Genomic DNA, 70,925 nt, shown 5'->3' with positions numbered 1-70,925 from the left:
CTCACCTCACCCCATTTCCCCACCACCCCTGACCTCACACCCTGGACATCTGACCCAAGTCAGCTGGTACCAGTGCCTCCCAGATTCCAACAACACGCTCTGATTCTGGTTGCCTCCCAGCTACAACGCACCCTCGGTGTGTGTGACCTTGAGCCTGGGCCTGGCCTCCTGATGGTTCCCTCCTCTGGAAAGTGGGAGACCTCCACCGAGCTCACAGGTTCTCCTGAGAACTCAGTGTCATTCCTGTCATCAATGTTCTCACCCTCAGCCCTCGAGGTGGCACAGGCCAGGGAGCTCTGCACAGTCCTTTTTTGCTCTGAACTTGTGACCACCCTGTGAGGCCTGCAGCAGGGGATGGTCACCCCTCCGTGTCAATCATGAGGAGACTGACTGGCAGGGAGTGCACTAGGGCCGCAGTGGGAAGTCAGAACGCACATCCCTCTGTCTCTGTTCCAGCCAGTGGGACCCAAGGCCAAACAGCCCTTATTCCCCTGGAATGTGGGAATCTCATTTGCTCTTCAGTTTCTATTGAGAAAGAAATGTATGGGAAATAATTGTTCAAACTCCCCAAGTATTTATCCTAAGGCCTGAGCCTCAGAAGTACCCTTCTATAGGCTGCAGAAGCAGCAACAGCGGGGTGGGGAAGGGCACTCTCCTTGTAAAGGACTAAAAATGGTACTTTTACTCTAAAGCCTTTGGAGGCCCAGCAGTTGCTGCAGTCCTGGGAACAAACCCCCGGGGTCTGCTATCTCCCCACACACACACCACCTTTTCTCCAGCCTCCTGAGAGCTGTCACAGTTGTGTTATCTCTTATACTTCTTCAGAATGTGAGTATATTTTCCACTGGAGAAATGAGCCTATATCTAAAAGGAAGGGGGAAAAAAGGTTTTCCCTCCATCTGCCTACAAAGCAAAGGTTCTCTGGATTTATAAAAATACTGGCAAGAAAAGTCAGGAGAAACAGAATTTAATTATAGGAATGAATGAACTGAAAATAATTACAGTTTTTGTAATTATTATTCTCATGGGAGTGTGTTTGTTTGCATAAATTCAGTAAGATTCTGATTTCTTCATAACAGGACATAAGTCAGTTTCTAATTGCGGTTTTATTACCCAAAACTTTACTGGAATGTCATGTCTGAGAGAGACATGCCAGACTCTGGATGTCACCAGAAACCTCTAAAGCAGTGGTTCTCAGCCTTCCTAATGCCGCTACCCTTTAATACAGTTCCTCAGGTTGTGGTGACCCCCAATTTCATTGTTACAAATTGAACATAACTAAAGCATAGTGATTAATTACAAAAACAATATGTAATTATATATGTGTTTTCCGATGGTCTTAGGCGACCCCTGTGAAAGGGTCGTTCGACCCCCAAAGGGGTCACGACCCACAAGTTGAGAACCACTTCATTCTTCAAAGAATGAAGATTGACTTTGAAGCTGATAAGCCCCTTGGATAAATAGCCTGGTACCTTGCTTGGTCACGTGGTTCATGGTCATCTTTCCAGGTAAGGAACAAAGGTTACTTTCCTGAGAGATGGCATGAAAGGAACCTCAAGATACCTGTGGGGACCTCAAAAACTTGAGGAATATACCCAAACCTATAGGTATTGTAGGCAAAGCCTCATGGCAACTGTGTGGCTTGGCTTCTTTGCCCTGGGTATAAACTTTCTCATGAGATTCCAGCAAAGCATTTTTTTTTTTTAAAAAAATAACCTATGTGATCAACTGTTATTCTTGTTGTCCTTATGCAAACAATCGGGCCAAATTATAGCTAGACTTAATACAGTAAATAAATTGGTCTTAATTTGGCTCTTTAATAAAAATGAGAGTGATTTTAAAAAGAAAAATTGTGTTTCAACAGGAAATTATTAGAACGAATATGTTTTTTCTTCCACAGGCCATTTGTCATCATTCTTGCTGTTCTAACTTTTGCCCAATAATGCAACATTTTATAATACTATTTGTCTCCACCAGGTTGCAAGCCCTACTTGCACCTAGGGAATACCATCTTAGGCACCATTGCCACCTCCTTCTGTGCCCAGGCCTCATTGTCCCTCTGACAGAGAGCAAGGATCTCTTGGGTCTGAGAGAAACCTTCGACCCTACTCAGCAGGAAGTAGTTTCAGAATAAATCCGACATCCCCTTTCCCTGAAAGAATTCAGAGCTAAGATCCTTGAGGGGGGATGTGGTAGGCAGTTAGACAGACATAAGCAGAGCAAGAAGGATGGGCCAACTGGAGGAGAAATCGATGGAACCCTGTGACATACTTCTGACCACTCTCACTGCTCTGAAGCTGGCAATGGAGGAACCTATGGAGAACTGAACTTTAATTCTATTTGGGAAGAATGTGTAGTTTTGGTGTAATAGAAGGCATAGAGTATAGAGATGCATTTTCAAGGCAAGAGAAAGTGGGTTCTAAAGCTGGTTGCTTCTGAAAGTTGTAAGATTTGTAAAGAAAGGTTTGTGAACGTTGAAGAGAAATATTAAAAGGAAATTATAGGTATACTCAATAATTAATCAGATAAATGAATCTAAAGTAAACTCATACAGAACTTGTTTGGTTCTTTTCCAGTCATCAGACTTAAAAGGGGTACGCACCATGTAGCAGGGGTGAAATTACTGGCACTATAGCAATATAATGAATTTAAAAATAAAATTTAGTATAGTATAAGGTTAATAGATATCAAGCAATTTACCTATTCAGAGGGGAAAAAACTGACGGAGGGGGGTGGGGGGGTGGGGACCTATAATCTGATAGATTGAGCACTGGAATTAATCTGAAAAGTAATCATTATTTTAAATCTTAGAACACATGTACTTATGTGAATAGCGAGTTAAGTTTCTCATATATGAATAAGGGGTTAAGTTTTTATTTAAGTTTCCTTTTCAAGGCCTGTGCAAAGTGATTGAGGAGGCGACTCAACTGTGAATCCAGCAAGCAGAGCCCATAAGCAGGGTCAGACCGACCCCCCAGGACTCAGGGCATTATCTCAGCAACATCATCTCATCACCTGATATCTAAAGGACAATAGTTGACATTAACAGATCCCCAGGGCTGCCTCACCCTAGCCCAGGGATGGGCAAACTTTTTGACTCGAGGGTCACAATGGGTTCTTAAACTGGACTGGAGGGCCGGAACAAAAGCATGGATGGAATGTTTGTGTGAACTAATATAAATTCAAAGTAAACATCATTACATAAAAGGGTACAGTCTTTTTTTTTTAGTTTTATTCATTTCAAACGGGCTGGATCCGGCCTGCGGGCCGTAGTTTGCCCACGGCTGCCCTAGCCCCCTTTTCTGTATACTCCTGTCCCTTGTGCCTTGCTGGGGAGACAGGATTTGATGCTTGTAAGTGCCCTGTCTTCTTGGTTGGCTAGCCCATAGAGACGAGTAATATGGTTGAACCCTTCCTTCATTATTGGACACAGCAACAGGCAGCCTGAGCCCAACTGGGGATTTCCTGATAACATAACCACATTGCCACACCAGCCAGGGAGAAATATTTTTCATATGAGAAGTAGAACATATTATCAAACAGAAATATAACATGCTTTTAAATTGTGGAGTGTATATTTACATATGTTTAGAATATCTGAAAAGATATATAAAAGTATGTATAATTATTTTCAATTTAGTATGTAGGTGATTTTCACTTATTTTAAACCTTTCTCTTTCCTACCTATAATCACGAATTATTTTTATAATGATAAAACCTATTTTTATTTGGAAAAACGAAAATACAGACACTGCCTGAGTTGGGGTGAGGGGTAGGGCAGGGGCCTGGCTCTGGGTTTGCACAAATGGGCATCCTTCTTCCCTCTAATTCCATCCAGGCATTACCTGTGCTCAGAGATGGGCATCAACGGCCTTTCTTCCAGGATATTATCCATGATGCCATCCCCTACCGGCAGTCACCAACTGGCATGCTCTCCCACTTCTGTTATCAAGCTCTCCCAATAAATGGAAGATACAGGGGATGGAGTGTGGTGGCCAGGGCTGTTCTGGTTGTCACGCCCCTCCCCCAAGTCCATCAGAAAGAGACCCCTGGCCTGGACTAGCCCCCTATGCCCACCCTTCCCATGTTGCACTACCACCAGGTCCAGAAGAGGGCAGAAAACAGGGAAAGACAGGACTTGGATCTAGGCCAGGCTCTGGGCTGCAGAGGAAGGGGACAGATCACTTTGATGGGCATGTTGCACCAAGTCCCAGGGGCGGCTATGACAAGAACTGAGGGTTCCATACGGGGGCTCTGTGTCCCCAAAGGTCAATCTTGGTCACCCCAGGTCAGCCCTAAGTCACACACCTCCAGATAATCCTCCATCCTAGAGTTCAACATCTACAGGTCAGTCAGAAATTTGCCAAGGAAGGGAACACACTGGACAAACAAGGTGAGGGCAGGATGAGCCCCTGCCCTCAGGCAACCCACAGCCCTCCCTAGAAAACCTCCCACCCTCAGCCTCCTGGCCACCCCATGGGGAGCAGCCCAGAACCCTCAGGCAGTCCCCTCAATTGTGCCTTCCCTGACTCTCCAAGACTCCTCATAATCACCCCCCAGGACTCCTTTGGGCAGATCACAGGATCAGTGGTCCCAGGCCAGCCCCAACCCCTTATGCATCCTGCACCCACCTCTTCCAAGCTCTCCCCTTGTTCACTTCTAAGGGAGGGTTTCAGGTTCTGGGGAAACAGGAGGCGGGGATGGAGGAGGAAGGCCTCTCTCTCTTGACTTGGAGGCCTCCAGCTGGGAGGACAGAGCTCCCTCTCCTCTGACCCTGGAGTGCCCCTCCCAGGCAGGCTCCCTCACCTTCTTCTGCAGCCTCTTTTTGGATACTTGGATGTTCAGTATCAGAGTTCAAATCTGAGGACTGTACACCCTTGAGTGGAGGACAGGGTCATTGAGGTCATGCTCACCTCTCCCCATTGCCCCCACCACACCTGACCCCATACCCTGGACATCTGACCCAAGTCAGCTGGTACCAGTCCCACCCCAACTCCAACATGCTCTGATTCTGGATGGCTCCCAGCTACAGCGCTTACTGTGTGTGAGCTTGGGCCTGGGCCTGGTCTCCCTGACCCATTCTCACCTTGAAAAGTGGGAGACCTCCGCCGAGCTCACAGGTTCTCCTGAGGACTCAGTGTCATTCCTGTCATCATTGTTCTCACCCTCAGCCCTCCAGGGGGGACAGGGCAGGGAGCTCTGCACAGTCCTTTCCTGCCCTGAACTCGTGACCACCCTGTGAGGCCTGCAGCAGGGGATGGTCTCCCCCCATGTCACTGCCCAGGAGATGGAGGACAACAGAGGGTCAGTTATGTTCTTAGACTGTCCCAGCCCTGCTCGCTGTGGTCACCATAGACCCCTAGGTCCCTCTCTCATCTGTGATGTTTTCAGCATCTGCATCTGCATCATTTCCCTCTATCTTAGTCATAATTCTTAGTTCAGTACCACGTAATGACCTTCCAACACTACAGATTCTAAGCTCTCAGACCTCTTGTCCTCCATGCAGTGCGGGAGCAGCATGATGGAAATATAAGAGCCAAGCAGGGTGCCGGGGGCTCGGGTGGTGCTTATAGGAGAGCCAACTCAAATGCCCTAACTCTCAAGGGAAGCACAAGCAATTGTAGTTTCCTGGGCAACACAGATGATGCCTGGGAGAGACCCATTCAGTGTGTGGGACCACGAACTGGGCAGACAGGTGGATGGCTCCGTTGCAGGTCAGGCGGCCCATTTAGAATTTGGAATTAAACTCAGTGTGCACTGCCCTTGTATAACTCAGGGCCGGGTAAACAGGAATACCTGCTGCCTACAGTTTGTTACAGGAGGAGGACACACTGGAGCCACAGCAGTGAAGTAAGAATAGGCCCCACAATGAAAGGTTAATTCACGGTAAGGGGTCCAGAGAGGCCAGGGGCTGCGTGCTTTGTCCTCCCTTCTGTGAGGAATGAGGCTGGATACACTTTCTCCCTCAGATCAGGAGCCACCAAGAGCACTATGGAACCACAGCCCAAACTAGGGGCTCAGCTGGGATGTTTACATTTTGCTGGTCATCTCTGCATATTCCCAAAGCAGCCTCAACTATCACCTCAATCCCACAAACCTTCACATCATCCTACACAACATCGCCTCCTCACTATTTCTCTCTTTCTCCGCTTTACCTTTTGTTCAGAGCACCCAGCACATCCTGACTTCACGGTATGCATGTGCTGGCTGGTTTGACTCTTTCATGCAAACATGCCATCATGACCAGCTCTTTGGGCTGAGCGCTGCACTTCTAGTGCCTGGCCTATAGGAGGCGCTCAATACATACCTGATAAAGGAACCAGGGGATGAATTCCTCTTAACCCAATCTACAAATCTGATGAGATCCCAATCAAAATTCCAAGGGAATTTGATCATATAATTCAAAATGCACACATACTAAAATTTAAAATGTGTATTTTTGAAACAAATTTTATTTGCAGGAATTGATTCAAAATAAATGTTCAGAGGTATCTAGACAGCAATGATCATCAAAGAATTATTTATAAAGTAGAAAACAAAATCATTTTAAGTCCATTAACTACAGCCAAATTACACAATTTATGACGAAGCAGGAGAAAAGATACTAGAAGATATTATTTTTCAGAAATAACTAATATTATTAAAACTTACAAAACATAAACATAACAAAAATTACTTATAACTATGGTTAAGATTATATTTAAATGTATTATGAGGATATCTGAAAGGATAAATATAAATATTTGTATAGTTATTTCTTAATCTAAAAAATAGAGATTATGTTGAGAATAATTTCCACATCTGCAGTCAATCATTCATTGACTTGATTTTATGAGTTTTCCCCTGGCCACCTAGGACTGTGGCTCCAGCTGGCAGGACCGGATGTAACTGCAGGACAGAGTGGCACCTGTGAGCTCCCAACCTCAGGTGTCCCTCCCAGTGTCAGGAGCCCCAGGAATTGCTACACAGCAAGGTCTGGGGGGGGGGGGCGTGTCAAGGAGCCATGGACACAAGTTCTCTGGACCGACCAGCAGAAAGAGTCCAGCTCTGCCCTTGCCCAACTCCTGCCCAACCTCACCTCTCATTCTTGCTGAGCTGCTTCAGGGCCCAGAACCAGGCCTGGAATTGCTCCTCAGCCTCTATTTTGTATTTCTGAGCAGCCTCATGCAGAACCACTATCTCCTCCAGTACTTTATTCACCTGAGGCCACAGGGAAGGAGAGGATGCAGACAAGGCCCAAATGGGGGTGGGGAGTGGAGCAAGGGCTCCGTCCTGGGTCTTTGCACACAGGGGCACCCTCCTTCCCCCTAACCCCACCCAGGCCCTTCCTGTGCTCAGAGATGGGCATCAACAGCCCTTCTTTCAGGAGGTTTTCCTTGATTCCATGCCCCTACCCCCAACCACCAACTGGAGCGTTCTCCCACTTCTGTTATCAAACTCTCTTGATAAATGGAAGATGCAGGGGATGGAGCCCAGGAGTGTGCTGGCCAGGGCGTCTATGATTCTCACTCCCCTCCCCTGCCCCACAGGCTGTGCCACAGCGTTTAACCTTATCCTTTCTTCTAAGTTGATCTGATTCCCCTGGAAGGCAGACAACCAAAGTCCATCAGATAGAGCCCCCTGGCTAGGACTGGCCCCCTATGCCCACCCTTCTCATGGTGCACAACCACCAGGTCCCAGGTGGGATGGGAAACAGGGAAAGGCAGGACTGGGATCAAGGCCAGGCTCTGGACTCCAGGGGAGGGGGGACACGGATGACTATGATGGGCCTGTCGCTCCAGCTCCAAGGGGAGGCTGTGCTGAGAACTCAGAGCTCAGTATGGGGGCTCTATGTCCCCAAGGTCAATCCTGGTCACCCCAGTCAGGCCCCAGGTCACCCACCTCCAGATCATCCTCTATCCTGGTGTCCATCACCTTCAGATCTTTAAGGTATTCTCCCAGGAAGGGAACACACTGGGCAAACAGGGTGAGGGTGGGATGAGCCCCTGCTCTCAGGTGCCCCACACGCCCTCTCCTGAAAGCCTCCCACCCTCAGCCACCTGGCCACCCAGGGTTCCCATGTGGAGCGGCCCAGGTCCCTTAGGGCCCCCACTCAATTGTCCCTTCCCTCACTCTCCAGGAACTCCTCTTGATCAGCTCCCGGGACCTCCTTTGGGCAAATCACTGGGTCAGCGGTCGTGGGCCAGACCCACCCCATGTCCAGCCTGCAGGCACCTCCCCCAGGCCTTCCTCTTGGTCATTTCTCAGGGAGGCTTCAGGGTCTGTGGGCACAGGAGGTGGGGCTGGAGGAGGAAGGCCTCCCTCTCTTGACTTGGAGGCCTCCAGCTGGGAGGACAGAGCCCCCTTTACTGACCCTGGAGCACCCCTCAGACAGGCTCACTCACCTTCCAGTGCAGCCTCTTGGATCCTCGACGGTAGAGCATCAGAGTGGCAAACCTGGAGGCTGGGTGGAGGACAGGGTGGAGGACAGGGTCATTGAGGTCATGCTCACCTCACCCCATTTCCCCACCACCCCTGACCTCACACCCTGGACATCTGACCCAAATCAGCTGGTACCAGTACCACCCAGACTCCAACACGCTCTGATTCTGGTTGCCTCCCAACTACAATGCACCCTCGGTGTGTGTGACCTTGAGCCTGGGCCTGGCCTCCTGATGGTTCCCTCCTCTGGAAAGTGGGAGACCTCCACCGAGCTCACAGGTTCTCCTGAGAACTCAGTGTCATTCCTGTCATCAATGTTCTCACCCTCAGCCCTCGAGGTGGCACAGGGCAGGGAGCTCTGCACTGTCCTGTCCTGTCCTGAACTCCTGTCCACCCTGGAAAGCTGGCAACATGGGATGGACACCATGTTGCCTCCATGTCAATCACGAGGAGACTGACTGGCAGCGAGTGCTCTAGGGGCGCAGTGGGAAGTCTCAGAGAGCACACCCCTCTGCCTCTGGTCCAGCCAGTGGGACCTGAGGCCAAGCAGCCCTTTTGCTCCCCTGGCCTGGGGCAATCCCCATCCCTGGGACAGGCAGGAGGCACTCCCCTTGCAGGTGTGGAGAAGACACAAGTGGCAGCAGAGCCCTGGCATCCTGAGGACAGGCTGGGCTGGTTGAGGGAAGAAACCCGCCCCCCCCCCCACCCTCCCATTCACCCTACAGCCTGAAAAAAAGCGAAGTGCAATAGGGAGGGGCCAGCATGGAAGCCAGAGACCAGCTCAAAGTGCCAGCTCTGCACCCCGTCCTGGAACAGCCCGGCCACCACGCTGTGTGCCATGACCGGGGCCTCCTGCTCTTGAAACTGCCCCCCACCCCCACCTGCCCGTGGACCAAACAGATCCCTCTTCCTGGTAATTGGGACCGAGAGGGTGAACATTTTCAGAGAATCTTTAAGTGACAAACTACCACAGCCCCATACTGTGCAGTCCCCCCTTCCCTCACGCCTTCCCCTCTGCAGACCTCCAGGCTCCCTCTACCTTGATGAACTGTTCCCTGCTCAGTGAGTTGTCCTTCCTGCAGAGTTTTTTCATTGTCAGTGCCCGGTTCCTGAGTGGAGGTAAAAAGGAAAGACATGTTTAGGAAAGATGGGGGAGACGGGTTAAGGGCAAATTCCTTTTGACAATGTCATGTTTCAAACTGCCCTGGTGAGGGCGTCACTGGGTTCCTCTGAGCAGGAAGGTCTCCCTGGGACTGGGGCAGGGCTCTCATGCTGGTCACGTGGGCCCCTTCCCATTTCTATGGAGCAGCTCTGTTTTGACAAGTTGGGTTTCAACTGGGCATAGGATTCTGGTGCTGGAAACACTTGAAAATTTCCCATTTGGCTCAATGCCGTCTCTGACATTGAAGGAAACTGACTCCTGAAGCAGAGCTAGTGGCCTGAGGTCCCAGGGAGCCTTAGAGACCCCGCCCACCAGCCCAGTCCCTGGCCCCAGGGTTGGCTGCCTCCCAGGAGGTGAGGGGACATTGGGAGACATATGGGTGACACCTGCCCACGACTCCTCCAATGGGAGAGGCCTACGCACCTGGAAACTTTCCCCCACGTATTCCTCAGACTATGGAAAGACACGCTCTGCAGAGCGGCCAGGATGGCGTGCAGGGAGGAGAAGTTCCTTAGGCTTCTTCCCCCCATGGGGAAGGGGAGACATGGGCTGTGAGGTGGGAGCTGCACTTGTAGCTTCAGTCCCCCTTGAATGACACCCATTTATGCTGGGACAGATGCTCAGGGTGGGTATGTTTAGCACCCAAAGACCAACTCTCAGAGCGAGGAGGATCCCAGTTCAACCCAAGGAAGGGGCCAGGTAGGAAGTGGGCCTCCCAACACCAAGACCTGGGAGTCAGAGTCCATGTACCCATGACAGGGAGGACCTAGAGGCTGTGCTAGGGCTCCAAGCTCAGGCCTCAGTCCTGAGAGCTGACCAAGCAGCAGAGGCATTTTTCAAGGCTCCGCATAGGGACGCTGCTGGGCCTCCCCTCACAGACCTTGGCCATCTTCATCCAGTGCGCCACCACGTTGGCCCTGTCCCGGGCCATCATGCTTGGGTCCCCAAGGCAGGTGGTGATCACACAGGTGGCCACACGATTGAACTGTCTGACATTGGCACTGGCAGTGGAGGCCACGTGCTCCTTGCCAGGCTTGGCCCTCTGGGACCAGACGGAGCCCAGGCACTGGTGAGGCAGCACCTCCTTGAATAGCTCCTGGGGAGAAAGGGGAGTGTCACCCAGCCCTGCCACACGCCAGCTCAGGCTCCCCAGTCTCCTGAAGGGGTCACTGGTCAAGACTGAAGCTCAGGAAGCTGAGGATGTGCCTGAGCCTTGGAGTCCATGGGATTCACTCTCTGTCCACCGAGAGCACCCAGCACTGGATGACCCAGGGCCCAAGACTGGTGGGGAAGGGACAGGAGCATCTGCCTCCAGCCCATCCTCATTAATTCCAAGCTCCAGGAAGTGGCTCAAGTCTGCTCACACCCAAGGGGCATCTTCCAGCATCTGACAGCCCTCTGGTCTGAATCCCCATTCAGTGCACATTCCCCTGTGGTAGCTACCACCACAGCTGTTTGTCTCCCTTATGGTTAAACACACATCAGGGGCCTAATAAGTGCTGAGGCCACTGAGCCTCATGGGCACATGGATGGACAACCCATGGACCTGGCTGCCCGTAGTGAGCGCCCCTCCCCACAAACCAAGCCAGACCCCATCCAGGATTCTGTCTCGTCTCCCTTATTCAATCTGCACAGCCACTCTGTGCAGCAGGGCCTGGGGTGCCCACCTCCACTGTCCACAGGTGGACAGCAAAGGCTGGGGGTTGAGAACGTTGCCCAGGACCCATGGGTGGTAAAGTGGTGGAGCTGAGATTTGCATGAAGATCACAGGAGTTGGGATCAGGGAAAGGCAGGTCGGGGCGGCCAAGGGCAGAGGGAAGGCCTCTCCCACCCACCCTGAGAGCCCCAGACCCACCGCATCCCTTGCTGTCAGTTGCTCGGCCACCAGCCTTGGAGGGAAGGTCAGGATGTTAACCTTCTCCTCCCTTATAAGGTGCTTAGGCGTCCCAGCCCTGGAGTTGTCAGTTGTTGGGGGTGGAGCTGGCTCTGCTGTTGGGATTCGGATCAGAGCTGGTGGTCCAGATGGCTCCAGCACCCCCACAGCTGGACCAGGCTCTAGCCCAGGAGCAGGCCCTTCCTCCGGCTCTAGAGTGTGCTTGAGCTCTGGAGGTGGTTCTGGAGCAGGTTAAAGAAACAGGTTCTCACACATGCCTCACTTTCCCGTGCATTTCCACAGACAGGAAAGATACAGCTGTCTTGAAGGGAATTCTGGCCCCTGAAACACCCCTGCCCCACTCCCCCAATCATCTTCCCCGACTGCAGTCCCCTCACCTTCCCCCTGTGCCTCAGTGGGCTCTAGATGTGCCAGCTCCACCCAAAGACTTCTCACAAGGCCCACCGGGTGTGGGGCATGGTGGCTGTGCAGCACCAAGGCCTGCTTCAGGCTGAACCAGGGGGAAAGGAGGGACTGGCCCAAATATTGTACTCGGGTCGGCCAGGTTCCCATCACAGAAGCGGTGGCCCCGGGGAGAGGCAGGTGGGCAGCAGAGTCAGAGTCCTGGTCTTTCCCTCCACTCTGCCCTCCCATGGCACCTTGTTTGGAACTGAGCATCTGTGCAGGCCCCTCCCCTTCCAGGGCACAGCGCCAAGCCAACCCTGTGGGGCTGTCCTGGTGGTACAGGTGTGGGATCCAGCAGGTTCAACACGGAGTCTGTGTGAGACTCTTCTTCCCACTGGCAGCTCTCCTGAAGGTCCAGTGCACTGCCCACCCCCACCCTCCAGGCCCTGGGCATCTGGGCTGAGGACTGAGACAGACTTGTGAGCAGCCTGCTCATCACAGTCCTGTTCTGAGCCTGGCCACGGTGGTCAGGGGAGATGGATATGGAGAGGGGCAGGCAGAGCAGGGTGGGTCTGTGGGGGGTGGGAGGGGACTGTGAGGGACAACTCAGCCCAGCCTCCCCTCTGGGTCTCCAAGGCCAGGGACCCCACCCACTGTCCTCTTTGACTCATGCCTCCTTGCAGGGGAGCCACCAGAGCTCAGGCCTCCCTTGGGAATCAGAAGATGTGTAAGATCAGGGTTCTGCCAGGCCCTGCCCAACCTAAGCCCCCACTCTGCTAACACAGGAAACCCTCCTTCTGCACCACAGACCACTCACTTTGCTAATTGCTCCTGCAGTGTGTCTCCCCGGTCATTATGAGGAGGTGTCCCTCCAGCAAACACCTTGATGGCATCAGCTCTGATGGACGGTAGACAGGACCTGCGAATGATGGACAGTGTGACTGTCTGACTCACTGACTAGAACTGAGGCCAGAGATTGTGTCTGCTTCATTCCTTGAGTCAGGCTAAGTGTCTCTAAAAGTGCCTGCCTGTAGTAGGAGCTGAATGCACGTTGTCAAGTGCATCTGAGTGGGCCTGGGGCCCTGCTCTCCCCTGCCATCCCCCATGTGGCTCCACCAAGGACCAGGACACGGTCAGCGAGGTGACATCTCACCCTGCTTGACAGGTTGTTTCCCATGGGCTTTTCCACACTCAGATGCCACAGGCTGCTGATGGGAGAGTCAGGGGACTTTCCATGGGACAGAGAGACATAATTGGCACGAACAACCACAGCTGGCCCGGCAGCCCTTTCTGCAGAGCCGGCGGCAGGTAGGCCCTGCCATGGCTGGTCCCCACAGCAGTGCCTACCAGAGCCCCATGAGGTGGATCATGTACCACCCACTTACAGAGGAGCATTCTGAGGCTCAGCCCGATGTGATGACATTGTGAAGACCCACAGCTAGCAGTGGGCAGAGGCCCCACTGTACTGAAGAGGGGACCGTGCTCACCTAGTTAACAGCTCGTCCAGGAACCACTGGGCTCTGGAGAAGGTCGGGTGGGTGGGCATCAGGGTGCAGATGTGGGAGATGTTTCCAGCTGGGAAAGCTGGTACCAGGGACACCGCCACCTTCTCCAAGGTGCCTTTCTGGAAGGCTCGCGTCCTGCGGGCCTCACACAGTGTCAGAGTGAACTCCGCTGCACACTGAGGGGGCAAGGAGGGACATCCTGTCAGCGGCATCACCGTGAATCCCAGGAGGATGGAGGTCTGGAGCTCACACAGGAGTCCCAGCCCCTCAGGGTCGTGCGCAAGAGGAGGGACAGGAGGGCCCAGGCTGAATGAGGTTCTAGGTTTTCAAAGTCCCACTTAAGTTCGGTGGATGGGGGATGTTCATACAATTGTGACCTTCTGGGCATGTTTCTTGTTCGCTTGTGTGTTTTGGCTGAGGAACAACAAACCTCCTGTATTAACAGTTCATATGATGAGCATTGACCCCGTGAGGCCTCAGGAAACATCCCCATTACAGAGATGAGAGCACAGAGGCTTACGGAAGTCACATGTCTGCTCAAGGGCATGCAGGTCAGAACTGGGAACTGTCCTGCATGACATTCCCTCTCAGGTACCAGAGACTGATCTGCTCCCGACATGAATGGAAAGGGGCTGGGAACCTTGCCCATCCCTGTGTGGGGACAGTGCACACGGTAGACATGGCCTATGAAAACCACTGACTTCAAAAAAGACCCTTTTGTTTCATCCTTTTATATTAAAGGGCATTTTAAGACCCTCATTTTGAGGATCCCAGATTCTGCAAAGGGGCAAATGCCTGCAGACTCCAGACTGGAGAAATGTCATCATCAGCATGAATCTGAACAGAGGACTCGAGAGGGAGCAAATCCATGTGGTGGGTATAAAGTGACAGGTGACTCAGTGTCCCTGTGAGGCAATTGCCAGTGAAGGAACACTGTGATTGCCTTGGACAGCCTGACATCAGACAGGTGAAAATTTCAATGAGTGAGATTTCCTGGGCCAGGCTGAGAGCAAGGCAGCAGCCATCATCAGAAACTGCTGTTGGCAACGTCCCTGCCACCGCCCTTTGGGTTTGGAATCTGCCTGCAGCCGTTCAAATTTTACATGTGCACGTCCTTCCACCAACAGCGGGCGCCCATCTCCAGAGGGAATTCTGGCCCCTGAAACACCCCTGCCCCACTCTCCCAATCATCTTCCCCGACTGCAGTCCACTCACCTTCCCACTGTGCCTCAGTGGGCTCTAGATGCGTCAGCTCCACCCACCTTCCCACTGACAGATCATGCTCACCTCAGAGGGGGTGGTACATGTTGTGATCTGAATGTGTCCCCCCAATTCCATGACTTTGGGACCCCTAGAACTTCACTATGTGTCTGCATTTGAGTTTTAGTCTTCAAGCAAGTCATTCAGGTGACGTGAACCCAGTGGTGTGGGTCTTCATCGAATCTGACCAGTGTCCTGAGAAGAGGAGGGGAGGACACGTGGCAGTGCAGAGGGGAGTCCATGTGACACACAGAGAGAAGACAGCCATCTCCAAGCTGAGGAGCGACCCCCTCAGGCGATACCAGCCCCGCTGACAGCACCATCTCGCACTTCTAGCCTCCGGAATTGTGAGAAAATGAATGTCTGCTGTTACCACCACCCAGTGTGGTCCTGTGTTATGGCAGCCCAAGCAAGCAACCTAACGCAGTCCATTCCGACACACATCAGTGTTCCGGGCAGCACTGCTGACATGGCAGCTGAACTGCATTAGGCCCATGTCCATCAGCACTGAAAGGCCGCATCGCTGGGCGAAGGACCCCCGCTATTGGGCCAGGTCTGCAAGGACAGTGGAGCTGAGTGCTCCAGAGGATCCTGGCAAGGGTAGTTTAAACAACACAGACAGATAGGCAAACATGCTTCTGGTCTACTGTGAGGTGAAACAATATTATTTCACTCTGATATTTTTAAAAATACGTGAGGATTGTCTTTCTACTCTCTCATGTAACTGGAGGGTGGAGGGGAGGCCCGGATTCCTCTGCCATGGGGGTGAGGGACACTCTAGGGCAGTGATGGCGAACCTATGACACGCGTGTCAGAGGTGACACGCAAACTCATTTTTTTGGTTGATTTTTCTTTGTTAAGTGGCATTTAAATATATAAAATAAATATCAAAAATATAAGTCTTTGTTTTACTATGGTTGCAAATATCAAAACATTTCTATATGTGACACGGCACCAGAGTTAAGTTAGGGTTTTTCAAAATGCTGACACGCCGAGCTCAAAAGGTTCACCATCACTGCTCTAGGGAGAGCCGTCGGAGGGCCTCGGGGGGGTCCCCAGAATTGAGTCTGGGTTCTGGGCACTGCCAGGTCATCAGTTATTGTGGGTATAGAGACCCTCAAGGCCAGTTCTCACCTGAGTCCGGCCCTGATGCACCTTTCCCGGGTTGAGGTAGGTCGAGTCGTTGAACCCATTGACCAGCCCTTCAGTGATGTGCCGGTTGGAGCTCTACAAAGACAGAGCCCGGTACCGGGCCAGGAGGCTTCAGGAACCTTCCACCCCAATCTGCGGCTCTACCCCATGGCAACCCTGGCAAACTGAGACAGTCTGTTAGGACACAGTGAGGATGTTGCGGCAGCCCTGCTGAACTAGCAGCAGAGGTGCAGCATGTCACGGTCAACAGCCCTCAGGAAGACTGCATCCTTTATGGGATGGTATGGAGGTGAGTAGCCACAGCTCCTGGCCCACGGGCCTACGGTGGTTTGCCCTGCTCTGCGAGATGACAAATTGCAGAGAAAAGTATCCAGTACTTCGCCTCCTCCCATCTTTTTGACAAACCACACAGTCAAGTGTGATGATGAGTGAGGCTTAGAGGAGGTCTTTGAGGACAGTGGAGCTGGCTGCTCGACAGGTTACTTGGGGCAGGGAGTTACAATAATAAAATAGCCAAATCCAAATGTGCTCCTGGCCTACTGTGAGTTAAACATATTTTTTCCTTTAAAACTCCCACAAATATGTGAGGAGTGTCTTTCTATTCTCTCGTGCTGTTGGTGGGAGGAGTGGAGAACCAGATTGCTTTGTCATGGGACTGTGGACACGCTAGTGCAGCGGTTCTCAACCTGTGGGTCGCGACCCCTTTGGCAGTCAAACGATCCTTTCACAGGGGTCGCCTAAGACCATCCTGCATATCAGATATTTACATGACGATTCACAACAGTAGCAACATGACAGTTATGAAGTAGCAACGAAAATAATTTTATGGTTGGGTCACAACATGAGGAACTGTATTTAAAGGGCCAGAAGTTTGAGAACCACTGTGCTAGTGGGAAAGCCCTGTTAGGGCCCTGGGGGAGTTTGCAGATTGAAGTCTGGATTCTCGGCCCTCCCTGGTCATCTTGGGGTCCTGGGTGTGGAGACCACCCTGGGCCAGCTCTCACCTCAGACAGACGCTGGACAGTGTCATCGGCCCGGTTCACCAGCACCCTGACCTGGTAGGAATACTGGAAGGTATAACTACTATCACACACCCACACCCACTGGCTCAATACTTCACATGATGTTAAATTAATCCCAAATTCTGGTGTTCCCTTTAAAAAATCACTGCTCAATCAGGCTGGTTGCTTAGTGGTTAGAGCATCAGTCTGCAGACCAAGGTGTCATGGGTGTGATTCCTGTTCAAGAGCACTACTTCGGTTGCTGGTTCCCCAGCCTGGGTAAGGGTGCATTTGGGAGGCAACCATCTGATATGTCTCTCTCAGGTTTTTTTTTTTTTAAAAAATATATTTTATTGATCCTTTACAGAGAGGAAGAGAGAGAGATAGAGAGCCAGAAACATCGATGAGAGAGAAACATCGATCAGCTGCCTCCAGCACATCTCCGACTGGGGATGTGCCTGCAACCCAGGTACATGCCCTTGACCAGAATCGAACCTGGGACACCTCAGTCCGCAGGCCGACGCTCTATCCACTGAGCCAAACCGGTTTTGGCTCTCTCAGGTTTTTATATCTCTCCACCACCCTCAGCCCCCCCACTCCACAACCCATTCTATATCCCATCCACTCTCTCTAGAAATCAATGAAAAAAATATCCTCGGGTCAGGATTTTAAAAAATCATTACTCTGCCAGGCCCCCTAATTAGAACCCCCCTTCCCAAGGCTGAGTGCCCTGGACTCCAGGACAGGAACCGCTGGGTGAGATTGGACATGGCCTGAAGAGGCCCTTCAGAGCCTGAGGGCTGGCTCTGTTGCCACTGTTTAGTTTCAGAATGTATATAATTGACACCCGATTTGAGTTTGTTTTTCTTTGACTGAGTTGTGTGCTGTTTTTTGTCTTTGTTTTTTGGGTCACAAATCACTAGCCATTAGTAAGCTTTTCTAATATTGCTCAGTAATGCACCATACTTTTTCCCTTTTTCACATTTCACTCTCTTCAACCATTTTTACCACCCTCTGTCCCTGGCAACCACTAATCAGTTCTCTGAATCTATGAGGTTGTTTTATTTTTATTCCACATACTAGAGGCCCTTTGCATGAAGAGACTCGTGCAATAGGCCTTCCTTCCCCTGGCTGCCAGCACCATTTTCCTCCGGCACCCGGGACCCAGGCCTTCGCTCCGGCTGCAGCGGAGAAGCCAAGCCTCTTCAGTCTTCAGTCGTCCTCCGTCTTCAGTCGTCTTCAGTCTTTGCTGAGGCCAGAACCTTCAGTCTTCCCTCCACACCTGCATATGCAAATTAACCACCATCTTTGTTGGGTTAATTTGCATACTCATCCTGATTGGCTGGTGGTCGTAGCGGAGTGACACCAATCTGCATGTTTCTCTTTTATTAGTGTAGACTAGAGGCTTGATGCCTGAAATTCATGCATGGGTTGGGTCCCTAGGCTTGGCCAGTGATCAGGGCCAATCTGTGGGGCGATCAGCAGGGCAATGGGGGGCCCCCACTGTCACCCACCTTGGCCAGCCTGGCACCGCCTGCTCACCAGCCCTTCCCCCTGCTGCCACTGCTGCCTCCAGCAGGGGACAGGTGGGGTGATGGGAGGTGGCACCGATCCATTCACCGGCCAGTCCCGCCCCCTACTGCTGCCGCTGCTGGTAGCCTCCCTCTGTGGGGCGACTGGCGGGTGATGGGGGGGTGAGGGGGCAGGGCCCCACTGGCACCTGCCTTGGCAGCCTGGGGCTTGCGGGCTGGGGGCAGCTCCTGAATTAAGCATCTACCCCCTGGTGGTCAGTGTGTGTCATAGCGACCCATTGTTCCACTGGTCATTCCGCCATTGGATCAATTTGCTTATTAGGCATTTATTATATAGGACTAGAGGCCCGGTGCACAAAAATTTGTGCACTCGGGGGGAAAGGGGGGTCCCTCAGCCTGGCCTGTGCCCTCTCGCAGTCTGGGACCCCTCGGGAGATAACGCCCTGCTGGCTTAGGCCTGCTCCCGGGTGGCAGAGGGCAGGCCCAATCCCTAGGTGCAGCCCCTGGTCAGGCTCAGAGCAGGGCCGATTGGGGTGTTGGGGCGCTGCCCCCTGTCATGCACAGAGCAGGGCGGATCGGGAGGTTGCGATGCCACCCTCAGTCACATTCAGGGTAGGGCCGATTGGGGGGTTGGGGCACTGCCCCCTGTTACACTCAAGGCAGGGTCGATGGGGAGGTTGCGGCACCACCCCCTGTCACGCACAGAGCAGGGCCAATCAGGGGGTTGGGGCACTGCCCCCTGTCACTCACAGAGCAGGGCCCATCAGGGGGGTTGGGACTCTGTACCCTGTCACGCACAGAGCCGCAGGGCGATCAGAGGTTGGGGAGCTCCCCCGTATCAGGCACAGAGCAGGGCTGATCAGGAGGTTGGGGCACCTTCCCCTGTCACAAACAGAGCAGGGGGGATAGGCAGGTTGTGGCCCTGCCCCCTGTCACACACAGAGCTGCAGGGCGATCAGGGGGTTTCGGCACTGCCCCCTGTCACGCTGATCCCGGTGCTGGGAGGCATATTACCCTTTTACTATATAGGATAGAGGCCTGGTGCATGGGTGGGGCTGGCTGGTTTGCCCTGAAGGGTGTCCTGGATCAGGGTGGGGGTCCCCACTGGGGTGCCTGGCCAGTCTGGGTGAGGGGATGATGGCTGTTTGCAGCTGATCACACACCATTCAGGGTGGGGGTCCCCACTGGGGTGCTTGGCCAGCCTGGGTGAGGGGATGATGGCTGTTCGCAGCTGGTCACACACCCTTCAGGGTGGGGGTCCCCACTGGGGTGCCTGGCCAGTCTGGGTGAGGGGCTGAGGGCTGTTTTCAGGCTGGCGGGTGACAGAAGCTCCCAACTGCTCCTTTTTTTCTTTTTTCTTTTTTTTTAAATTCTGGGCCAGTTTTAGCTCTGAGGCTCCAGCTCTTAGGCCTCCGCTGCTGAAAGTTGGTATCTGGTTTGTTTCGGTTCGAAACAATGTATAACTCCAGCTCTGACTTCAGCTCTGAGATCCCAGCTCGCTGAAAGCTGGTTTCTGGGGTTTTCTTAGCTTCTATATTTGTTAAAATGTTTCAAACTTCAGGCTCAGAGGCCTGCAAGGCAGGCGGGGAACGTTGGTTTCCTCTGTCACTGAAGCAAGCAAGCCTCATGTTAGTTTCAAGCTGCCTGGCTGCCGGCCGCCATCTTGGCTGACAGTTAATTTGCATATCGCCCTGATTAGCTAATGGGAAGGGTAGCGGTCGTAAGCCAATGACCATGTTTCTCTTTTATTAGATAGGATTAGCGAGATCATATCGCATTTGTCTCTCTCTGTCCAACTTAGTTCACTTATCATCGTGTCCTCGAAGACCATCTATGTTGTTGCAAATGTCAAGATTTCATTTTTTATGACTGAATAATACTCTCCTGTGTATATGCACCACTCTTCTCTATTCAATTGTCTATCAATGGACACTTAGGTTGTTTACATATCTGTGCTATTGTAAATAATGTTGCAATAAACATAAGGATATATATCTTTTTGAATTAGAGTTTTTGATTTCTTCAAATACCCAGAAGTGAAATTGCTGGCTCATATGCCAGTTCTATTTTTAAGTTGTTTAAGAACTTCCATACTGTTTTCCATGGCGGCTGCACCAATTTACAATCCTACCAACAGTGCCCAAGGGTTTCCTTTCCTCCACGTTCTCACCAACACGTGTTACCTCTTGTCTTTCTGATAACAGCCGTTCTAACAGTAGGGTGATATTTTTGTGGTTCTGATTTGCATGTCCCCAATGATTTCTGAAGTTGAGCATTTCCTACACTTTAATTTTAAATGCTACTGAATAAGCAGCACTATTTAGAAAACTAAAACCACTGCTACTCCACCCTGGCCTGCGTGGCTAAATGGTTAGAGGGTTGGCCATGCATCAAAGGGTCGTGGGTTTGCTTCCCAGTCAAGGGCACGTACCTGGGTTGCAGGTTTGATCCCACATGGGGAAAGCAACCAATCAATGTGTCTCTCTCACATCTATGTTTCCTCTCTCTTTCTCTCTTTCTCTCTTTCTCTCTCTCTTTCTGTAAAGACTGAGAATAAACATAAAACCCATCACAATGAATCATCATAAATGTCTCAGTCCTGTGCCAGAGCCCTGCAGAGGCCGATAATGAAGACAGAAGGGCTGGGAGGGCCCTGTTTACAGGGGGGTTGGTAAGGCCTCTGTGGAGAGACGCTTGTTCTCACAGAAGGTGAGGAGGAGCCGGGTGGAGTGCTCCTGAGCCTCTCTATGTCTTCCTCCAGGCTTCCCCAGGCAGTGTCTGGGAGAGAACTCAACCACATAGGACTTGGGTGAAGGGGTTTCACTAGAATTTTTAAACTGATTTCTGTGGGCAATCTCTTTGCTCCTTTCCCCTTCACAAAGCCCAGTGAGTGGGACAGAAGTTCTTGTGGGTAAAGAAACAAAGGTTTAGAGGATAAGAGCTTTGAGAAAGCCTGGATGTAGCAGGGCAGGGACTGGGCTAGATCTCCCAGGAGCAGCCCCAAACCTCAGAACTGCCCATATCTCCCCCACCTGTTTCCCAGGTAACCTGGAGAGGCAGGGAGAGCCGCCATCAAATCAGTTGATGGCAGGCAGGGCTCCCAGCATCTCCCTGCACACCCTGTCCAACTGACCTCCCAGGTCGTGGCTTGGGGACACCCCTCCCTGTACTTCTGGCCTTGGGCCCTGGACTCGATGTTGCATTTTGTTTTGTAATCTGCAGAGAGGGTGGGGACTCTGCTGTGCTGGTTGGGTCGCTGTGGCCCCACACTAGGCCACTGCTGTCTGATGGAAATGAGTCAACGGGAGTGGGAGGCCTTGCAATGGGAAGGAATGGGAAGCCACAGGAGGGTTCTAAACAAGGGACAACTCAGTCACATTGATCTTCACGTCTCATTCTGGCTATTATGTGGGAAGCAGCCGTTATTCCTGTGTGTTCATTTGCCGTGAGGAGGGACCCGTTCACACCAAGGCCCTGGCTCAGCTTGTCCAGCTGCCAGCGTGCTCCCTATTCACAGGCTTAGAAAGAGTCAACCTGTTCAGAACCAACTCTGGCTGCTAACTCACTACCTCTGCTCCTAGGATTATCTGGAAATTATTTGAAAAAATATGATTGAAAAACCTCATTATTGTTAATATAAAAAATAGTTGTGTTCTATTCAGCACTTTTAAAAAGTAGATCAGAATAATTTTCTAGATATCTGGTCAAGATGGCAGCATAGGTAAACATAGTACTTGCCTCCTTCCACAACCGCATCAAAATTACAACTAAACTACAGAACAACCATCGTTCAAAGCCACCTGAACCCGAACTTTATGGAAGTCCTACAACTAAGGGATTAAAGCAGCCACACTGAGACTGGTAGGGTGGGCAGGACAGGCTGGTCCCACAGCCACATGTGGTGGATAAAAATCAGGAGGGATATCTCGGCTGTAGAGCGCCCCCTTGAGGAGCGAGGGAGCCCAAGCCCCACATCAGCCCCCTGGCTCAGGGTTTCAGTGCCAGGAAGAAAAGTCCCCACAACTTCTGCCTATAAAAACCAGTGGAGATAGAAGCTGAGTGAGACAGGGGCTGCTGGAGTCCCAGGCAGTTCCTTTTAAAGAGCCTGCACATGGACTTACTCAGACTCACCTACTCTAAGCTCCAGTCCTGGGATAGCAGGTTAAAAAGAATCCAGGGACACAAAGGGTAGAAACGAAATTGTCTGGTTTGGGGGTGAGAGGTGGAGGGACAGTTTTTTTCCAAGACAGAAGTGCTGATAGAGACCATTGTTCCTTTTCTGAGCTGGCAGGCGGTGCCATATCTGAGACTCCATCAACCTGGCTCACTCTGGTTGCCCCACTCTGGTGATTGTGAGGCCCCACCCCACCCAACTTGCAGGCCCACCTAAGCTACTTCAGGTTGCTTTTCCATATGAATGGCCTGTCTTGGCTCGTGCTTCAGGGTTTCCTAAAATTTCTCAAACAAGCAGCAGCTGGCCTTGGTGTGCCCTGCACCTCTCACTGAGTGGACCCAGACCTGGCACTAGCAGCAGTCAGCCTTGATTCACAGCTTGGCTTTGCTGGGTGCTTTCAAGCCCAGCACAAGTAGCAGCCATCTCTAGATCATTTTGTAGCTCATGCTGGGTGGCTCCAGAATGAACACAGGTGATGGCTGACTTGGTCTGTACCTCCTGGGAGGCCCCAGATCTAGCACACACCATGGACAGCTTCAGACCACATCAAATGAAGCACCACCAGCCAATCACCTCCACAAGTGACACACTCAAGGGGCGGACTCAGTGGGCATCAGGGCCCAGCTGAGGCTGGTCCTGCTCTGTGGGGTGAGCCCTGCACAGCTGATCCTCCATGGCAGCCAGTGGTTGCAGCCAGTCCCTCCCATTGACCTGCGAACAGCAATCAAGGCACAGCTACAACAGGAGGGTGTACAGAGCGTACAAGGAACAGCATACCTCGAGTGCCCAGCTTTGGTGATCTGGGAGGCTGTGGCACTGGACCCTACAGAACACCTACCTCATTAGGCCATTCTACCAAGCCTGGGAGATGTAGAGCTTTGCCTAATATGTAGAAACAAACACAGGGAAGCTGTCAAAATGAGGAGAAAAAGAAACATGTCCCAAATGAAAGAACAGAAAACTCCAGAAAAAAAAAAAAAACTAAACAAAATGAAGACAAGCAATCTACTGGAGGCAGAGTTCAAAACAGTGGTTATAAGGATGTTCAATGAACTTAGAACATCAATAGTGAGTTGAAGTTCACACACACAGTCCACCCTGCCTATCTCATTCTCTCTCCTGCCTCATAAGCATTCCACTGGGCCCCACCTTCTCTAAGCCTCACTCATCATCACACCATAAGGGACACACTCAAGAGGCAGGCTCAGTGAGCACCAAAGCCCCACTAAAGCAAGTCCTGCCCCATGAGGGTGTCTCCAGCACAGCAGTTCTTCTTATAGACACAGTGGGTCCTCACAGTCAGCCAAAAATGTGAAGACAAAGAAACATGTCACAAATGAAAGAAATGGAGGAAAGCAAACTAATGGAGGACATAGAGTTCAGAACCACAGTTATAAGATTACTCAAGAATCTTCTACGAACCTCTGAAGAACTTAGTGAGACCTTCAAGGATCTTAATGGGAATGCCAAAAAAAAAAAATGGAAAAGGACCAGTCAGAAATTAAACATACACTGACTGAAATAAAGAATAATATAGAGATACAACAGCAGATGAGAGGATCCCAAGAATCAAGTCAAAGATTTGAAATATGAAGAAGCAAAAAACACTCATCTGGAAAAGCAAAATGAAAAAAGAATCAAAAAATATGAAGATAGTGTAAGGAGCCTCTGGGACAACTTCAAACGTACCAACATCCAAATTATGGGGGTGCCAGAAGAAGAGAGAGAGAAAGATACTGAAAGCCTATTAGAAGAAATAATGACAGGCAACTTCCCCTACCTGGTGAAAGAGACAAGTCCAGGAAGTGGAGAGAACCCCAAACAAGAGGAATCCAAAGAGGACCACACCAAGACACATCATAATTAAAATGCCAAGGTCTAAAGACAGAGAATCTTAAAAGCAGCAAGAGAAAAACAGTTAGTTACCTACAAGGGAGTACCCATACGACTGTCAGCCGATTTCTCAACAGAAACCATGCAGGCCAGAAGGGAGTGGCAAGAAATATTCAAAGTGATGAATAGCAAGAACCTACAACCAAGATTACTCTACCCAGCAAAGCTATCATGTAGAATTGAAGGCCAGATAAAGAGCTTCACGGACAAGAAAAAGCTGAAGGAGTTCATTACCACCAAACCAGGATTATATGAAATGCTGAAGGATATTCTTTAAGAAGAGGAAGAAGAAGAAAAAGGTAAAGATAAAATCTATGAACAATAAAGTGACAACAAATAAATACCTATCAACAAGTAAACCTAAAAATTAAGTCAGAATAAACTGGTGAATATAATAGAAGCAGGGGCATAGAAAGGGAGTGAACTGACAATTCTTGGGGGGAAGAGGGTGTGGGGGTGCAGGAAGAGATTAGACAAAAATCTTACACCTATGGATGAGGACAGTGGGGGGGAGGGGGTAAGGGCATGGGGTGGGGTGGGAACCAGGTGGAGGGGAGCTATGAGGGAAAAAAAGAGGAACATCTGTAATAATCTGAACAATAAAGATTTATTAATTTAAAAAAAAGGAGACAAAGATTCTAATTTCTATTTTTAATCCCTTTGGACAGCGCTCTTACTTCTGCCTTATTCTCTCTGTGAGCATCCCACTCTTTTTTAAAAAATATTTTTTAATTGATTTCAGAGAGGGAAGGAGAGGGAGAGATAGAAACATCAATGATGAGAGAGAATCATTGATCAGCTGCCTCCTGCACAACCCCCACTGGGGATTGAGCCTCAGCCCTGGCATGTGCCCTTGACCGGAATTGAACCCAGGGACCCTTTAGTCCACAGGCCGATCTTTCCACTGAGCCAAACAGGCTAGGGCGAGAACCCGACTCTTTAAGCTTTTTACAAGGTAAACCCCAATACTATCAGACATCACCCAGGTAAATTCAAGAAAAGAAGCAAAAGTTAGAACAAGAAAAATTGGAGACATTTTTCATTTTTTCCTGCTGGGTGGATTTTAACAGACCTTTCATGATTATCTGACTAAAGCTGACTGTCAGCTACAAACATGTTTTATTACAGCTTTTATAAAATTTTAAAAAATAAAAACACTCTGTTTTTTAGTATCTTACACCAAAACTATTTTTTCCCATACTTTTCCCATATTTTCACCACTTTCACTGTCTCCAAGACTATTTACGGTCAGCCCTCACTAGCAGAAACATGTAACAGATTGGCGGATTATGAAAAATGGGTCTGGCAGAAATGCCGAGGAATTTGAGGATTTAGGGGGTGGAGGACAGGCTTGTTTTCGTTCTTTGATGTTTGTTTCAAATTGCTGTGTTGTCCCAAAATATAAAGTGCTCCTATGTAATTTAATGTACAAAAGGAGGCACTACTTAAGAATTTTTCGTTTGACCAACTGAGTTTATTACACACAAAAAACTCAAAACTAAAGGCTTTAAGTAAATTGCCTAACTATAACTTGGTATTCTTAAAACATAACTTTAATAGGCAAAAACTACTCAGGCATATGCATGGTCAAAAAACTGCACGCTGGATAGAAATAGCTTAGCCAAGGAAAAATGCCTGGATGTGTTTATTTAGCACGCCCCCCCACCCCCCCAACACACACACACACACACACACACACACACACACCGCTGTTCTTTGTCCTTTTGGTAGGCCTGATAAAGTTTCTCCCTGCTTCCAGGAGAAGTGGATCAGCAACCAGACTTCTCACCTGCTTACCCCTCACCGTGAACCAGCTGTGGGTGCAAAACTGGCCCAGCAGACTGGCCTGTGCTCCTCTGTCTACACTGGAATACCTGTAGGCACACTTGGCAGAACTGGGATGAACATACACACCATCCAAATCCTGGAGATCCTGTCCCATCATAACAGCTAGTGTCTTTGCCCCTAGAGTGGGGGTGGGGCTGTGCCCCTCAGGTAGAGGGTCCTCAAATAGAAGAGGCTGTTGATGCTGGGGGCAGACTGTCAATACAGAGATCAAGAATGCAGACACCCCCCCCCCCCATTCCTGTCCCTTTGGGATCAGCTCCACATGAAGGAATGTGCGGGCCTGGGCAGCATGGTGACAGTGCCCTGGATCTGTCTGCGGCCACGCCACTCCAGAAGCACAAACCCAAAAGCTCCCTGCAGAGCCTCTCTACAGTGAAAGGGAGTCCTGGCTGTGTGTAAAGGTGTCACATGGCAGAGGTGTCTTCAATGACCTCACAAAATACTACCTTGCTTTGCTACAGACACCTAGCTGGCTTACAACGCCAGCGCATATTACACTATTTCTGCCAAAATGGACATATATATTTTCCAACTGATGGAAAGATGGAGACCTAGGCAAAGATGTGAGAATAAATCAGGTTCTAAGGATTCCTGAGACAAACGCTCAGTAGAGTGTGGGTACCAGCGACTGAATTCCTGATCAAAGCGTCCTCTTTTCCGCCCTCTTGTGGTGCACAGAGAACATGCAGCCTCATGTGGGGACTAAAGGCTGAATTTCTCATCAAAGCTGCCTCTCTGCGCCCTCTTGTGGTGCATGCAGGACATGCAGCCCCATGTGAGGACTAAAGGCTGAATTCCTGAAGGGAGCTGTCTCTTCTACACCTTCCTGTGGTGAACAAAGGATATACAGCCCCATGTGGGGACCTGAGGCGAATACCTGATAGGAGCTGGCTCTTCTATGCCCTCTTGTGGTGCACATAGGTCATGCAGCCTCGCAGAGGGACCAGAGGTTGAAATCCTGATGGGAGCTGTCTCTTCTGTGCCCTCTTGTGGTGCATAGAGAACATGCAGCTCTGCAAGGTGACCTAAAGCTGAATGCTTGATGGGAGCTGCCTCTTCTGTGCCCTCTTGAGGAGAACAAAGCAAAAACAGGCCCATGTGGGGACCAAAGGCTGAAGGCCTGATGGGAGTTGTCTGTCTGTGCCCTGTTGTGTTGAACCAAGGACAAGCAGCCAGCCCATGTGGTCACCTAAGGCTGAAGGCCTAATGAGAGCGGTCCCTTCTGTGCCCCCTTGTGGTGCACGGAGAGCATGCAGTTCCACAGAGTGACCAAAGGCTGAATTCGCGATGGGAGCTGTCTCTTCTGCACACGCTATGGCGCCTGAAGAACACGCAGCACAGCCCAGCTGTGTGTCTATCCATCAGCTGCTTCTTCACTTCGTTGCCCTTTTGGCATCATTAGTAACTTTAACCCGAGAGCATTTGCTGGACGTGCTGTTCAGACAGAATCCAAGCCAGACTGGGAGCTTTGTTATAATGACTTTATTAACTTCCCCTGGGATTTGGACCTGGCATTACATTACCGCATCTACAGAAGCTGTTGAGCATAGCACACATAAACTAATTACTAAAATTCTGCAGCACATTAAAATTTATATATTTTGCCCATCTGACAAAAAGATAGCTATAATTTTTATTAATTCGCCCCTAATGGCTATTGTTGTTTTGGCTGTTGTCATTTTTTTTTTTTTATTTGACAACTGCAGGCAAAGAGGTCAATGCCCCTGGCTAAATAGTCAGGTTTTGTGTGTTGTGAATAGTCCTGTGGCACAGGTGTTGAAAATCACTGGTCTAGAAGGCAATCTTCCATTCCCAAGCGCACGCACATCATTTCTCTTTTCACAAAGAGGATCTTGGGGGGATGCTCTAACCTGGTGATGAGAATGAGACTGGGGGACAGGACACCCTGACAGAGTGGAGATGGGAAGGTGAGAAAACAATTCTGAAGAATGAAAATGTAGATGTTGCCACCAACCTAACCATCCAATATTTTGTGTTTTAATTTGATTGCAGCGTGTGGAGGAATGTGGCTGTAGGTGGCTGAGGCGCTGAAAGGTAATGGTTCTTAGGGAGGTCCTCTGGCCATCCTGGGATGGTCTTTGCTGAGAGGAAGCGGGCGGCCAGCGTTATTCTGGTCGGAGGAGTTACTGGGCTGCTGGGCCTGGGGGAGAGGGGCCTTAGTAGTTGGTTACCAACACATTTGAGCATGCGCACTTCTCACAGGTGTTCCTCAGAAGCTTGGAATGAGATTGGAATCATTTCCGAGATGCCTGAGGCCAAGTGAGGGTTCCATCGGGCACAATGTGAATATCATAGCACGGGTCTCTAGTGAACAGGACCAATATGAGGAGCCCATGTGGCTGACTGGCTCTTCTAAGTGTCCCCAAGTGAGGGGCTAACCTCGCCGTGACCTGCAGCGGACATGTCCTACTGTCCACCGCTGCCAGCAACGCTCCTGGGGGGCGAAGTGACCACTGATCTGCTACTCAGAACGCCACCCCACCAGGGGTGGGGCGGCATTTAGAATCAATGCAAGGCTGTGGTGCCGAATAGCTAAAGAGAAGGTGGATGATGAAAAGCAAGACTCCGCTCAGCATGGGGCACTGTGACATTCCATGCACACCCGATGGGCATGACAGATGTCATGGGCACCACCTCCACCCCATGTCACCTTGTTTGCTAAAGGGTTTGGGGGACCCCTGGACCCTGAAGTTCGCCTGCCTCAGCAGCCGGGGACTGACCTTCAGACCGCATGCTCAGGGACTCATCAGAGGTGTGCCAGCTGACACCCCCCACTTTCCTGGAAGTGGGGCTGTTATGGGCCCCACAGGAGCCCTCGTGGGTGGGGCAGGCCAGCTCGGTGGCCCAGCTGGTCATGGGTTCCCACTGGATCTCCTTCCTGGGACAGTGGAAGTCCAGGCAGCACCCGGTCCAGCTGTAGAAGGCCAAGGACAAGAGAAATCTTGGGCTGGGTTCAGTATGCTCTGTGAGGGGGACCAAGAGACCCGCCAGTGAGGCAGGGAAGCAGGCATCCGAGCCCTGGGTGCTCGCAGAGGGCCGCGCCACTCAGCATGCCCCTGGTGGCCTCGCCTAGAACGGCGGGCGGGTCTGATGTAACAGGCTCCTGAGGCAACCACGAGTCCAGGAAGCGTTCTCACTTCTGTGCGGTAGGGACACATGAGCTGAACCAAGGCCCCCGCGGCACTGCCAGGCACTGCCCAGGAGGGAGGCAGTGAACCCTGGTCTCACCTTCAAGTCCTTGCGAATCAGATTGCCTCCGATTCTGAAGCGACATCAATATCAATTCTGTGTAGGGCACCATCTGTCTCTCCACTGACAGCTTGTGTTTGTATCTATATATAAAAGGCTAATATGCAAAGTGTCCCCTCAGGAGTTTGACCAGGAGACTGGGGGTTCGATTACTTGCTACAACGTGTGCTGACCACCAGGGGGCGGCGCAGAACATGGCAGGTGACCAGCAGTGGCGGTGGGAGGCAGGGAGGCAGGGGGAGGCAGGGAGGCAGGTGGGAGGCAGGGAAGCAGGTGGGAGGCAGGGAAGCAGGGGGAGGGAGGGAGGCAGAGGGAGGCAGGGAGGGAGGCAGGGGGAGGCAGGGAGGCAGGGGGAGGCAGGGAGGTAGGTGGGAGGCAGGGAGGCAGGGGGAACCATGGGTGGTGGTGCACGGGCATCGAGGGAAGGAGGAGGCAGGGACCTGATCAACCCTGATCACCAGCCAGGCCTAGGGACCCTACCCATTATGAATTTCATGCACTGGGCCTCTAGTTTTTATTATAAATGCAATGTAATGGAAACACTGGGGCGATCCACCCATGGTATTTCCACCTGATCATTGCGTGTATTTCTAGCCAATATATTTTGATGGGTGTGTTATCATGTATCTGTATTTAGTAAAATTTTTAAATTTATAATCTTTTCTTTTTGATCCTTACCCGAGGATACTTTTCCCAGTGATTTCCAGTGAGAGTGGAAGGGAAGAGGCATCGACATGAGAGACACATGGAGTGGTTGCCTCCTGCACACACTCCCACTGGGGCCAGGGAACTGCAACCGAGGTACGTGCCGCTGACCAGGAACCGAACCTGAGACTCTTCGGTTCGTAGGTGGGCCCTCCGACCACTAAGTCAAACCAGCCAGGGCTAAATTTATCATCTTTTTAAAAATATTTTTAAAGTCATATCAGAGAGAGGTGGAAACATCAATGAGAGAGAAACATGGATGGGCTGCCTCCTGCACGCCCCCTACCAGGGATCAAGCCTGCAACAGGGGTGGTGCCCTGGTGGGAAATGGAATGGCATTCTTTTGGTGCACATGATGGTGCTCAAACAACAGAGCAGCACTGGCCAGGGCTGGTTTGTTTGTTTTCAAGAAGAAAATTTAAAATCAGGAATGACCTACCATAATAAAACACGTGGTCTTGGCCGCATTTTTTTTTTTTTTTTTTTTTTTAGGTTTTGAAGGTTTTTTTTAAACAAAAACAAAAACAAAAACAAACCACACACACAAAACAGAAAAAAATAAACATAAAACCCCAACAGTAAATAAACACTTTTACACCAGCGCATGCCACATTTACACCCCAGAATACCCTGCATCCACCAAATCAGTTTCAATTGCGCAGAGATACAGAATAAGTCTCTGAACAGAGGCAGTGGGAAACTGCCTAGGAACATTTCTCTTGCGAGAAATGAGCCATACCAGCCAGGCTGATCTTATACAGACTTTATGAAGCTTTTTTTTAAAAAAACAAGCAGGTTTCCACCTGAGGGGGACCTGATGGAAGTAGACCATGAACTGGGTGAGGGACAAATGCTTCCTGGAGCTGCAGCCAGGGCACCAGGACTTGCCCTGCACAGCCCTCCTGCTTCTCTCTGTCACTTAGGTCCTGTCTCCTCATCACTGGTGCGCACCCCACACCCTGGGTATAATCACTGCTCACAGCTACCAAGAGCCTTCCACGTGCCCAGCACCATTCTCGACCATTACCCACATTATCTTCGCGTTTACTCCTCCGTAACCTTCTGAGATACATGTGGTTTTACAGGGATGGAGGGAGACAGAGTGAGAGCTGGGGCAGGGGGAGAAACATCGACAAGTTGCCTCCTGAACTACCCTGACCAGGCTGGGGATGAACCTACAACCCAAACCTGCAACCCAGGTACATTCCCTTGACCCGGAATCAAACCTGTGACCCTTCAGTGTGCAGGCTGACACTCTAACCACTGAGCACACTGGCGGCCAGGGCATAAACAATTTTGATTGACTCTAAAGGCCCCAGGGAAAAGGCCTTCAAGGTATGTATGCCACCTTATGCTCAACACGGACCCTGAGAATGCTGGGCTGCAGGGGCTGCCTGGAGGCAGGTGGTACAGTGGTCAGCGCCTGGGGGCCCGTGGGTTTGGATTCACTGTTGGCAGATTGCTCATTCTCTCTGGACTTGAGTGTTCTCCGCTGCAGGAACTGGACCAAGTCCTGTGTGGCCTGCTGTGAGATAGCTGCCCGCCTCTCAGAGCCACGTAAGTCCTGTCATTGACATTTGGAGTCTACAGGTCAGCACAGCCACCTGTGCTTCAGTCACACCTAGACTTGTGCATCCTGTCCATTGTGTCATCACTAGACCTTGTCAAACACCCTGTGAAAATCTTGTGACTAAAAGGCATCACCTCAATTTACCAACCTTGTGCCTGTCTGGAAGGGTTTAGTATGACATAGAAGCAGCATGGACTTCTACAGGTGACAGCTTTGTTTTCTAAACACGACACAGCCAGGTGCACACTGGATCGGTGGGGCTTCCCGCTCCTGGGACATTCAGCTTTATTGCTCAGGAGACAGGATGGTGGGTATGCAGTCTTCTGAACGGGCAGAGAGAACCCTATGTGCTGGAAACCAAGATCAACAACCATTAATATAAATGTAAGGAGTCTGGCAGAAGGCTGACCAGGACTCCTTTGATATTCACAGGGTGAATATTTACATTTTATTACCTACTGCTGACTCAGTGGCCTAAAGCAAACTCCCCCCAAACTTGACAATCTTACTGTTTACTAAACATCACCATTGATATGTCTGTGAGCATTCCTAAAAGGCAGTTCTGTATTCTAGTAAATAAAAGCAGGAGGGAACGGAGACTCCGTGGAACTTGACTACTACAGTCGAGTTTTTCCCTGGCTTCCCCCATAATTTCAAAATTAATATTTCTTGTCTTGTGTGTCAATTTGCGCGTCAGCTCTTTCTCCAAGCCTTTGAACCCGAAAGCCACGCTGGCCGTGGCCTTTCACGCCTATGAGCACCTATTCTAGGCATGCAAGTCTCAGGTGTGGGAGCCTCTTCTTCAATGTGGAAAGCAGCCTTATAAATATTCAAACGATGCTAAGCTGGGAGGGATGCCTAATGTGAAGATTCAAAACAAACAACTTGACCTGGCCAGTGCTTCTCAGCGGCTAGAGGATCTTGGGTTCGATTCCCAGCCAAGGACACGTGCCTCAGTTTCAGGTTTGATACTGGTGGAGGCTGATGCGGGAGGCAACCAATCGATGTGTCTCTTTCACGTGGATGTTTCTTTCTCTCTCTTCCTTTCCACTCTCTAAAAAATCGATAAAAAAAATCTTCAGACAGTGAGGATTAAAAAACAAAACAAAACAACTCAAAATGGTGTTAAGTAAGGATGCACATTTGCACCTAAGTTCAAGAAATGAATAGCACAACCCTTCCAAGTGACAGATGGGTAATCTCATCATGATTACACAATGAACATAAAGTGTTAATCACTTTGGTTGGAATTGATGGAGACGATGAAATCATTGTCCCTGCTTTAACGAATCTAGTGGCCTGAATTTCAGCCCTGAAATTTAAGCCAATACCACCTTGCGGGAGGTGGGGCGGGTGGCTATTTTGGGACAGGGGGACTGGCAAAAGTTCTAGGTGCATGGATGTGGTCCTTTATTTTTTGGCTTATCAGATCCTCTTGTTATTTGGAGTTAATTACAGATTCACATGTAGTTGTAAGAAAGAACACAGGAACATCCTTTGCACCCTGGATCCTGCTTCTCCAAGTGGTAACATCTTGCAAAATTATAGCACAATATATAAACACTAGAGGCCTGGTGCATAAAATTCATGCTCAGGAGGGGGGGGGGTGTCCCTCAGCCCAGCCTGCACCCTCTCCAATCTGGGACCCCTCGGGGGATGTCTGACTGCCGGTTTAGGCCCGATCCCTAAACAGTAGTCGGACATCCCTCTCACAATCTGGGTCCTAACCGCTCACCTGCCTGCCTGATTGCCCCTAACCCTTCTGCCTGCCAGCCTGATCACCCCCAACTGCCCTCCCCTGCCTGGACCTGCCTCCTCAGTGGAGACAGACCTGGGGGGTCCCCAGGCCTCACAGCTCAGCCTGGGCTGTGTGCATAGCCATCTTTGATGCCACCTAGGCTATTATTAGTATAGATTGATACAATGACACAACCCACCAAGTTATTCAGATTCCCCCAGTTTACACGCATTCCTGTGTGTGTGCATTCAGTTCTGTGCAATTTAATGTCTGTGAGAATTCACGTGGCCACCACAGTCACCGTACACTTGAGACTGATTCTTACAGGCATACTCCCTTAGTGTCAGTTCAAAATGGAAAAGGGGGGTGGGGGGCATTCATGGGGCAGTAAGCACTGCCCAGCCACTGGACAGGTGCCAGGGGAGTCCGCACTCTTATTTCAGTTGCCTGGATGTCACAGAGATCCGCCCTGGGATTCTGACCATAGAATACAGATCCCTCGCTTGGCCGCTGAAGAGACCAGTTGAAATTCCTCATCCTGGCTCTAGTGGCGGAGCCCAGACAAGGCCCGGGGCCCTCGGGGTCTGTCCAGTGCTGTCCTGTCTGGTCCTTGCTGCCCACTCCCAGCCTCATCACCTGCTACAAGTCCCCGGGTGGATGGAGCTGCTGTGAGGAAACAGGTGTTCATCAGCATCCAGCTTCAAAACTACAAACAGCAATAAAAAATGGTTTTTTGCAAAGCATGCAAATACATTAATGCTCTTTCTTTATTTTGGACCTTTATGGAAATTGAAAAGGGGCAGGAAGAGGTGGCACACCCGTTCAATTCAGAAACATTCAATGACGCCAGCCCAGCGAGCGCTTCCCCTTTGTCGAGGATGCAGCCCCGGGACCCTAAGTCCTGGGGACAGGCTTCCATGAAAGTGAGAGCAGGGTTTGAAGGGAAACTTCTGGGGTGCAACTACAGGAAGCGCCAACAAGAAGCCGTTCCTCTTCTGGGCCGGACGCCGCAGGAGGGGGTTTGTGGAGCACGGGCAGTCCCTCGTGGGCACAGGGCCAGCCGGGGTCCCTTGGCTGAGGGGGCGCCCTCCCATCTCTCCAGCTGGAACAGTGTGCGCGCGCACGGCCCGCTTCCGGGACCTGCGGTCCCGATGCCCGGAACTCGGGACCAGGTGCGTCCGCGCGGGACCGGCCGCTGGCGCGCGGCTCCCGTCCGCTTCCGGCCTCACCTGCGTGGCCCCAAGTCCGCGCCCACAAAGGCGGCGGCGCAGGGCCGGCCGCGCGCTCCAAGATGGAGGCGCCAAGGCCTGCGGCCGCTGTCTGGCCCGCCCCGCGCGGGCGCTTCCGCCGCCTCACTGGCCGCGCCTCGATCTTCCCGGAGGCGGGCTGACGGGCCCCAAACCGGCCTCCGGCGCCCGCGCGGGAAGACGAGCAGGGCCCCGAGCCACAGCCCGGGCCACCCCCGGCCCCGAGCGCGCATCCCGAGCGCGCGCCCCTCTCGCCCCGCGCCGCTGGGGAGACCCGAGCACGCGCCCCAGCGCCTCCGCCCGCCCCGGCCCGGCCTCCGCTCCGCGCCCCGCGCCCCGCCCCGCCCTCCCGCCGCTCCGCCCTCCCGCCGCCAGCCCCGTCGGCTCCTTCCCGGGTCGGCCCCGCAGTTTCAAGTTGCAGCGCAAGTTCGCTGGTGGCCGGAAGCCTCCCCTCCTCGGCCAGCCGGACCCCCGGAGCGCATGGAGGTGGGCCCGCGGCCTCTGGGGCCTCGCAGCCTGCGCGCCCCGCGCCATGGAGGGCGCCGAGCCCCGCGCGTGGCCCGAGCCTTGGGCCTGTACCGCCGGAGGCGGGCGCCCCGTGGAGGTGCAGCTGAACGGTGGCGCCCCTCGGGGCTTCACCCTGAAGGCCGCCCGCCAGCACGGCCCGCCGCGGGGCATCAGCAAGGTAAGGCGCCCGCGGGTGGGCGGGGGCTCGGAGGGGTGGAGGCACCGGCGGGAGCGCGGCCGTCGCCCCCCGCAACGGGGCGCGTCGGCCCGGTCACCTGTGGGAGGCGGACTTCCGGACACGCATAGGTGCGGCGCGGCGTCCCCGCTGCTCTGCGGCGGCCGGAGCCCAGCTGCCGCCTGGCGCCGCGCAGTGTTTCAATGGCTTCTGTTCCGGGTCCCTCTCCGCGAAGGGGCCCGGAGGGTCCCCGTCACTCCCGGCCTCGCCAGCAGCGGCCTGCACCTGTGGGGCCGCCCAGAGGCCCGGAGGGAACGCTCCCCGCCGGTGCGTGCCTCTGTTGGGCCCGGGGTTCCACACCCCTGGGACCTGCACCCTTACCGCTAGGAAACGCAGCCCAGCCGCCGCCGCCATCCAGCCCGCAGATTCGCATCTGTCCGTCACTGTTCGCTCACTTTCGGTTTCCATTTCCCTGGCGCTCCGGAGACCTGCCCAAACGCACAGAAACTTTTCAGCCGCCTTTATGAAAGCGGAGTTTCAGCTCCAGTGATAAGACATTCCCAATGTGTCTCATCAGGAATGGGATTCTCCTATGGGGTTTGGGGGAGACGGGCTGCTTTAGAACGAGATTATCTTGTCTCAGAAACAAAATTCATCTTGGAACGGACCAGGGGAACCTGTAAAGACACGCAAACAGCAAACACATCGCCCTGTTTTTGTTCTGGTTCAGAGTGTGGGTTGGTCCGTTTACTTGGGAAGGGTTGGGCCAGCTCATTCCTAGGGACAAAGTTCCATTGAAAATGTGAAAATGTTTGGCTCCTGGAAGCGTTTGAAGGTGACCTACCTGTTTCCTGGTCTTTCCTGCGCGTCCACCGCAGGGAGAAACCTGGTGACTGCCAGCCCACCCTCCCGGCATGAACGTGGGCAGTGGGGTGGGTGGCTCCGTTGTTCAGAGAGCAAATGAGCCGCCCAACTGTTCTGTTCCGTACTTTCTCTCACGTTTATATTTGCAGAACCGGGGGCTTTGAGGCAGGCTTGTTCAGAGTGCACTGAATTTATGTGGACTGCACTCCTGGGAAAGATGGTGGGCAGTCACTGCACGCCTGGCCCAGCAAGAGCATTTTCCCCACAAAGTTTGTATTAAAGCGTATTTTGCCTGTATCTTTTAAAAATATATATATACTTGGGTATCAACTTTTTTATTAATTAAAACAAATTCTTTTTAGAGAGAGAGAAGGGCAAGAGAGAAGCATTGATCAGTTGTCTCTCATGCGCCCAGACCAGGGATCGAACATACAACCTAGGTGTGTGCCCTGAATGGAACCCGCAGCCTTTTGATATATGGGAGGACGCTCCAGCCCACTCAGCACCCAGTCAGGGCTTGCCTGTATCTTTTAAATAAAGGTTTTACAGGGCATTTCTGATGGTAAAATTAAAGGGATTGGATAAGCTACTCGGACCTTTAACATTTCATGTATTCTTTTTAGGAAAAGATACATGATTCAACATTCATGGTGGGACAAATGTAGGTTTACAGTTGTGAGTACTCAAAACAGTTTATTCTTGTATTATTACTTAATCGTATTATTTTCCATACAAACAACTGTAAAACTATGTTTGCCCCACCCTGTCTCTTCCTTGGACTTGCCTTTATAGCCGATGGAACACGTTGTAAAACTTTACTTACGAAGAAGTCTTGCTTTTTGGCCTTACACAGTGTGAGAAAGCTGGAAGTCACTTTAAAATTTAGTTGTTTTACAGCTGGATAAAGCGACTCCAAAGCATTCATCCTTTCTAAGGTACCCCAAGTTTGTTTTTCCTTAATATATTTTTTTATTTTTTAATTACAGTTGATACGCAATACTATAGTAGTTCGAGGTGTGCAACCCAGTGATTAGACATTTATGTTAGTTACGAAGTGATCACCCTGATAAATCTAGTACCCATCTGACAACAGGTACCCCAAGTTCTTAAAATCCCTGTTCTAGCTGTCTAAGAGGACCCCCCAGTTCTAAAATGATACACTGGTGACCCAGTGCATTATCAGTGGCCGCCTCTCCTCCCTCAGAGGCCGCCATTCTGGAAGCTGAAAGAGGCGGGCCGTGACACCCAGGGAAAGACGGCCTTCTCCGGGCGTCTGCCTGTTGGTTGGCTCCCACGGGAGTTACTAAGGTTTTTGTTTGTTTTGCTCTGTTTTGGAAAGTTTTTATGGCTAGGCTGGTAGCAGGGTACACACACAGCCTTCCTGGATTGTGCGTCAGGATTTTGCAGACTGAAATGCTTGTGATTCTTATCTGAGGCGCTCCTGCGTCCCTCCCTTAAACTGCTGCTTCGTCTTGTAGCCGCCTCAGGGTGACGGGAGAGCTGTGGTTTCTCTGCTTACGCGGGAGAGGATTCAGAGCGGCTTGGGCTGTGTTCTGAGTTTCCGTGCACACTTGTATGTAAGTGCACAGAGGCCTTCTCACACACGCACACGTGGAACAGTATTGACAGTATTTACATAAGTGTCTTTTCTCCTGGATTAGTTGTCAGGGACACTCACTTACAATTTAGCAGCTGGTAATTAACTATCACGCTATTAGAAAAGGATGAGGACACAGACAGTAGGGGGGTGAGCGCCTGTGCTGGGGGGTGGGAGCGGGCTGAGAGAGGTCAGTGGGGGAAAAGGAGACATATGTAATACTTTCAACAACAAGAATTTAAAAGAAAAGGATGAAGGAGTGCGTGTCTAGCTTTACTTAAAAAATGGAAATAGACTTTTTTGATGGGCCCTGGGGACAATTGTTTCACACCAGAATTTAGTTTAATCTGAGCTTTGACTTCTTTTCCTCTTGTTACTGAAAAATCTTCAGGGCTCATTAGATAGTAATTCTTCTCATCAATTTTTTGCATTTAAAAAACTTTGTGATAAGCCCTGGCCAGGTGGCCCAGTTGATTAGTCATCCCATACACCTGGAAGGTTGTGGGTTCAATTCCTGGTCAATGCACATACCTAGATTATGGGATTGATCCCTGGTCGGGTGTATATGGGAGGCAACTAATCAGTGTTTCTCTCTTTTCCTTCCTTTCTTTCTAAAATCAGTATAACCCGGCCAGTGTGGTTCAGTGGTTGGGCATCAACCTATGAACCAAGAATTCACTGGTTCTATTCCCGGTCAGGGCACATGCCTGGCTTGCATGCTCAATCCTCAGTAGGGGGCGTGCAGGAGGCAGCTGATCAATGATTCTCATCATGTTTCTATCTCTCCCTTCTTCTCTGAAATCAATAAAAATAAACATATCCTTGGGTGTGTATTAAAAAAACAACCACTTTGTTATTAAATAGTTTATATGTTAGAGCCCTGGGTCTTAGCACAGTCCCTATTTGACAGAATCTGGCTGGGAGAAGCTGGACCCTGTGTGAGGACTCTTGCTGTGATAATGAGGTCTCCTTAGAAAGCCTCACAGGGGTGTGCATCTTAGAACTGGGAGGGGTGCCCCATCTAGGCTGCTTCAGCCCCTGACCTGGTGGAGACCTTGTGTAGCCCACTGTATAAATGTGCGCTGGGGTCAGCAACCCAGCAAGTCTTGAGAAGGACCTTGAGGACCAGATCTAGACTCCAAATGTTCCTGTTTTCCCTCCAGTCAGTGCCATCTGCAGTTGTGGGAAATCCGTTGGCAGAGCCATATTGAATGACTCTCACATCCATCTGACGACAGTTTTTAAATCTTGACGCTGTTGACGTTCTGGGCTGGTTCATTTTCTTTGGGAGGCTTCCCTGTGCATTGTAGGATGTGTAGCAGCATCCCTGTTCTCTCCCACTGGCACCCCCTCTGCAGGTGTGATAACCAGAAAACCCCCTGCAGGCTGCCCAATGTTCCCTGGCTGCAACATCGCCCTTGCTGTGTAACCGTGTGTCACGAAAGGATGTCAGTGTTTAAAGCTCATGCTTCCTTCTTTTGAAGACACTGGCCTGTGGGGTCTTCTGCTTGGAGGCCCCTCAAGTGGCCAGTCATTGCATGGAGTGCTGTCCCCCCCCCTTCCCCCACCCCGGGACTCTCCAAGTGCATGAACTTAGTCAGGTCCGACTGCAGGCCGCTATGCAAGCAGACTACCAGTAATTTTCCATTCAATTTTCAATGCCTTGCCTTGAAAATGGAACACCACTGACTTTGTTTCTAACACTTTCCCAGTGTGTAACTCTGAGGTGACCCACCTGAGAACGATGTCTCCTGAAAACTCCTTGTTTCACACATGCGTCCTTCACTGGCTCTTTCCCTTGCCGTCCGCTACACCGTCCGCTCCAGTGCTGGTTTCCCGAAAGTCCTTCCCTTCTCTCCCGTCTCTCATCTGTGTGGTCCCTTGCACTCCCTGGAGAGAGTGGGTGTGTGTAGACAACTGTTGAATCTCCATGTGCAGTTCCGACCTGGGTTCGCCCGCAAACTCGGAGTGATCCAGACGGTGATCATTCATTCATCTTCCCTCACCTCCTTTAATTCTCCTGCATTGCCAGCCCTGTCCATAGCTTTATCCACAAATCTGGGACTCATCCCTAAGTATCTCTCTCCTGACCTTCCTCGGCCAGCTGACCCCCACCTCCTTTGGAGCCTGCGTGTCTTGTGTTGCCTTTTCTTTCTCATCCCGGTGATGGGGCTGCCTGCATTATTGCTCGCCTGGACAGTCGCGGTGGTCACTAACTTGGGCACTGCCTCCGCGCTCTCCGTGGGTCTGAGTCCTGCAGACGTCCAGCAAAGCAGGGACCAGAGCGCCCTTGGAGTCCTCATGCTCTGGCTGGAACTCAGTAACAGTAGCCATGACCTCAGTGACTGCTCATGTGACACTTTAGCTGGGTATACACAGCGACTTTCAACCAGTGTGCTGCTAGAGTGTTTAAAACATGACCTCTTTCCCCTTAGATTGTCAAATAAAAATACAGCAACAGCCAACACAACAATTCGGTGTGAATGAATCAAATTTATACCTATTTATTTTGGTCAAATCGGCAAAGAATATATTTTTTTTGGTGTGCTGCAGAATTTTAGTAATTACTTTATGTGTGTCATGATATGAAAATGGCTGCTATAGATGCTTCTTTCTGTTTTCGCTCCTGACTGTTTCACAGCCTCATCTTCCATATCCTCTCTCCCGTCTTGATCTTTTAGGCCTGTACTGCCCCTTGGGAGCCACTCGCATGTCACTCTTGAGCACTTGAAATGTGGCGAGTCCAAAATGAGATGTAGTGCAAGTGAAAGTACACCCTGGGCTTTCGACTTAGTCTGAAAAAAAGGGCGATGTAAAGAATTTCACTGATAATCCCTTTACATCTATTACATGTGGAAATATTTTGGCTCCTTTGAATTAAACAAATAGTCTCTTATTAAAATTAACTTCACATATTTCTTTTCCTTTTTAAAATGTGGTTCCTAGCCCAGCTGGTGTGGCTCAGTGGTTGAGTGTTAACCCATGCACCAAGAGGTTAAAGGTTCGATTCCCCATCAGGGCACATGCCTGGGTTGTGGGCTCGATCCCCAGTAGTGGACATGTAGGAGGCAGCCAATCCATGATTCTCCCTCATTGATGTTTCTATCTCTCTGTCTCTCTCCTTTCTTCTCTCTAAAAATCAATAAAAAGATTTTTAAAAACCACTTTAAAATGTGGCTTCTACAAAATTGGAAGTGATATCTGTGTCTCTTGGTGTATTTCTTACTGGCCAGACCAAGCATGTCAAACTCTCGGCCCACGGGCTGCATGTGGCCCACAACAAATATTTTTGTGGCCCAGCCAATATAACGGTATGTAAGAAACGTTTTAATAAAAATTTCGTAACTTAATTTTTACAATATCCTGCTATGCAGAATTATTAATAATGAACTGATCACTATAATCGTGTTGCATTCATTTCCCTTACGTGCCTTATGCACAGGCGCACCATTTCTCGCCACTAATACTAGCAAGCGAATATTTTAGCAGCCGATTGCCACATCATTAGTCTTGTACTGACTTGTTTGGTGTACGCAACAGGAAATATTTTGCTTTCAGAGAACAAGAAAAATAGGTTTATTTGCGTTATGCTTATTGATTTGTGCAATTATTCAGTGTCTGTTAATGTTCAAGAAAAATTATTAAAATGTTCTATTTATGTTAATGATTACTCATTTATTTCAACCCTTTTTATTCAGCATGTCTCTATGAAAATAAACCTACGTTTCTATGAAAATTGAAGCTTTTGGGTTTTTTTGCAGCCCACATAAACTTCAACCTTGTTTATTTGTCCCGTGTTAGCCTGTGAGTTTCACATGCTTGGGCTAGACCAGCCGTGGGCAAACTATGGCCCGCGCCCATTTGAAATGAATAAAACTGGAAAAAAAAAAAAAAAAAAAAAGACCATACCCTTTTATGTAATGATGTTTACTTTGAATTTACATTAGTTCACACAAACACTCCATCCATGCTTTTGTTCCGGCCCTCCGGTCCAGTTTAAGAACCCATTGTGGCCCTCGAGTCAAAAAGTTTGCCCACCCCTGGGTTAGAACCTGGGATGAGAGCGACTCTGGATCACATTTCAAGGAAGCCCTGCTGGAACCCCGGAACCCCTACTCGGGAGCGGGCTGTCCCAAGCTTCCTTCCTGGCTCTCCTGGCTGCACGTTCCCATCTCTGCTGCTGCCAGAGTCCCTTTCACCCAGAGCTCAGGGTCACAGGGAGGCTGGGGAGGGGGTGGGGAAAGCAGAGCCTGCCTGACCTTAAGCCTATCTTGGTGACAGGCACACCTGGCAACAGGCACCCCTGGGCATGGGCTTGGGCTGTTGGTCTGAACAAGCCCAGATCAGGAGAATTAACACACATGCCATCAAATCCATCCTTTGAAAGTATACAGTTCAGTATCTAAATGGTGAATATTTTCATCACTGCACAAGAAATGTGCCCATTAGCAATCATTCCTCATTCTCCAACCCCCAGAAACCACCAGTGTGCGCTCTGTCTGATGGGTTTGCGTGTTTCAGACATCCTGTATAATAATAGAGGAATATGCTAGTTATCCGGGACGCCCTCAGGGGTAACGACAGGCAGGAGCGGGTGGGCGTGGCTGCATGCCACATGAGGCCGCCTCAGATAAAATAAAATGCGTTCACATGCCCTAAAGCACAAACATCCCAGCAGATAACTCAATGCAGGTTATTGTGTAATCACAGTGATTACACAATAAATCACAATGATTACACAATATTGATTACACAATGAACTTATTTTCACCAAAAAAAAATAACATCTTCACTTAAAGATGCCCCAGTAAGGCTGCTGAGGCTTTCGTCCGTCCCTTTCTACACCGAAGACGACAGGGTTCAAGGAGGAAGGGCTCCCGTTTCGTTTTCTCAGCACCCAGCCAGGAGGCCTCCCTGGGCGGCTCTCCCCTCCGAGCCCTGCAGGACGGGCGCCCCGAAGGGAGGAGGAGTTAAGTGCTTTCCCTCCGGACCCCACGCACCCCGCTCTCTCTGGGGGTCCGGAAATCCGCCTCCCGGGCCGACTGCGCAGCAGCAGGGCCTGGCGAGCCGCGGAGAGGGCGACCTGCCCATGCGATGTGTACGCAGGCGGAGGCCACGCAGCTGCCACAGTTGAAGTCGTCCTGGATGGAGGACGGGGTAGTGGGCATCAGAGTTGGCCAGGTCGGCAATGGAACCCCAGCTCCCCACCCAATGACTAGAGCACACGGACCTCAACGGTCCTCGGTCACTTCCTGAGCAGCAGTCAGCCCCGACCCGGATCAAACCCGAAACCTAAGTAGGTGCCCTGACAGAATGAACCCAAACCTTTGCTGTGGCAGAGGAGCTCCGGCCCACAGCAGGGGCCAGGGCACCCAGAGGTTTTGTTGGGAGGCCCCGACAGCCCCCAGCACAGTGGGTTAGAACCTCCTCCTGATGCAGCAAGGTTGCGGGTTGGGTCCCTGGTCAGGGCACAGACAAGAAGCAACCAAACAGAGCATAATAAGTGGAATAACACACTGGTGTTTCTCTTGCCCTCTTCCTCTCTCTAAAATAATCAATCAATAAAAATTAAAATAAAAGATAAACCTCTGGCTCACAGAGTTGCTAAAACAGAAAGTGAAGTCCCATCCCCCCCCAACAAATACTGTGCATGCTCCTTCAATAACCACACTGGGGATGGGTGTGTGTTTGTTTGTTTTGGTTAATCCTCACCTGAGGACATTTTTGCATTGATTTTTTTTTTTTCCTCCGGAGAGTGGAAGGGAGGGAGAAAGACAGAAACTAAGAGAAAGAAAAACATCGATCAGTTGCCCAAGCAATGCGACAGGGATGGAACCCACAACCTGTGTATGTGCCCTCACCTGGAATCAAACCCATGACCCTTCGGTGCATGGGAGGACACTCTAACTACTGATCCACACCGACCAGGGCCTAGAGGTACATTTAAAAAATTTTTTTCAGATCTGCCCTGGTCAGGTGGCTCAATTGGTTGGAGTCGCAACCTATGCACCAAAGGATTTCCTGTTGGATTCTAGGTTAGGGCACATCTTAGGTTTAGGTTAGATCCCGCTGGGTCAGCAGGTGCAGAGGCAGCCTACTGGTATTTCTCTGTCACATGGATGTTTCTCTCTAAAAATAAATTTTAAAAACATCCTTAGGTGAGAATTAAAAATATATATATTAAAAATTTTTCAGATCTAAAATTTTACTTGGTTCTTTTTTAAATTTTATTTTTCATTAACAGTTCACATTCAGTATCCTATCCTATATAATAAAACCCTAATATTCAAATCAACCGAATGGTGGAATGACTGCTCGCTATGAACTGACCACCAGGGGGCAGATGCTCAACATAGGAGCTGCCCTTTGGTGGTGAGTGCACTCCCACAGGGGCGGGGGGGGGGGGGGGGGGGGGGGGGAGCGCTGCTCAGCCAGAAGCCAGGCTCACACTGGCGAGTGCAGCAGCAGTGGCGGGAGCGCTAAGGAGCAGTGAGCCGAGCGGTAGGGAGCAGCAAGCAGGTAGGCAGTAAGGAGCGAGGGGTCCTGGACTGCGAGAGGGCACAGGCCGAGCTGCGGGGACCCCCCCCCCCTCCAGTGCATGAATTTTGTGCACTGGGCCTCTAGTTTTATATAAATGGATTCACACTATGTGGTCTTTGGTGTCAGGTTTCTCACTGAGCATCCCGTCATCAAGGCCCGTGTCAGAGCTTCACTCCTTTTCATGGCTGCATCATATTCCACTGTGCAGATGGGCCCTATGCTGTTTGTCCAGTCATCAGTTGATGGACATCTGCTTGTTTCACTTTTGACCATTAGGAATAGTGCTGCCGTGGACACTCACATGTGCACAGGACCCAGGTTTTCAGTTCTCTTGGGTATTTTCCTTGAACTTTGTCATACACTCACGCAAGCAGGGTACCTGTAGCGCCAGAGCACGGGGCATTGCACCCACCATAAATCAGACAGTAGGGTTGGTCATTCTAGCTTAGAGCCTGTCTAAAGAAAATTAAAACCAATAACTTTAAAATCTTAAAATCTGCAAATGAACAATTTAAAAAACTCATGGGGGTATTTTTTTAAAATATATTTTATTGATTTTTTACAGAGAGGAAGGGAGAGGGATAGAGAGTTAGAAACATCGATGAGAGAGAAATATCGATCAGCTGCCTCCTGCACACTCCCTACTGGGGATGTGCCCGCAACCAAGGTACATGCCCTAGACCGGAATCGAACCTGGGACCCTTGAGTCCACAGGCCGACGCTGTATCCATTGAGTCAAACCAGTTAGGGCAACGGGGGTATTTTCTTTATCTTAAGAATAGTTTATTGATTTTAGAGAGGATAGGAGAGGGAGAGAGAAACGTAGATGTGAGAGAGCAGAACATCGATCAGCTGCCTCCTGCATGCTCCCTACCAGGGATCGAGCTTGCAACATGGGTGCGTGCCTTTGACAGGGATTGAACTGGCAACCTTTTGGTGCATGGAATGTCGCCCAACCGAGCCACGCCAGTCAGGGCTCAGGGGATTCTTGTCTTAACGATGCCTAGGGAATGGGAACGGGGCCCTGTTCGGACAAGTGTGGGCTCCCCTGGGCTCTCAGAACACCCTGGACACGTGTCCCGGTGCCCAGCATCGTCTCCGACCTTCGGGTTGTGGTGACAGTGTCTAAAGCTGCTGCTGCTGCTCGCTCAGCGTGGGCATGGGGTGCTCCAACATGCCCGGGGAGCGGACTCGGTTAGTGTCCCGCTTTGCCGATGAGGGTGGACCTTTGCCAAAAGGGGGGACTGCACACACTGCCCGTCCTCAGGGGAAGCTGTCATGCATGGACGCTGTGGACAGACCCTCCAGGGAGGACAGCATTGTCCCTTCCTCCCGGTGCATTGTGGAACTCCTTTCTGTGGGCATCATCGGAGATGCCCTTTGCCCCACTGCTGTGTGATTCTAGGGTAGGATGCCCCGCAGGGCTGCTCCTGGCCCAGGGCAGTAACAGTTTAGCAAGGCATTGCCCCCTGGGAAGTGAGCTCCTATCCCACCCCCTCCCTTTCCTTTCTCTTTCCTCTTTCCAGTAACAGCTTCCAGCAAAAAGGGATGTGTGTGTCTTGAATCCTCTGGTTCTGTTTCATGAACCCAGGCTACAGGGGGTGCACTCAGTAAACTTGACCTTTGCAGGGTGGTAGGGGTTTGATACCATCTTCACATAGCACTGCAGAGTTTATGAACGTTTTCTTTTTTTGTTAATCCTCAGGTTATTTTTCCATTGATAATTAGAGAGAGTGGCAGGGAGGGGGAGAGGCAGAGAGAAACATCGATGGGAGAGAGACACATCAATTTGTTGCCTCCCACACCGTGCCCCAACCAGGGCCTGGGATCGAGCCTGCAAGTGAGGTACATGCCCCTGACTGGCATCAAACCCAGGACCCTTCAGTCTGCAGGCCAACCAGCCAGGGCTGAACGTTTTCTGTTGACATTCATTGTTCTCACCACAATTGATTTTGTATCAGGTCTGTTGGGATTTTATAAAATTACATCCCCCCCAATTCTCTGAAATCCAAGGGAGAACCAGAAATTTCAACCTGACAATAGACAAGCTCAGGATATTTCTAATATTTGGGTGGTTTTCTATACATTAGTGGTCACACTTTTTCTACAAAGGGCCAGAAAGTGAATATGTTTGGCTTTGTGTGCCCAATTCTCTCCTCCACTCTTACAGCGGGGAAATAGCCACAGAGACTGCACGCAGGGCCGTGTGCCCTAAAACCTCATGGACAGGAGCAGGCAGCGGGCAGGATTTGGCCGCTGGCTGGGGATGGGATGGCTGCCGGCAGGCCAAATCCTCGTTCCCAGCCTGGCAGCCTGAATATCATGGGGAACTTACTAGAGTGCAAGCTCTTGGGCCCCCCTCGAACTACTGAACCCCAGACTGGGAGTTGGTGGGGAATTGTCCAGATGGTGGGGAATGGTCCAGGGGAATTCAGTGGTTCCGGTGTGAGAACTGCTGCCAAGAGCCGAGGCCTCCCGCCGTTCACATCAGAAGGAACAGTGCAGACTCTCTCAGTCATGGTTGTGGCCCCGGAATCGGAATGTTAACAAGGAGGTCACATGGTCTTGTGACATGAAGTAAGAACCAGTTTCTAAAGAAACACTTCTCTGGACCCGCAGAGGAGGTGGGGAGGCGGCAGGGAACTTGTCCAACTGCAGCCTGGCCTGAGTGGGTGGGTAGCGAAGAGGGGTGAATGCTGCGGGAGTTTGGGGCGCAATGGCCTTCCGCTGCCTTGTGATGAACTCCCCCCGGAGCCCCTGGTCCCAGAAGGTGATAACTTCTAACACCTTTTGTAGCAAGAGTCTCTGGAATGTAAATTGCACCCTCCTGCTGTGATCACCACACACCAGCCCTTTTGCTAGTGTGTGTTTAGTGCTTGAAATGAAAACAGGTCGGAACGTGCTGTAGGATCCCGTGGATATCACATGTCCAACGTAGGCAAGCGCACTGGGACGAAGAGCAGATTGGCGGTTGCCAGGGCCTGGGGGCGAGGGACTGGGAAGAATCTCCTAATGCGCACGGGCTTCTTTTGGGGCAATGACATGCCCTGGCGTTAGGTACTGGTGACGGTTGCACAGCGCTGGGTATACTGAAAACCACTGAGCTGTACGCTGCAAATGGTGAGGTGTATGGAACGTGAGTTACGGCTCATAGGATCAAAGGAAGTGGATCGAGGTGTTCAGCCTTATTCCTTTTTTTTTTAATATATATTTTTATTGACTTCGGGGAAGAAGGGAGAGGGACAGAGAGATAGAAACACGCCCCACACTGGGGATCATCCTGCAACCCAGGCATGACCTCCTGGTTCATAGGTCAACAGTCGACCACTGAGCCACACTGGCTGGGCCCAGCCTTATTCTTGAATTGCCCAGACCTTGCTGAGAGGAGGCGGACCAGGAAGGCCCCTCACAGACCCGGTCCCCACAAGAACCGTGCAGGGATCCATTTGTGTTGGTGCTGGGCCCGCCCACAGGCAGACAGCCTGGGCAGAAAGTCTGTGTCTAGGGAGCCGCTTTCCTGCAAGTTAGAGGAAGGCGAGGAGATCTCGGTGGGCAGTCGGGCAGGAACCCAGGCCTTGCTCCAAGGGCACCAGGGGCCCTGGGCTGTTTTTAAGCAGGACTTGATGGCAGGGGTCTCTTGGGCTGCTGGTGCGATGAAGTCAAGGGCTCTGAGTGGTGCCCCGGAGTCTCAGGAGGTTCCACCTGGTGTTTGCATGGAGGATGCTGCAGATAGCACCTGAACCAGGTGTAGCTGCAGGTGCTGCCGCCACTCCCATCCCGCCCAGTGGAGTTCAGGGCTGAGTAGGGATGGGAGCCCCAGCTCCTACATGTGGGCGACGCCTCCAGAAAGTTCCATGGAGGTAACAGGTGCGTCCAGGGCATACCTGGATCTCTCTCTGCCCAGGTGCATTTAGACAGTGGTCAGGTGCTGTCTAGATGCACCTGGTGTCTCCCTCCCCAGGGCATCTGTTCTCCCCAGCAGATCCTGACAACACATGGCTTGCTTTGCTCCTGTGTGTTTTCTGTGCTCTGTCCTAAGTGCTTCTAAAGGAGACAGGGTGAATGCTAAACAGTTTGGGGACCCAGTTACAATAGCATTGAAGGCCAGACTTGGCCTTGTAATTCAGCCCCAAGCTGTAGCCCAATATATATGTGTTAATCACCACAAAACTGTAACTCATCCAATGAGTCAGCGGCCTAATTTTGCACAGATTAATAACCATTCCAGGTAAGTGGCTGCTGCCAAATTAACTGCACCAGAGAATAAAAACCTGTTGTGTAATCGAATAAATCTTTTCCACGTTCTCAAAAATTTCTTGCTATTCTTTGTCGTCTTAAGATTGTATATGAATTGTCTTCATAAGCAATAAAATTTTTATTTTTGTAGCCATGCCTTCAATTTGTGTAAAATTGTATAGAATGTCTTGAAAACGTCATCAAATAGGAGTTACTATTCTCAGAAAGAGGGAAGGTTGTAGAAAGTCAATTTTGTTTTTGCTTTGCTTTGGTTCTGGTAGCAATCGTGAAACCAAGCTTAAGATTTAAATGGAGAAGCAATAGCCCTGGCCACATGTGTGTGTAAGTTTGTATGTGTGCATCTCTGTTTGTGAATGCATATGTGTGCATGTATATTATGCACGTGAATGTGTGCATCTGTGGGTGTGCATGTGTAATGTGTGCGTGTGCATGTGTGTGTGTGTGCAAGTGCAAGTGTGCACATGTCCTCTGCAGATGTGAATGTTCTCCCTTGGTTAGAATTTGCTCCACTTGGATCAGCCCTGCAGCCACACTGTCCCTGAGGACTGAGTTGACCATGGTGTTGACACCTCACCCCGTGGTCTCCTCACCTACAGCTGGCCAGCCACCTCAGATGAGGCTGCAGCCGCAGCGCAGCCCATGGCGGTTATTGTGCGCAGGCGCAGGCCAGTGAATTCTTCACATCTCTCTCCGGCTAACAAGTCGGCTCCAGCGTGGAGTGGGCTGCCCGGGCAGGCAGTGGGGTGATTGTACCGCAGTAGGATGGTGCAAAGGCCATCTGTCTAATAAAATGGAAAGGCTTCCCACCAGTGGCTCCATAGTCAGGTGCACAAGATCCGAAATGCTGGGTGGAGCAAGAAGAGGAACATGGGTAGCCTGGATCTCAGGTCGTTCAGTGGCTGCCCCTCATGTGAGGTACAGCCCTCGGGTTTCAAAATCAAACAGAAAACTGACGTCGTTCTTTTTGAGTCTTCCTTCACCAAAACGCACTTGTACTTGGTGAGCTTTGAGATATCTGTATGTCTGCCGGGATAGGAAGTTTGCAAGCTTTTTCAAGTTTTTGTGATTGATTTATTTTAGGGAGAGAGATACAGCAGTTTGTTGTTCCACTCATTTATGCAGTCATTGCTTGATTCTTGTGTGTGCCCTGACCGGGGATTGAACCCCTAACCTTGGTGTGTTGGGATGATGCTGTAACCAACTCAGCTACCTGGCCAGGGCCCAAACTTTAAAATTACACAGATTTCTTTTAAATATTAAGAAAATAGTGAAACATGGCTACACAGACATGGCTGTCCCTTGAAGCACACCATGTCTCGAGACAGACGGTGTGCATTGCGTGAGTGACTGTGGGTGAGTTCCCACACTCCGAGCAGCAGCTCCTCCTGGGACTCAGTTGGCCGTTTTCCAGGTCACTTTCATCCCGAGGCCTGCACCTGTCTGCCCTCGGCTCCATGCTGCTGCCAGGCAGGCTGTGGCCAGACCGGGGTCCAGAGTTACATTTCTTTCTGAACGATGTCGTCTCTGTCTGCTTGTGATCCTTCCCGTGGCTGTTACACATTAGCCTGGACCTACTTATGGAGAATAGATAACTCTTTCTATTCCTCTGTCCAACTTGGAGTCAACATAATGTATAGGGTGGGACAAAAGTAAGCTACAGTTCCTATGGAAAATCATACAATCCTATCTAATAAAAGAGAAACATGGTACTTAGCCGTACGTCCGCTACTCTTCCCATTGGCTAATCAGGGCGATATGCAAATTAACTGCCAGCCAAGATGGCGGCTGGCAGCTAGGCAGCTTGAAGTGAACATGAGGCTTGCTTGCTTCAGTGATGGAGGAAACCAGCGTTCCCCGCCTGCCTTGCCGGCCTCTGAGCTTGCAGTTTGAAACATTGTTACAAATATAGAAGCTAAACAAAACCCCAGAAACCTGCTTTCAGCCAGCTGGGATCTCAGAGCTGGAGTTGATACAGTGTTTCAATTATAGAACCCAAACAAACCAGATACCTGCTTTCAGCAGCAGAGGCCTCAGAGCTGGAGCCAGAGCTAAAGCTGGCCCAGAATAAAAAAAAAGAAAAAAAGGAGCGGTTGGGAGCTTCAGTCACCCGCCAGCCTGAAAACAGCCCTCAGCCCCTCACCCAGACTGGCCAGGCACCCCATTGGGGAGCCCCACCCTGAAGGGTGTGTGACCAGCTGCAAACAGCCATCATCCCCTCATCCAGGCTGGCCAGGCACCCCAGTGGGGACCCCCACCCTGATCCAGGACACCCTTCAGGGCAAACCAGCCGGCCCCCACCCGTGCACCAAGCCTCTATCCTATATAGTAAAAAGTTAATATGCCTCCTAGCACCAGGATTAGCAGAGCAGTGAGGCCTCCCGGCACCTGGATCAGTGTGACAGGGGGCAGGCCCAAACCCCCTGATCACCCTGTGGCTCTGTGTGTGACAGGGGGCGGGGCCACAACCCTCTGATCAGCCCTGCTCTGTGTGTGACAGGGTGTGGTGCCCCAACCCCCCCCCCCGCCCCCCACGGGCCCTGCTCTTGTGTGACGGGGTAGAGCCATAACCTCCCCATTGGCCCTGCCCTGAGTGTGACAGTGGCGGCGCCCCAACCCCCTGATCGGCCCTGCTCTGTGTGTGACAGGGGGCGGTGCCCGAACTCCCCTATTGGCCCTACTCTGTGAGTGACAGGGGGGAGCTCCACAACCCCCTGATGGGCCCTGCTCTGTGAGTGACAGGGGGCAGCGCCCCAACCCCCTGATTGGCCCTACTCTGTGTATGACGGGGTGGCCCTGCAACCTCCCCATCGACCCTGCCTTGAGTGTGACAGGGCGGTGCCCCAACCTCCCAATCGGCCCTACCCTGAGCGTGACTGAGGGTGGCATCTCAGCCTCCCAATCCACCCTGCTCTGTGCATGATGGGGCGGCGCCCCAGCTCCCCAATCGGCCCTGCTCTGAACCCGACCAGGGGTTGCACCTAGGGATTGGGCCTGCTCTCTGCCGCCCGGGAGCAAGCCTAAGCTCCCGGGGGGTCCCAGACTGCGAGAGGGCACAGGCCGGGCTGAGGGACCCCCTCCCTTACCCCCCCCCCCCCCCCCCCGCCAATTGCACAAATTTTTGTGCACCGGGCTTCTATTATTAAATAATCATAAGAGAATAAAGTTTTGCATATTCACTACTGGAAACCTACTTTTGCCCCTCCTTGTACTTAGCAAATAAACATGACACATTTGCTAAGTGACACAAGCCGTGGTTTAGCTGTACTTCTCAGAGGTGATCTTATGCAGAAAGGCTGAGTGTGAAAGCGAAATGCCCAGGGACACTGTTCTCCTGCGTTGCTCACCACGTGGCTTCTGTTCCTCCCACAGAAAGTCATTCGGAACCAGTGGAGACAACAGAAGTAGATGGGGACGTCGAAGTCCCACCCAACAAAGCCAGGGTCCTGCGGGGCCATGAGTCCGAGGTCTTCATCTGTGCCTGGAGCCCCGTCAGCGACCTCCTGGCCTCTGGGTAAGGGCGCCCGCCTGGAGGTGCTCCAGGGCCAGGGTCCGAGCTGCTGGCTGTGCACTGCAGTCCCGCCTCATGGAGCTCACTCCCTCTCACCTGCCTGGGGCACCTTCCCAGGTGTGCAGACCAACGCCTGGGCACCTGTGCTGCCCTCCCTTGGGTACCTCCAATGGTGGTCAAATTGTAGAGAAGTCCTTGTGCCATTTTTTCCCCCCCGGGGTGGGGACTAATGCCGGCATTTAAAATTAGTGCAGCAAAGATAATGCGGAGAGAACCCAGTGAGAAAAGAGAAAGCAGTTCGCATGCTTGGCTTTGGATTTATGTCAGGCCTGTCCCCCGGGTCTTTCCTGGTGTCCATGCCAGAGCAGACTGGCCTGGAACCATCGCCTGCCTCTGCTCCTCTGCTGTGGGCGCTGAAGTGGGTTGCAAGGTGGGAAAAAGGAGAAAACCCGTGAGCGAGCTGAAAGCTGACTGCAGCGCCTTTCCTTCTGCAGGTCCACAGATTCGACTGCGCGGATCTGGAACCTGAATGGAAGCAGCAATGGAGCGTCCACCCAGCTCGTGCTGCGGCACTGTATCCGAGAAAAGGGGCAGGACGTGCCCAGTAACAGAGACGTGACCTCACTGGACTGGAACGTAAGCACCAAGTGCCTCCCAGAGGCTTGCACATCAGGGCTGCCGCATGGGGCCCAGGGGTGCTGGTGTCTGGGGGCTCCCTTCCCGAGCGCCAGCCAGGTTGTGTGGGGCAGATGGCTGGCTGCGTCCTCAGTGACCACTCGCTCCCAGCACTAGCCCACGTCTTCGAGCAGCCAAGGAAACGTGACTGTCCATCTTGGTATTTCTTTTAAACAATTCTTTTTAATCCTCACCTGAGGATGTTTATTGATTTTAGAGAGAGAGGAAGGGAGAGAGGGGGAGAAATATTGATGTGAGAGAGAAACACCGATTGGTTGCTGATGGGGACAACCTGGGCGTGTGCCCTGACTGGGAATTGGACCCACAACCTTTTGGTGTAGAAGACGATGCTCCCACCAACTGAGCCACACTGGCCAGGGCTCCGCCTTGGTATTTCAATTGACAGGTGGGACACAGCTCTCTACACCTTCCCCTGCCATTCTCTCTGGCTCTTTGAAGTGTTTATGCAAACTCTTGTCATTTTGTCACAAACTGTCCTTTCCTACACGATGTTCAAGGCTCACTAAAGTCTCCAATGTGTCATATCTGTTGGCCTGGTATTTGTTGTTGTTAATCCTCACCTGAGGCTATTTTCCCATCGATTTTTTGGAGAGATTGGAAGGGAAGGAGGGAGAGAAAAACATCGATGTGAGAGAGACACATTCATTGGTTGCCCTCTGAACGCCTCCTGACCGGGGCTGGGCATCAAACCTGCAACCCAGGTACATGTCCTTGACTGGGAATCGAACCTGAGACCCTTTGGTGCTCAGGCCGATGCTCTAACCCCTGAGAAACACCAGCCAGGGCTTTTATATGGTCTTTTTAATTATGTCATTGGGGTGAATGGTTGCAACAGATTTTACTTGCCCCTCTTCTCCTCGGCTGTAACACCTTACATCAGCGGTTCTCAACCTGTGGGTCGAACAACCCTTTGGCGGTCGAACAACCCTTTCACAGGGGCCGCCTAAGACCATCCTGCATATCAGATATTTACATTACGATTCATAACAGTAGCAACATTACAGTTATGAAGTAGCAACAAAAATAATTTTATGGTTGGGTCACAACATGAGGAACTGTATTTAAAGGGCCAGAAGGTTGAGAAGCACTGCCTTACATATTCATTTAAGACAGCGGTTCTCAACCTTCCTAATGCCGCGACCCTTTAATACAGTTCCTCATGTTGTGGTGACCCCCAATTTCATTGTTACAAATTGAACATAATTAAAGCATAGTGATTAATCACAAAAACAATATGTAATTATATATGTGTTTTCCGATGGTCTTAGGCGACCCCTGTGAAAGAGTCGTTCGGCCCCCAAAGGGGTCGCGACCCACAGGTTGAGAACCGCCGATTTAAGAGGTGTGTGAGATGAGTAGTTAAATGGGGCTGGTGAGTCTCTTAACTGGGGACTGATTTTTTAAAAATATATTTTTATTGACTTCAGAGAGGAAGGGAGAGGGAGAGATAGAAACATCAATAACGAGAGAGAGTCATTGATCGGCTACCTCTTGCACGCCCCCTACTGAGGATTGAGTCCTCAACCCAGGCATGCGCCCTGACTGGAAATCGAACCATGACCTCCTGGTTCATAGGTCAACACTCAACCACTGAGCCACACCGGCCGGGCTGGGGACCTATTATTGATGCCAGAATGGCCTAGCCCTGGGGTAAGAGGTTTTCTTCGCTTCGTCAGAACTGCCACTGCTAAGCTGTTTCTTTCTGGCCCACAGAGCGATGGGACGCTGTTAGCAACAGGTTCCTACGATGGTTTTGCAAGAATCTGGATGGAAGACGGTGAGTCCTGCCGCCCTCAGGTTGGGGTTGGGGGAGAGCTGCTTTGGTGTGGAGTCACGGCGTGACTGGGCTGTGGCCTTGAAGTCAGCGTGTTTGCTGTTTGTTTACTTACACACAGGTAATCTGGCCAGAACCTTAGGCCAACGCAGAGGCCCCATCTTTGCCCTGAAATGGAACAAAAAGGGGAATTACATTGTGAGCGCTGGTGTGGACAAGGTGAGTACTCGCTTACAATGCATCTCTGAACTGCAGATGCTTTTTGGTGTTGAGTCTCCAGGTAGCATCGTGGTCTCTGTGAATCCTGAGGCTTTCTGCTTCCCCTTAAGACATCAAGGCAGCTTGTATGATGTTTGTTGGTTTTCCTGGCTGTGACCTTGATGTTCCTTGATAGCCCGTCATTTCTTTTATTTAAAATATTTTTAAAAAATATGTTTTTATTGGTTTAAGAGAGGAAGGGTGAGGGAGAGATAGAAACATCAATAATGAAAGAGAATCATCGATTGACTGCCTCCTGCACAACCCCTACTGGGGATTGAGCCCGCAACTCAGACATGTGCCCTGACCGGGAATCAAATCGTAACCTCCTGGTTCAAGGTTGACATTCAACCACTGAGCCACGCTGGCTGGCCGCCTGTCATGTCTTTGTCACACGCTCCACAGATGTTTGTGCAAAACATCCCCATTCAGTTGAGGTGCACAGTTCAGTGACAGCCTCAAAGCCCAAAATATTGACCACCTGGCCCTTGGCAAAAATAACTTTGCTGAACTCCACACTCGGGTATGACCCTCTAGGTCACTGAATTGTGCATTCTCTGTGTCTCTCTGTCTCTCTGTCTCTCTCTCTCTGTCTCTCTCTCTCTCTCTCTCTCTCTCTCTTTCTCTCTCTCTGTCTCTCTCTCTCTCTTAAGCCAGTAAACCCTTTGTTCCAACTTGGCATCCTCATATCCTATATAATAAAAGCCTAATGTGCTAAGTGTCCAGTCAGCCGGTTGGCCGTTGAACCAATCAAAGCGTAATATGCTAATAATATGCTAAGGCTGCCCAACTACTCGCTATGACATGCACTGACCACCAGAGGGCAGACAGTCAACTGGTCAACCAGTCGCTATGATGGGCATGACCACCCGGGGGCAGATGCTCCAACCGGTAGGTTAGCTTGCTGCTGGGGTCTGGCCAATCAGGCCTGAGTGAGATGGGCCAGACATGCCCTGGAGCCCTCCCACGGTCCCTCCCCCGCTGGCCAATCTCCTGCATCCCTCCCTGGCCCCGATCATGCACCGGTGGGGAACCTCGGCCTGGCCTGCGCCCTCTCTCAATCCAGGCTGAGGGCCCCCCCTCCAGAGTGCACCAATTTCATGCACCAGGCCTCTGGTCTAATATAAAAAGCTGAGATGCTATGGTTGGCACACCACATAGAGGCTCTCTGGAATCTACCATCGAATTTTTGCTGAGGGGCCCTAATTCCGATGTTACCCACATACCACTGTGTCTTGTACGTGGCTGGTCATCATTACTGTTGGCCCATTTGGCGCTCCAGGATGGGAGATGGGCACACAGAGCATGGGCCACAGGCCTCAGAGCCTTGCGGAGTTGCCTAGGGGTGAACTGGTGTGGAGTGGACATAGGCTGGAAGGCAAGCCCTGGGTCCAGACAGTAGTTACTGGCCTTTCACGGAATTCTAGCCAGTGCTTTGCATCCTCACCTCCTTACCGGCTCAGGGCTACTTTTTTTGTATTCATTTCTGATTTTCTACCTGATGATCAGTGTTCACTACCAGGAGATTAGCTATTTGTTTTGTTTGTTTTTGTTTGTTTTTACAAGCACTTTTAATAATACACAATTTGGGATCAAATTTAGATAATGATTTAGTTATCAAATCTAAGCATAGCTTTAGGGATTCCAAATGATGAAGTAACACTATAATAGATCAAAATGCTCAAAAGGGCTTATTTGAATATTCTAAAGGTTTCTGATGTTGTATTGAGATGAGCTCTTTGGTCAGTGAAAGTGCACATTTGAAATTCTGTCAGTCTTTGGGCCATGCGCCGTCTGCCGTTATTGGCCAGCCACGGCAGAGATAATAATGTTCAGAAAGCAATACCCAAGGAGGAAGTGTAATTTCTGAGAATGCTAGCATTGACCTTCAGTGGAAGCTTAACCCGAAGGGGCTATTTCAGATTCTTAACAGTACTTGCTGTTTTAGAAAATAAATTTCTTTTTTGCCCAGGGTATTTTAATGTAGACATCAACAAAACGACTGACGTAGTGTGCGAAATGGCATCAGATTTGCGAGTTTATGTATTCTCTGCTGCACCTGATTTGTTTGTGAGTGAAAGTGTTAGGCCCACCAAATAAATGAATAAAAGGTGTTCGCTGGTCTAGAGCTGATCCAAAATGTGGAGAGTCAGGTTTCAGAGGCACTCACTGCTCTGAGTATTTCCTCTGAACATTTCTACAATCCACACTACTTATCATTAGTTCTACTTTCAACAAGAGCTTTATTGTCAGTGACAGGGAGGTGCACTGGTTCCAATTGAGTGAGTTGATGAAGACATAATCCCAGTGGTGTCCCTGAGCTGCCTCCAGTGCTTCCCTGTCTTCCCAGCATCAGGAGGTTCATAAGAATTCCTGTTTGTTTTCCAGGGAAACGGTCTTTCTCCCCTTACAGGCCAGCGTGGCTCTGCTCTGCCTACTATCCTCAGTTCAGAGCGTGACCAATGCACAGGACAATTTTCAGAAATGCCCATTTCTTCTTCAGCTCCTCATTCGGAAAAGTGCCAGAAAGATACTTAGATAAGCTTTATTATAAGTTTTCAACTTGTGATGGGAGAGAGGGGATCCCCACCAATTTTTGTAGTTTTCTAATTATCAGTTGTGGCTGCTATGTTTTGTGGAGTTGCCAACAACACACGTGGCTCTCGAGATTGTTACATATAAAGCACTGGGCTCCACAGACTTAGGCAAAAAGGACTGCCAAGGATCTCACTAACAGATATATACTGAACGCATGTTGAAACAATATTTCGGCAATACTGGAGTGAAATAAAACGTGTTGTTAAAAAGTTTTATGGCCGCAGCAACCTTGGTTCATATTTGAGTCACGGCCCTAAAAAAGGAAAAAAGGAAAGGTAGTTTTAACAGTTTTTTCTTTTTTTAGAACGCTTTCTACAAAACAAAGTTCCCCTTGTGGCTCACATTCTGTGTTTACTGGGCAGGGCTGGCGTGAAAGGAGGCGGGGCTCACTGCCTCATCTTGTGTGATAAATTTTCCCAGAGAAAACTTGGCCAGAGGAACAATCACTAATGTTTCCTTTTTGTTTGCGGAGTACAGACAGCAATAATTTGGGATGCCCACACAGGAGAAGCCAAACAGCAGTTTCTGTTTCATTCTGGTGAGTCTTTTGTTTTTGTTTTGTGATCTATGTATATAAAAGGCTAATGTGCTAAGTGTTCTTCCCCATCCGGGTAATGACGTCACGTAGCAATGCCCGGCTTCCTCTCCCTAGCAATGACCAGCCTCCTTGCAGTTTCTTCAGCCCGGGTACAGGACTTGATTTATAGCCAGGTGGAAACACTTTACACTGTAACCAAATGTCTGTGAAGCGTTTTCCCCTGCCTCATTCCATTTGATCCTCATAGAAGTCCTGGAGTAAGTAGATAGGAGACCAGGTGGAATCCTATTTTCTTTTCATTAGCCAGAAAACGGAGATTTAGAAAGCTTAGAAACTTGACCCGACTGAAAAGAAATAAGAAATGGGGAACCTTGAAAATGACTTCAGGTTTTCTCACTGCGCAGAATATAGTCAAAAACACTGCTGCAGTTAAATATTTACCCTTTGTTCTCCCTGTGTGATCTACAGTAATAATGTGCTTCGTGTTGATAATTACTGCTGTGTTGTTGACAATAACCTGAAAGAGAAATGTGGGTGCTTCATTGGGGTGGAAAAAGTTTAGCTGCATCAGAAAGCAGGTCTAATTAAGCAAGTTTGTTCTATATATATAAAAGGCTAAGTTGACTCGTCATGCAGGATACATATAACACTCTCACTGGTACCAATTGCACACGTGTGTTTCCACTTCTATTATAGAGAAAGGGCGAATAGTGATATTAAAATATTTCTTCTAATTAATTTCCTTTCAATGTGCATGAATTTGTGCACCAGGCCACTAGTTTGGAAACAATAGCACAGAGTCCCTGTGAAATGTCCTGGGAGGTAATCTTGAATACTCTGAGGAATGTGTCCATGGAATTTAGCTGTAATCATGGTGAGCATTGTTCTTAGACTTATAAGGTACAGATTCCCCAACATCAAAACGTTAAAAACACCACAGGGAACTAATACCTGGACCAGAGTGGCCTCCTTTTTCCTGCCAGTCCAGGGGGGCTCTGTTGGGGGTCCCTGAGACCCCCCAGATCCGGCAAGTCACGGCTCAGGTTTATCACAGTGAAAGGACACAGCGAAATTGGCCACAAGGGAAAAGGTCACAGGGCGAAATGCAGCACTTGCAGTGGTCTTCTGTGGACCAAGGGCGGGCCCCGTCCCCAGAATCCAGGTGCGACTGGCCACGTGGCAGGGCCTCCTCCAGGGAAGCTCCCTGCAGACTCGGTGTGCAGGATGTTCACTGGGGGCTGGTCCTGCGGCCACTGTCTGCCTGCTCGTACCCAGATGGCAGACTCCTGGAAGGAAGCTGGCATAGACTACGTTGTTTGCAGTTTGGGTACAGAAGCTGCTCTCATCAGTTTATGGAATAGTGGGAACCTTCCAGAAATCCAGGTCCCCAGACGTGGGCCAAGAGAGCAGTGTCAGCCCTGAGGTGGGCAGTCTTTCCCAAGAGCCTTGCAGCCACCGCTGTGGCCCTAACCACATCTGTTTTGTGTTGTGGCCACAGCAGGCCACGTGGGGCAGCCCGGGGTCCAGAGAGTCCAGGTTTCCACCTGCTCCCTCTTGCTCTGTGGGACTCAGTTCTTCCGTGAGGGGCAGCCTCTTAACTTGAAACCAAGGTAGCTGCGCACCTCCAGCAGGAGCGGCCTGTGTGGGGACACCAGCGCGAGGGACAGGTGCCGCTCCCGTCATGGGCAATGTCTTCCTTGGAGAGGGACACTGAATGTGTGGGCTAGCGTGCACTGTTATGTCACGTGTCCCTGAGCGGATGTTGACAAGGGGGCAGAGTGTCTTTCCTGGTAGGTAGGGTAGTTTGGGGTGCCCGGTGATGGCTAAACGGGAGGGCTGAGCCCAAGGACTGCCCCAGACGGCCCGGCGCATCTCGGTGTGTGGCGCGGGCTCCAGCAGGGGGCGTGGGTCCTGGAGGGGTGGACTAGGAGGGAAGGTCCCAGCAAGGGCGTGTCACCACTGTGTCAGAGCACAGACACACGTCTGCTCCTCAGTCCAGAACACCAGCGATGGAGGCAGTCAGAGTGAGGAGACCCGGGATGCCTTGGGTGCCTGTCCTCATAGTTTTCAGGCCACACTACATACATCTTTTATGGCCGCTGGTGAGTTTTATCGTTGGTGTTGCTTTCATCTCACACCACTGATGGCGCGGACGGTGCTGAATGTGTTACAGAACGTGTCTCCCCACCAGTAAGTGGGCACCTCTCCAAAGGCAGACAGCTCGGGAGCCCAGCCTACGTGTGTTAGAATGCATGTAACGTGATATTTACCGTTAGGACATAGGATCCACACGTCCTCCCTCTGTTCCCGCCCACAGCCCCCGTTCTCGATGTGGACTGGCAGAACAACACGACCTTTGCCTCCTGTAGCACAGACAAGTGCATTCACGTCTGCAGACTCGGCTGCGACCGCCCCATCAGAACCTTCCAAGGACACACAGTAAGTGCCAGGCCTGACGACGGGACTCGCGTCCACGGGAACGTGCTGGGCGGTGGGAGCCGTCTCCTTTGTGCCTCGGGTTAAAAGATGCTGTGACGGCCGACTTACCCCTTGAATTTTTAAAGGACAGGGACATGTTTGCAGCATTATTTCCTAGACCCTATTAAAATACCGCTGACATTTCTTTAAGCAGTTTTGTCAACTGCTTTTTGAATTTATTTTTTCCTCCTTCTCTCTCGTACTCAAATCTGTGATACCATTATGGCTCTCACCTCACTGTGTTCTTGGGGGTGGGGTTAATAAAAAAAGATGCTGTGCCTGCAGACCAGGTCTTCTGCAGCCCTGTGCTGCTTGGGCTGTTGTAGTATCTCAGGTGGTTGCATTAACCCAGGTATGGTCAGGCCGTGGAGAAAACACAGACCCTGAGATGAACCAGATGTTGGATTTTGAAGGAAGTACTTAAAATAACTATTAGACAAATGTGTGAGGACATAAAGGAAAGGGTGCTCGTCATGAGTGAATAGATGGGGAATGTCAGCAGAGAAAAGAAAACTATGATTTTTAAAAAACAGTGAAATGGAAATCTGACAGCTGAGAGGTATAGTGTCTGAAATGGAAATTTAATGTGTGGGTTTAACAGCTGATTGAGGTTGCAGAAATAAGGCTAATGAACCTGAAGAGAAATCATAGAAATAGCCAGTTTCCTTGAATTTGGTGGAAAATGTTGACATTGGTTTTTAGAGAGAGTGGAGGGAGGGAGGGAGCAAAAGAGAGAGAAACATTGATGTGAGAGAGACACATCCATTGGTTGCCTCCTGCATGCACCTTGACCAGGACTGGGAATCAACCTGCAACCCAGGTGTGTGCCCTGACTGGGAATCGACCCGGACACCCTTCGGTGCACAAGCTGGTGCTATAACCACTAGGAAACACTGGCCAGGGTGAAAGTGATCTTCAATGTCAATCTCAAAACAACGGGTCGTATTGGTTTTCTGTGCTGTGCTTATTGGATGTACGTGCAGTTGTGATTTTTTTCTAGCGTTGTGGATGTGGGTGACGGCTCTGCATGGTATGTGGCCTTGCTTTTTACATAAATGAAAGGCAGAGTAAGAAACAGAGGGAAATGTGTGGGTCCTGGACTGGTCTTCCATACCCAGAGTAACTGAATAGTCTGCAGAGATGATGGAGCCCCCCCACCCCCACCCCGCTGGACGGTTGTGGTACCTACTCACAGGCCTTTATTTCTTTGTAAAATCCTTTGTTCTCTTTCAGAATGAGGTTAATGCCATCAAGTGGAATCCCTCTAGAATGTTGTTGGCGTCCTGCTCGGATGACAGTACATTAAAGGTAACGTGGAAGGATGGGCTGTTTGATCCCAGGCAGCCCCTCAACTTAGTGCGGGTCTTATGGTCACGGCTGCTCTGGGTGATGATTTTGTAACAAACACTCTTCCTGCTGCTGTAAGTTCCCCATTGCTCCTGCTGCTGCTGGTGCCCCCAGGATTCTCCCACCCCTCTGTCTGGGCAGCGACCCCCCTCAGTGAGCTTCCCCAGGGCCCCAAACCTGAGGCACGCTCACAGAGTGACGGTGCTGAGCCGTTCCTGGCTGGAGAAAGAGCACCTGCTCACATTCTGCCCGATGTGTTCTCTAGATCTGGAGCATGAAGCAGGACACGTGCGTCCATGACCTGCAGGCTCACAGCAAAGAGGTCTACACCATAAAGTGGAGTCCGACCGGGCCCGCCACCAGCAACCCGAACGCCAACATCATGCTCGCAAGGTAAGAGGGGGACGGCCCCCAACCCAGTCCCACGCGGCTCCCAAAAGCAGCCTTGCTCCCCGTGGCTGTAACAGTTATTATATCAGAGGGAACGGAAAAGTTATTTTGTAAAAGTTGTGGCCAGTAGATGTTACTTGAACCCGCAGGGAATAGGAATGTGGCCAGTAAACGTTATTTGCTGAAGTGTGTTGTGAATGAGTTCCCGTCCTTCCAAACTGTACAAAGAGTAGCTCCCCTGGACAAGGCCCACGAAACAGCGCTGTGCAGTGACGCCCGAGTCGGTGCGGATCCCTGTCACCACCGGGCTGGTGGGAGGGTGGGTTACGTGTCCAGGCTTCCAGCATGTGGCTTTGTGAAGGTTTTCATTACGACACACAAAGGAAGCGGAGTGCACCACGACCTTGGTTTACTCGGGCCAACTCGGTGGCGTGAATTCTGAGTGGCAGTAAAGGGCTCCCCCACCCTAGCCAGGGCTGACCGAGCCATATATATAGCGCCCCCCCCCCCCCCCAAGCAGCAGATTCTTCCCAGAATTGGGGAGAGGGGACGTGGCTGCGATGGGCAGCCCAGAACCACATCGCTTCAGGCTGCGCTGCACAGAACTGTCTCGGCCCAGTGCTCACGGACTCCATCCAGGTCCTGTGTTTAATAAGAGCGCCTCGAAAAAGAAGCTGAAAAGATTCTGGGCAGGATATGCCGGCCTCCTTCAGGGTCGGGACCAGGGTGCACACAGCGAGGGGGTGTGTCCCGCCGGAGAAGACAACGCTGGGGAGGAACGTCCGGGTCCCAGGAAGCAGTGGCGGGCTTCTGCCGCTGCAGAGCAGGGGTGGTCGGGGACAGGTGGCAGGTGGCACGGCTTGTGGATACGGAGGGACTCCCCATCTCTGCCGCATGGCACAGGCCGGTCAGTCTCACCGCAGCAAGGGTCCTTGTTGCTGAAAGTGCTCGACCCAAGGCCGCTTCTTAGAAAACAGGGAAGGAAGGAATTCCTGCATCAGCTGCGACGCCCACTGTCCTTTCAGCCAAGTATGAAGGGGACAGGCAGTGCCGGTGAGTCCCCGTTCAGAGAGAGAGAACACCAAATAGCAGCTCTTGTATGTGTTCTTTCTTTTACGTCTGAAAACTTGCAGCTCTCGGAATACGATGGCATATTTGCATGTGATTGTATTTTAACTCCCATTGCACTAAAACTTGTGTTCCCTTAATTTGCCATTTTTCCAAATATTTTGGTTGGTAGCCATAAATGTTGTGTTTTTGTTTTTTCATTTTTTAAAATTGACTTCAGAGAGGAAGGTAGAGGGAGAGATAGAAACATCAATGATGAGAGAGAACCATTGATTGGCTGCCTTTTGCATGCCAATCACTGGGCATCGAGTCCATAACCCAGGCATGTGCCCTGACCAGGAATCGAACTGTGACCTCCTGGTTCATAGGTTGATGCCCAACCACTGAGCCACACCAGCTGAGCTAAATGTTGTATTTTAAATTTACTGCATTTAAGGAAATGTAGTAAATATTCTATAGACATATTGTCTGTGTCTGTAGGAAATGCAGAAACAAATGAACATGAAATCAATGTTTCCCCAATAACCATCCAAAAAAAGAAGAAAGGAATTGCTTTATAACAATGGCTTTGTTGTCGATGTATCTGAGTCACACTTAGCCGTGATGAAGCGTACCTGTTACTGTCTCTGGAAATGTAAAAGCTGTGAAAGGAAAACCACAGATAATAGATGTACGTGTTAGAGAAATAGAAGCTCCCCGTGTCTATGGTGATGTTTTCTCCCTCCTCCCAGCGCTTCGTTCGATTCCACCGTCCGGCTGTGGGACGTGGAGCACGGCGTGTGCATCCACACGCTCACCAAACACCAGGAGCCTGTCTACAGTGTCGCTTTCAGCCCCGACGGCAAGTACCTGGCCAGCGGCTCCTTTGACAAGTGTGTGCACATCTGGAATACTCAGGTAATCCCCGATTCCTTTCTCCGAGTAACACCCAAGTCAGATTTCAGTGACCCAGGCTCAAAACCGTCGCTGGGGAGTTTGTGCTGAGTCGCTTCTAAGTCCCTGGCATGAAATGCTCTGCCTGCCTCATCCTTTTCTGGGGTACCAGCCGTCATCTCAGACAACCGTAACCCAGTCCTCTTGTCTCCAGAGATGCTGCCCTCGAGGTACTAAGGTTGGGGCGACAGGTGTCATTCCATTTGCACTTTCTGGGGGCCCAGCTAAAGGGGCGGGGCCGGCCACTCCCCATCGTGTAGCATATGGGAGGGTACAAAGGCATATCTGTTTGCTTTGTTGTGCCATTTTGATTTTTCTAATGAAAATAGTTTATGTTTCTGTGGGAAAGGGTATGTTGGTATTGGGTTGTGCTATTGGCAGAACTAAAAGGAGACAGCATTTGAATAAATGTAGCCATGGGTATTGCTGGCTGCACCTGAGGACGACAGATTCTGAATATAAAGAGTGGAAGTGTGTGGGAGATAGAGCAGGGAGTGTTATGTTGGGGAGTCACCTCTCGGTTCTCTAGCTGATGGAAGAGAAATGGTCGGAGCCATTGCAAACAGCCAGTGATCCAATTTGTGTGACTTTAGGGTGGATTAAATGGCCTCCCCTCTCCCCTTCTAATCCAGTCTGCCTTCCAGCTTCCCTCTGGCTGGGTTGAAATTGAGGTGCATTTTAATTGAGTCCATGCCCCCTTGTGGGAAGGGTTGGTAGTACATGAAGCAAGTGAACTGGCACGGGGTCCACTGAGGTCCACTGAGACCTCAGGCTTCCAGAATCTGCCTCCGATGGGCTGCATCCTCTTAGAGAGGGAGAGATGAGGGTGGGCCCCATGCGGAACCAGCCTGCTGCCAAGCCTCACAGCCCAGATAGGCCAGGTGGAAAACGTGCATCCAGCAATACTATGCGAGAGTCCCTCTTCATAGAAGCAGTGACGGGTGGATTTGTAAAACGACATCATAGAAAAATGGCATTAGGTATTGCCAAAAACTCATCAAATTATGTCACTCCTGTTTTATAAATCACAAACCTCTTTGATCCTCAGTGAGAGGATGCCTGGTTTTGAAAGTAGAAGTGGGAGAAGGGCCCTCACTCTCCCGGGGGCAGAGCAGGAGAGCAGCAGGGGTAGAGCAGGGACGGGAAGGCGGCCTGGCGGGCAGGGCGCCCTGGGCAGGTTCTAAATACAATATGTATATAATACTAGAGGCCCGGTGCACGGGGTCCCTCAGCCTGGCCTGCGGGGATCAGGCCAAAACCTGCAGTCCAACATCCCCCAAGGGGTCCTGGAGTGGGAGAGGGCACTCGCTGGGCCGCTCCTGTGTTGAGCGTCTGCCCCCTGGTGGTCAGTGTGTGTCATAGCTACGGGCGGTGGCTGTAGATAGATTGTGGCCTTGCTCCCCCCCAGGTCCCACCCCCTTAGCTCCTGACCGCTGCTTTGCTTTGCAGAGTGGGAGGCTCGTCCACAGCTACCGAGGCACTGGCAGCATCTTCGAGGTCTGCTGGAATGCCCAAGGGGACAAAGTGGGCGCCAGCGCGTCCGATGGCTCTGTAAGCAGCACCAGGGTTTGCTGGGGGGAGGAGGGTGTGGGGCCGAAAGGGGAAACCCCAGGCAGCTGATACCCAGGGCAGAGGCTGAGAACCTTGCTCCTGCCTCAGCCCCACATTTTGTGCCCCCAGCCTGACCCTCTGCTGATAAAGGTATGACCTGCATTCCATAGGTCTCCTGGGTCCCGGGCCCTGTGATTCTGTGGGGCGGGGGTGGTAGGAGGGCTGGCCGAGTGTCCTGTAGCCCCCACATGTTCCCAGAGGCCATGAGCGCAGGCTTGAGTTGTCATGGGCCCTGCCTCTAGGCGTCTGGGCTGTGACATCTGCCCATGGCCACTGCCTCTGCGTTACTTCCCGGTTGGTCAGAGGCTCGGCCCCTCAGGTGTAGCATAGCTTCTCTGAATGTTCCGGACTGTGTGCCAATAAAACTTTATTTATAAAGCATAGTGGGTGGGCCTGATTTGGTTCATGGGCCATGTAATTTGCCAACCTGGGTTCTGTGTGTTTGAAGGTAACGGGCTCTCTGTTTCCTTGCAGGTGTGTGTGTTAGATCTGCGAAAGTAAACGGAATGTTGCAGGAAAGAGAAGAGAATTCTAACCCACCAGCAGTTCGCGTGGGGTGGGTGGGGGTGGGGGGGCATCCTGTGGGCTCCAAACTGCACGGGCGTGGCGTGTGGGCGTGGACTTCGAAGTCAGCTCCTCCTGGGCCCTGGGCGCCTTTATCTTTCCTAGTTCTTGTCAAAAAGTTTCAAACACACACAATTGTATCAGAGGTGGGAGAGTGGTCTCCACAGGGACATCTATTTGGAAAGCGTGACGCCTCCAGCGGGATGGTCCCAGTTTGGTTCCCACCCAGACAGGCTCTGAGGGCTGAGACTGGAGGGGAAAAAAGCTGTGGCAGAAGAGAAGAGAAGCGAAAAAGGCTGCGATAACCGAAAGGGGGTGGGAGAGCTCTGCCCGCGTGCTGCGTGTTGCCCTAACAATTCGGACACTCCCGTCGCCCTCGCCAAGGATGTTCAAAGCCCAGCCTGTGCCGCTGAAATGCGGGGCTTGTGATCCCGGCGCCCCCGTTTCACACAACCTTCTTTGTCAGGTGGCTTTTCTGTCCGTTGGAATCCTGTCAACTGGGCCTTCCGTCCACGATGGGGCCTGTTCCCCTTCCTCATTGCCTGTCCCTCCACCTTCTTTCTCCATTCAGCGTGTCTTGATTTGCTGTTGATGCGGCCTTGGGGACACAAGAAAATCTTTGCAGGACAGCTTTCTTGCCCCTCCCCTCTCCCCCTCTCCCCTTCTCCCTCCCCTGCTCCCCTTTATCATAGTTGTTTCAGATCCTAGGTCTTGAGGGCACTTTTGGCGCAAAATAAGTGCTTTATGTAGGAAGGCAGGGCACGGTGACTTTTTACAGGAGGAAAGAAAAATGACTTAAGGAGAGCCCGGAGTATTTTTGGGGGGGAAATATTTTTATGTTAAAGCAATTTTAAAATCCTAAAAGAGCCATCAGACAGAGATAGCTTTGTGTGGTTTCATATTTTAAAATATTCTAGGGAGCTGTTCCCGTTGCAGGGCAGGGGGGGCAGGGGGGGGCGGGAGGGGGAGTGGAGGCGCGCAGACCCTGGACCAGCGGGATTTCCTCGGCGGAGGGAGAAGTCCTGCTCTTGGCTGGGGAACAATGTGGGATCTCCCCAGGAGTCCCCTCGGTAGCCCTGGGAGGGAACTGAAGAAGGGTGCACTGTGACCCCGAGGAGCCCGTCCCAAACCAGCCGGTCCTGAGGAAGCCATAGAAGCAGACTGCTCGGCTGTGTGGCCTGTTGGTGGCACCTCCTTCATGGTCGGCCACTGCCTCAGTGCTGCTGGGCGGGCCTGGCACGGCTGACCCCTGGCGGGCAGGGAGGCCCCTGCACCCAAGGTGGACTGAGGGTAGAGTGTCACCCATCACCTCCGCTGTCTCCATCTCTTCTTTCTGTGCCAAGACTAGATTTTCTTTTTTTAATAATGAACCTTTTTTACTATTTTTAAATTAAACGAGTTTGCGTTTCCACGGGAATCTCCTTTCATTGGATGAGGTGGCCTTTGCACTGTCAGCGCGACGCTGACCTGGTTTTGAAAGTAGCAGTGGGAGAAGGGCCCTCACTCTCCCGGGGGCAGAGCAGGGACGGGAAGGCGGCCTGGCGGGCAGGGCGTCCTGGGCAGGTTCAGTCACTGTGTCCCAGCTACGAGATGAGACAGGATGCTATTCAGGGGCGGTGCCGGGCAGGTGAGCGCATCTGAGAGGCCTGGACTGTGCTGGATCTGCGACAACATCGCCAGGCCCCGTGGATCCGTGACTTCCTTGAGTCTGAGCCAGAGAAGGCCCCAAAGTGCTTTTCCGAGTTGGGTGTTTAATTTGGGCCGTTGCCAAGCGCGAAGTCTAGGAAGTCACCACACTCATCTTTGAGGGCAGCTGACACCCGGACCACGTTGAGCATTTCCGCCCTGAGAAATCATTAGGTTTGGGGCGCAGGGTGCGGAGGTGCGGACACGGCCTGACCCCTCCCCCGACAGGAACCTGCGCTTCTCTGCAGAGCATCGCCGCCCAGGGACGCCGGGAACGCTTGTCCCTGGAAAGTCACTGTTTGCCTCCTTCCAGCGCTTAACGTAACGCCTACGTGTTAGTGACCAGACGTGGCCTTGGTCTGAGCAGGCGGCCCAGGCCCGGGCGCCGTGGTTCGTAGGGGCCAGGGGCTGGCCCGGCCCGGGAGGCGAGGGCCGCGCACCGCCTGCCGGGGACTGGGGTTTCCTTCTGTCCGGCGCGGTGCGCTTTGTCCCACGGAAGGCCTACTTCGCTCTGGTTATTTTCCTCTTGAAACCTGTTCCTTTTCTTCCAAGTCGTGTTGCTTGTCAAACGCAGACGCGTTCCTCCGCCCCTCCCCTGGGTTTTGGACTCTGGCTTCTGGGTGTGTGTGTCCATCAGATGTGCCAGCCGCGCGCGTGGTTCCCGCCAGCGCCTCCCGATCTGTCCGCCCACCCGCACCCCACGCTCTGGCCAAGAACCACCTGGCACTTCGCAGCCCATTTGCTAGGATAGGATCAACGGGTCCTGTTCGGGGTCTTGAATAAATGGCTCTATTTTGATGCGAGAGAACGTGGTGGGTGTGCTTTCTTCGTCCCGCTCGCCCACTGGGGCCCGCGACACCCCGATGCGTAGACACGCGCGTTCTCCCCACAGGAGGGAGCCTCCCTGGGCCCCGCTGCTGGCCGCCCCGGGCCGGCGTCTGGAGCTATGAGGCTGCTGTCCTCAGGGGCGTGTTCGAGTGTGTTCCTTCCATGGCGGCATTTCCGCCGGCTCTCCCAAAGTGAGTGATGTCCTGCTGTCCCGGGGGCTGTGGGAACGCGGGTTCCGGGATGAACGGGGGTCGTTGGCAGAAATCGGGGCACGGGGCGCTGGCCCTGAGTGTGCACCGCTACCCACGCCCGCTGAGCAGCTCCACTGCCGTGTGCCCCGCGGGCCGGGTGTTGCCATCCATGCGCTTTAGTCCCCGGCAGGCGTGGCGTGACTTTGCTAGTTAACGGATGCCCCTGCCTGTGTCAGGGAGGCGGTTGTATCCGGGACACTGAGGCACAAAGCGGTCACGGTGACATTTTCCTCCTCGTGCAACTCGGCCCTGCGTGGGGGCAGAGCTTGGGCTGGGCCCTCCCTGCCTCTGTGGTCCCGGGTTGTCGGGTGCAGCCCGCTTCCTTCCTTCTTCTCTTTAGCCCCGGCCCCCACGGGGCTAAAGAGCGGTTCCCAGCAGCCCAGCCCTCCTGCAAAAGCACAGCAGGCCCAGCAGGAAGTTGTAGTGAATACGGGCGGGGAGCAGAGCTCAGTTCAGCGCCTGGGGTGGAGGTGAGGGAGGGGGGCTGTGCGGTGGGACTCAGGGCTTCAGCGATGATGCTGTAACCGGAACCCTGGGAAGTGGATGGGGACACAGACCCCCCTCAGGTAACGGGACCCTTCTCTGCAGTGACTTCAGCACGTTCCCTTTACCCACTGAGCTCGGCTTCATGGACGTGCTGGTGGAACGTGTCCACTCACTGAACGGAGAGTTTTTGGTTCACTGCCCACATCGCTGCGCTGTCCGTGAAGGAGATGGGGATGTCCTTCGTGTTCACGCCTGCGGGGCTGGCTGTTGGTTACTGTGCAGGGAGCCTGGGCATCACTGTGTGAGCTGCCTGGGAGGGGAGCAAGGGGGGAGCAGGGCCGTGCCTCTGCAAAAAGCTCAGAATGTGGTCAGATCGTCTCCCCCAGTCTGGCTCCTTTTTCTCTGAAGCATCTCATCCTCTTGGAGGGTAAGCAAGGCAGGACGACGGGCTCCACCTGCAGGGGGGCTGGGGAGCTCCGGGGCAGGACTGCCCAGAAACCTGAAGTTCCTGCTCTGGAGAATGGGGGCACTGAGTAGCAATCATTGTCCTCACTCAAAAGCCACTTACAGGTCTGGCCTGTGTGGCTCGGTGGTTAGAGCATCAGCCCCCGCACCAAACGGTCTCCGGTTTGATTCCCAGTTAAGGGCACATACCAGGGTTGCAGGTTCACTCCCCGGCTAGCAGGGCACATGTGGGAGGCAACCAATTGATGTGTCTCTGTCACATCAATGTCTCTCTCTCTGCCCCCGCCCCTTCAAATCTAAAAATTAATGGAAAAATATCCTCTGATGTGAATTAACAACAACGAAAAATATACTTATGGAGGAAATGACTGCAGTAATGCTCTATCATCGCTATAAAATAAAATTAGCTTGAGCAGACTCATTCACAAGCCTTTTGTGTGGTGACAAACTGACCAGTAAGTTAAAATGAACCGGAGCATTTTTCTACCCAAACGACACCCCCAGCTACACCTTTGTCAACCCAAACTCCTGTGTGGGTCCGGGTTCCAGAAGCTCTTCAAGAGCTCCCTCCGCAGCTCCCCCTCCTCCCCTCGTAGCTTTCATTGCCCTAAGCATCCCAGCGGTTTCTAGTACCTGCCATCCGAGCCACAACAAAACATCCCCTGCAGACATAGCATCACTGGGAAATTGCTGGAAACCAAGCACTCCCCTTTATTCGTTTGTTTGCTCCATGACTCTCTTACTCACCAA

The 70,925-nt window shown here is 51.4% G+C and overlaps 1 protein-coding gene across 1 annotated transcript; it reads left to right on the top strand.

Annotated features, from left to right (window-relative positions):
- Positions 1-35,165: 35,165 nt before the first annotated feature.
- Positions 35,166-68,953, top strand: LOC308525992 (F-box-like/WD repeat-containing protein TBL1X). Its single transcript, XM_081100894.1, has 12 exons — positions 35,166-35,441; positions 52,066-52,207; positions 52,699-52,840; positions 54,614-54,677; positions 54,796-54,893; positions 58,008-58,068; positions 60,386-60,507; positions 61,780-61,854; positions 62,159-62,286; positions 64,083-64,248; positions 65,734-65,835; positions 66,370-68,953. Exons 1-12 carry the CDS (start codon positions 35,237-35,239, stop codon positions 66,394-66,396), a joined length of 1,332 nt encoding a protein of 443 aa, XP_080957020.1. The 5' UTR covers positions 35,166-35,236; the 3' UTR covers positions 66,397-68,953.
- The last annotated feature ends 1,972 nt before the right edge of the window (positions 68,954-70,925 follow it).

The sequence above is a fragment of the Myotis nattereri genome (genome assembly GCF_964212035.1).
Source record: "Myotis nattereri genome assembly, chromosome: 10".
NCBI classification, from domain to species: domain Eukaryota; kingdom Metazoa; phylum Chordata; class Mammalia; order Chiroptera; family Vespertilionidae; genus Myotis; species Myotis nattereri.
The sequence above is the reverse complement of the archived record's forward strand: the minus strand, read 5'-3'. Positions and strand labels throughout refer to the sequence as shown.

Bases quoted from the DNA above. Each gene is read 5' to 3' on its own strand.
- LOC308525992 (XM_081100894.1), top strand. From the start codon at position 35,237: ATGGAGGTGGGCCCGCGGCCTCTGGGGCCTCGCAGCCTGCGCGCCCCG. The intron at 54,894-58,007 runs GTGAGTACTCGC...TGCGGAGTACAG, and splicing joins TGAGCGCTGGTGTGGACAAG to ACAGCAATAATTTGGGATGC. The intron at 62,287-64,082 runs GTAAGAGGGGGA...CCCTCCTCCCAG, and splicing joins GCCAACATCATGCTCGCAAG to CGCTTCGTTCGATTCCACCG.